The 71,147-nt window shown below is 37.4% G+C and overlaps 5 protein-coding genes across 23 annotated transcripts; 4 read left to right on the forward strand and 1 right to left on the reverse strand.

Moving 5' to 3' along the window:
• Positions 1–23,821: 23,821 nt before the first annotated feature.
• LOC131318572 (nuclear transcription factor Y subunit A-10) lies at positions 23,822–32,836 on the forward strand. 9 transcript variants are annotated; one of them, XM_058348444.1, is made up of 6 exons: positions 23,822–24,104; positions 24,961–25,261; positions 27,472–27,572; positions 27,672–27,740; positions 30,339–30,467; positions 31,819–32,836. In XM_058348444.1, the coding sequence occupies exons 2-6, from the start codon at positions 25,003–25,005 to the stop codon at positions 32,209–32,211; spliced, it is 951 nt and encodes a 316-aa protein (XP_058204427.1). In that variant the 5' UTR covers positions 23,822–24,104; positions 24,961–25,002; the 3' UTR covers positions 32,212–32,836. The 9 variants fall into 9 exon arrangements, with proteins under 9 accessions (XP_058204427.1, XP_058204428.1, XP_058204425.1 ...); XM_058348445.1 differs by having other exon boundaries at positions 23,822–24,099; XM_058348442.1 differs by having other exon boundaries at positions 23,822–24,081.
• A 1,254-nt stretch (positions 32,837–34,090) lies between these two features.
• Positions 34,091–37,970, forward strand: LOC131318573 (33 kDa ribonucleoprotein, chloroplastic). Of its 2 annotated transcripts, XR_009197731.1 has the most exons (5): positions 34,108–34,530; positions 35,401–35,502; positions 36,628–36,936; positions 37,527–37,718; positions 37,770–37,970. XR_009197731.1 is itself a non-coding variant. In XM_058348450.1 (4 exons), the coding sequence occupies exons 1-4, from the start codon at positions 34,171–34,173 to the stop codon at positions 37,650–37,652; spliced, it is 897 nt and encodes a 298-aa protein (XP_058204433.1). In that variant the 5' UTR covers positions 34,091–34,170; the 3' UTR covers positions 37,653–37,970. The 2 variants fall into 2 exon arrangements, 1 of the variants encoding a protein (XP_058204433.1); XM_058348450.1 differs by having other exon boundaries at positions 34,091–34,530; positions 37,527–37,970.
• A 453-nt stretch (positions 37,971–38,423) lies between these two features.
• LOC131318574 (uncharacterized) lies at positions 38,424–47,439 on the reverse strand. The gene is made up of 12 exons (XM_058348451.1): positions 47,337–47,439; positions 47,187–47,207; positions 46,980–47,080; positions 45,210–45,267; positions 45,061–45,104; positions 44,874–44,954; positions 44,566–44,636; positions 44,297–44,407; positions 42,999–43,081; positions 41,681–41,897; positions 40,559–40,642; positions 38,424–38,712 (listed from the first exon to the last, which is right to left on the reverse strand). Exons 1-12 carry the CDS (start codon positions 47,356–47,358, stop codon positions 38,643–38,645), a joined length of 963 nt encoding a protein of 320 aa, XP_058204434.1. The 5' UTR covers positions 47,359–47,439; the 3' UTR covers positions 38,424–38,642.
• A 1,433-nt stretch (positions 47,440–48,872) lies between these two features.
• LOC131318576 (uncharacterized) lies at positions 48,873–55,876 on the forward strand. Of its 10 annotated transcripts, none has more exons than XR_009197735.1 (7): positions 48,879–49,118; positions 50,261–50,803; positions 51,721–52,203; positions 52,962–53,946; positions 54,081–54,181; positions 55,620–55,694; positions 55,725–55,876. XR_009197735.1 is itself a non-coding variant. In XM_058348456.1 (7 exons), the coding sequence occupies exons 2-6, from the start codon at positions 50,271–50,273 to the stop codon at positions 54,168–54,170; spliced, it is 1,944 nt and encodes a 647-aa protein (XP_058204439.1). In that variant the 5' UTR covers positions 48,879–49,118; positions 50,261–50,270; the 3' UTR covers positions 54,171–54,181; positions 55,620–55,876. The 10 variants fall into 10 exon arrangements, 4 of the variants coding, with proteins under 4 accessions (XP_058204439.1, XP_058204436.1, XP_058204437.1 ...); XR_009197733.1 differs by having other exon boundaries at positions 54,132–54,203; XR_009197732.1 differs by having other exon boundaries at positions 54,132–54,181.
• Positions 55,877–57,128: 1,252 nt separating this feature from the next.
• Positions 57,129–60,598, forward strand: LOC131318577 (syntaxin-121). Its single transcript, XM_058348457.1, has 3 exons — positions 57,129–57,930; positions 58,449–58,715; positions 60,033–60,598. Exons 1-3 carry the CDS (start codon positions 57,505–57,507, stop codon positions 60,255–60,257), a joined length of 918 nt encoding a protein of 305 aa, XP_058204440.1. The 5' UTR covers positions 57,129–57,504; the 3' UTR covers positions 60,258–60,598.
• Positions 60,599–71,147: the final 10,549 nt, after the last annotated feature.

A 71,147-nucleotide genomic window follows, 5' to 3' on the forward strand; every position in this document is an offset into this window, starting at 1 on the left:
CCCATGATAAAATACTTATAATACGAGCTTTTACATAATGAACTCTATTTCTTACTATGTAGCCACTTGGCTTGGTCTCGCGAGTTCACCTGCTGGGACAGCCACGATTCGTCGGACCAGGATACACGCGTTCCGGGCTGGGATGTCTTCTTTAGGTGTTTTACAGGTATGTATTTTCTTGCAAACATTCCTCCAAGCTTTGATCTGTCAAAGCTTCCTCACTGAAACCTGCTCTGAAGTGCTGTACTGCTGCATTTTTTATCAAGTCTGGTTCTTCAAGGATTCTCCCCTCAGCTTTGATAGAGCATATTAAATTCTTCCTAAATCTGTTGTTGGCTACAATTTGAAAGAACTTAGTATGTCCATCCCCTAACTTGAGCCAATTCACTCTGGATTTTTGCCTCCATATAAGCACTCCACCAGTTTGGCGTTTTTTGAATGACATTATAAGTGATGCAAAAGATGACCAGGAACCTTGGACTGAATAACATGAATGACATGATAGTTTCGTCATCTACCTTCTGGACTTATTCCCTCTCCTACTGTATCTTCTGAGCAGAATTCAAGAACACCATGCGGTAAGTTTTCTTGGAAACATGCCCGTCTTATAATTTACATTTGTATGCATCTTCCTTGGTTACCAGCCCGATCAGTGGTGTAAGAATATGCAACAATGGGAGCACTATAAAGAAAAATCCGGTGACAGCAAGGATGGATGTATATGAATTATAAGTATCTGTATTTTGTATTAAATTAACAACGAGATCACTTATCGGCCTTCGTATATTTTCGGAAATTTGAAGTTGGTGTGCAAATTCTCTCAATTAATATCAGGTGGGCAAATACTTGTACAATAATTTATACTACAAATGCACATTATTTCTTTTTATAAAAATTTAGTCTAGGATTTACTATAGAGAACTTGTAACCCAGTTAATCTACCTCTAATGTTTGTAACTCCTCTAATCCACTAATATAATTTAGTAAGGCTTTAAGTCCACTTCTTTTAAAAAAGAAATTATACTAAGACAACAATGCCCTCTTATATAAGCTGTCATATAGAAAAAAGCCCTAGACCACAAACAAATCTAGAGCACATCCTCCTCTATTTCTCTCTCTCTCTCGGCCTCATTTTCATCATCTCGATCCACTTCGTCTTCGTCATCCTGATCGGTGGACCTTGGGCGTCAGGTGAAGGATTTATAGAAGTCAATTCATGGGTTCCAAGTAAAGGCCCTCCTCAGTGGATTTTGCTCGACCGAAAGCAATCCGCTAGCTTTGTGTATAATTGTGCTGTGATGGGTTGCTGAAGATTTTTGTTTTGGATGCACTCTCTCGTTGCACGATGCTCTTCAGCGTAGGATTATTGATAATGGGTAAGAAATCCCAACTCTTTTTGTTTCCCATTTTTGTTTCTTTTTTTTTTTGATTGGGGAAGGATGGATAGAATACCAAATTTTTACTCGAGGTTCAAATACAACCGGCTTACAACTGTCGATGCAAGTCCGGCAAACCGACACCGTTTTGCAGAGTTCATAATCGGAGGCGTTCCACGGCGTTAGCGATCAGTAGACGTGGCACAACAGAGTCTTGAAGTGCTTTGCGACGAGGAAGTTGGCTGAGTACACCTTGGCGTCACAGTCCCAGCACAAGCTCGCCTGATCTGAATCGCCGGGTTTTTGATCGGTTTCTTGATCTCTTTCATGCTCAAGGACGATCGAATGGTGAAGGGAGCAGTGCTTGGTTGGTTATGATGAGTGGCGCGTGTGGGGATGAATTTAGGGTTCTTGTGGAGTACGGAAAAGTGGAGGGGTGGAGGAGCGACGCATAACAATTGGGAGGGGTTTTCGACTTTTTTTTTCCAGTAGGTATACACATATAATATTATAGGTGATTGAGTTGGCATAAAACATATTCTAGATATCTATAGATAACTTTATATGTCTCAGATCTATCTTCGTTTTGGATAACGTACAGAGAACAGATTGTGGAATATATAAGATTATATGTGCATTTTTTCAACATGCAGAGAACATATTTGGCTATGATAAAAAGAGAGAGAGAGAGAGAATATATTTGGCATGGTACAAAGTTCAGTCTATTCAGATATACACATAATATTATATGTGCTTGTGTTAGCAAAAAATACGTTCCAGGTATCAATACATAATAACCTTATATATCTCACATCTATCTTCGTTTTTTATAACGTACAGAGGACAGATTGGGATATATAAGATTATATGTGCACTTTTGTTGATGTAGTACCAAACATAAAACAAGAACGCAGATTGGAACAAATAACATTATGTGTTAAAAGGTGTGGCGGATTCAAGAAGGGAATGGCTCAAAACAAGTAAAAAAAAAAAAAATGCCACACATATAACATTATATGTTAAGGGATGACAGGTTCAAGAAGGGAATGGCTCAAAACAGGAATAAAAAAAGATAATAGAAAATTTTGTTACACATATAACGTTATATGTTGGCGTGGTGGTGGTGGTGGGTATGGTGGTGGCGGTTACGTGGTTGCAACAAGATCGAAAAAATAGAAAAATACATTTTTTGTGTTAGCCAAATAAGGCCCTTGTTTCTTTTACATAAGGTAGTTTTGTCATTGAAATTATTAGTGGACTAGAGGAGTTAAGAACTTAGAAGTGGACTAGTGAGGTTAGAAACATGCTATAGTGTACTTCCAAAAAATCCTCCCTTCTTTTTATAGTCATTCACCCCCTCAATGAACGGCTACAATTATTTTTATCTAACAGCTCACATTCTTCTTTTAGAATCTTCCTAAAAAAATATATTTCCTTCTTCACATCTTTTGAATATTTCAAAACCCTCCACACAAGTCTAGCATATAATAGAGTCTTTTACAATCATGTAGAGTATTTCAGAACAAAAATTTACAATAGTCCATTCTCATTTTTTATAAGTATTTTATCGAATAACATGGTCTTGCAACAAAAAGTTGGATAGTTTGATTAAGCACCTAGGAATGTCTAATTGAGATAATATATTTTTAAACACGATTAAAAGGTTAAAATGTAAAAAAATGGCTTTCACTATTGAAGTGGGATATCCTAGTATGGATTCTAAATAAAATAGATAATGTTCACCCTATTTTCAATTATTGACAAAATTCCTTAATATGCACGTAATTGTGTTAGCTAATTGGCTCAATTGTATAAATGCAATATTATTTAATTAAAGTAAAACTTAAACTACCAATGAAAAAAAAACACTAAAACTGAAAAAAAAAATTACAAGGGGAGCCCGTGCCCCTGGTGAGTTTCATGTTGTGTTTCATGTTTCAGTTGAGTTTTGTATGTTTCGGTGGAAAGGGTTTCAGTGTCACACTAGAGAATTTTTTTTTACTTCTGTTGTGTTTAATGTTTCAATTGAGTTTCGTATGTTTCAGTGGAAAAGTTAGGGTTTCAGTGTCACACTAGAGAAAATCTTTTTCACGGCTCCGCCGCAAATAGTTGTTTACGGTGCTAATTGCGGCCGTCCAAAAGTATTCTGAACGATTGCGATTGGTTGCTATTGTGAAGAACCTATTCACGAATAAGTTTTTCTCGTCACACTAATATTTTGTATCAGTCTGACAGAACCGTTTAGGAAAATTCCTACTCTCTCCGTCCATTTTTAAATGTTCCGCTTCGTAACTTCAACTTATTAAAAAGACATCATCATTATACCTTTCTCATCAACTTTTTTCTCCACTTTTCCTACTTACCCATCATCATTACACTTTTCCTCACTAACATTTCAAAATGAAATATACTTTTAGGGACAAAATAGACAATGCACCAACTTTTACCCACTAACTTTACAAAATGGACACTTATTAAGGGACAACACAAAATAAAATACGAGACTCTAAATAAGAGACGGAGGGAGTAATATTTTGAGACCTTCATTCTACCAAAATACTATCATCTTATTCTGTATATAAGCATCCAACTGTTTGCTCCACCACATTGTGTGATTAAATTTGAATTCCATTAATGGCCCCAACCAAAGCTCGTCTCCACATCATTCCTTGTCCACTTGGGATTTTTTTTTAATAGACTTATTCACCGAACCACCTAAACAGATTGTTCATAGAACCGCACTATTTCGATTGTTCATTTCGGCTTTGGACGGTTTGGATTTAAATGAAACTTTTCTAGGAAAGAGTTAAACTCTTCCACGAAAAAGTTCCGTCCAAAACACTCTTGGACGGTCGCAATTCACCTCCGTAAACAACTGTTCAAGACATTGGATTATATTCTCATGATTTGCATCCAAAGGTCAATTCCATGACACAAAAACACATTCAAAGGTCAATTACAAATTAAGAATTGGATTATGAAATAGCTAAACATAATTTTGTCCAATCACACCGTTCTCTTCTCCCTTGAATCCTCGCCTCGCAAACACAGCGCCCCTTACGTACTATTGCATGCCCCATATGTTTTTGCGAAACATAATAATAGAAGCGTGACCTTGACCCATAAAAACTCCAATGAAACAAAACCCTAATATCCTCAACCTATGCGTTGGTCAAGATCGCGGCCCAGAACCAGGGCCAGCCCAAGAATTTTTAGTGTCCAAAGCCAATAAAAAAAAGTGTGCCCCTTAAAGAGTTTATACTTAACAATTTTTATAGCAACAATCACGAAAAAGCCAAACTAATACTCCCTCCGTCCTTTTTAAGTGTCCTGCTTCGTAACTCCAACTTATTAAAAATACATCATCATTATACCTTTCACATCAACTTTTTCCTCCATTTTTCCTACTTACCCATTATCATTACACTTTTACTCACTTACTTTTCAAAATAGAATATACTTTTAGGGACAAAATAGACAATGCATCAATTTTTACCCACTAACTTTACAAAATTGACACTTATTTAGGGACAGCCCAAAATGAAATACTGGACACAAAATAAGGGACGGAAGGAGTATAAAGTTCTACTAATCATTACATTCGAACACAATTCGTGTGGGTCACAACCGGTTTTAACTTAGAATGGACTCTTTTTTTCTTCTATCGGGCCAAAAAAAACTTCTACTCAAGCCCAAATAGAAAAATTAGTAGAGTGCCCCTAAAATTTGACATTTTTTTGATGCCCAAGGCCCAGACCTCTTGGGCTTTAGGGTTGGGCCGGCCCTTGCCCGGAACCTCAATCCTCAACCTATTTTAGAGGTGCAAGTCTATTGTAGGTTTTTGATTTATTGATGTCTTCGTTTCTTCCAGTTTTCTCTCCCGTTATGGGGGCTTCCCTCACCCCTACGTGGATGTTTTGTTGGTTTTTTTGGTCACTTGTCTGGTGTTGCATTGATTGGAGATATGCTCCATTTGTGTTGCCCATTTGGTTGTGTTAGGTCCTGGATGTTATGCGTAGATGCTATATTTCCTCTCTTGATATGGCTTCCCGTTCTTTGTATTTTCTTTATTATTATCAATGAAGTATCTCATTTGACAACAAATAAAAAAACCTATGCGTTGCGGTCATGTATTGATAGGCATCCATTCATTATAAGCTCCTTTTCATTTTCACCGCCACTTATACTACCAGCTACGTGGTGCGCCGATCGAGGACATGATCTCAAAATCACTAGCTACCCAACTAGGACCACAAGGAATGTCCTGCTGATAAAGAGCCATTGTTTCCATGAACCACTTGTCATTCATCAACTCTTGGATCCATATGGCTTAACTGAACTACCCAAATCTTTCACTCCTCCCATTTCAAGAGGAAGAGGAGGTGGAGCTAGCAATTAGAGAGAAGGAGGAGCCGCCAACTGACGCGGCCCTACTTCCCTTTCCTCCAGCTCCTAGAGCTTATCAACCACCAACAAAGAGAGTTTATTTAGCCTCCCCATATCTAGTTCTCTGAAATCGCTACCTTCAAATATCTTGTTCATTTCCTCTTGAGCCTCTAGCTTGTCATTTTTCCTCTTTTCCCTGTCCCTTTTCTCAATTTCACCGGTGACCCTCTGTCTGAGCTGAGGTAACCTTCATGTGTCCCCATTTCCTGGCTTCTTTCCACCATTGACATGCTCAGGAACTTCTCAAACATTCCCTTGACGACTTCGAAAGACGGGAAAAATGCCGAATCGACCTCTCCCGGACTGTAAACAACAACACATGATTTCACATCTGATAATACCGAAAGCTCTTTGGTTTTCTTAAACAAGCCCGCCCTTCTTTTTTCAAGGCAGCTTTTCTTGCAGAGTCGTTGGCTATCCACGTGGGTGTAATTTTGTTTCTTGTCATTTTGGTGCTTTGAAAAACTCATGACACCTGTCAGTATTTATAGTGCAGAATTGTCGTGCAAAATTTTCTGACCTTAATTGTTGTCCTATCATTTTAAACAGCGGTGGAGCCAGGATTCAAAATTTGGGAAGCACTATGAATCCGCTTTTATTGTTGCATGTTGTCTGCAACATTGTGAATTAGAGTAAGGTTATGTGTATTCATATAATTAAATTTTGCGAGTGAGCTTTTTTAACGAAAAGTAAAATAAAATAAAAGTTGGGACCAACTCTCTCGTAGTAATCTTCAAATGAAAGCCATTGAGATATTATTGTTATGATTCAAACCGCTCATTTTCTGAAAAAGAAATCTATACATCATTTGTATTAAAAGTGTGAATTTGTCTGAATATCAAGATGCCTAACCAAATAATCTTAGTTAAAAAAAAAAAAATTGGCTTGAAACTCCGGGTGGGGGTGACACTTGCCCCACTGCCCCACCAGGTAGCTCCGCCCCTAATTTTAAACCAAAACAAGTAAACAACTACCATTATGACTACATACATCAATCTTTCCCCCGACTCGCAATGGTGAGAGTCTCGTGGACTTGGTTTGCCCTTTTTAACTACAATTATGACTCAATAATTAATTTCAAATTATGCCACGTACTAGTCATATTATTCTGGTAAGTTTATTGTATAGATGCAAGTTGGTTGTAAATCATTTTCCTGCATGAAATTGATTGTCCTCCATGTACTATTAAACAGGGCATAACTGGACATATATATGAAAATATGCAGGGCTGCTGGTCTCCATATTTGTGGCAATGGTAGAATTCAAACCAAAACAAAGGATTGACCAAATTAAATCCACTTCAGTGTTAAAACCTGTTAGTCGTGGAGAGGAAGAAGGAAACATATTTACTGTGTCTTAAGAAAAGGTTCGTCGAGTTCATACGCAGCGTTTGCTCAAGCTATAATTGGGCTCCCCGCAAGGAGACTATGAAATTGGCTCCCCAGGATCAATTGAGGTGGGACTAAGCTGACCCAAACACCTCATGAATTATAATAATACTGTAATAAAAAAAAAGTTTATTGATCAAGTTAAAAAAAGATTCAGCAATAGTTTGAATTTTTTAACTCGTTAAGGTTTGGCTTGGTTTGACTCAATTAGTAATAGAACCGAGCTCGAGTTTTAGGATCGTACATTAAACAAGCCGAGCTCAACACTCAAAAGCTTGGCTTGGCTGATTTGCACCCCATTTGTGTGTACCAAACAAATGTGGAAGGTTCCACCAAACTCTTGGGCCAAATATTATTAGGCCTCCACTAATGTTATAGGGTCAAACCTAAGGCAACCAAATAGGTAATATCCAAAGACTTTAATCTGAGCCCAGTCTTATCCCTCTCAAAAAGCATTAGGCCCGTTCTAGAAACCTTCTTAAAAAATAAGCAGCTTATTTTACATTTTCAAACTCAAAAATAAAGTATATGAAAAATAATTTTTCAATTTTTTTTGCATCGTATAAAAGATCTCATCGATCGAGATCTTCCAAACAAGATCCATATTGCATATTTTTAGATTTCAATAAACTCATAATTTTTAAGCTTAAAATTGCCTTCTTAAAAAATAAGGACTTATTTTCGGTTCTGGAATGGAGCCTAAGTGGCAATCAAGCTGGGTGTAACCGTGTAGGTATATCAACTCTTTCTTTTTTTTCTTGCCAGTAATGGTTTTTTTCCGTAACCGGGTGCTCGGGCCATTTTACATGCATCAAGATCAAATCTTGGAATCTTGAAGTTATCGATCGGGTAAATCTCCACTAGCTCCAAGAATGTTTTACTGATGGTATACATATAGGAATCGAACCCGTGAGCTCAAAAAATAAACCTCACTTGTTATCATGCTTCTACTTGACCAAACGAACCCTTGGAGTTGAGTGCCATTACTGCTGCCCAATTTGACTTGTTACTAGCCACTTCACTCTAGCATCTTCAACCCATGGTTTCAAATCCTACGTGACGTAGAAATAGTACTACCTTTTGGCATCCTTTTTTTATCCAGCCCTGATATCAAACGAAGTGTCAAATTCAACTTGGATTTGGCTCCACACCATTTGCTTCAACTATGACTCTTCATGCCAAATTGCCAAATTGCCAAATCTATTTTTGGCATTTCGGAATTCAAAAAGAGGGTATTTAAATTTGTACTTTAATACCTAGAATTTGAAATCAAAGTTGAAGATGAAAGTCTGTCCATATCATACTTGGAGATGACAAAATGCCACAAAAGTCTCCCGAAAAAATTGTCATATCTAATTTGAAGCCATGGATCGGAGATGCTAAGGTTACAGCGGCTTGCGAAAAGAACTCTATGCTATCCACCATTAATAATGGTACGTAGTTGTCAAAGAGATGTTAGACCTACCAAAATGATCATCATGGGTTAAGCATACATATAAATAGTACCATCCAATGCAAACCTAATTAAACAACTACAAGGAACTCCTCCACTTGCTTGTTGGTAGCTCCATCACAGGGGGAAAAAAAAAGGAAGATTCTGATATTGTTTAGTGATGGAGGAGATTCTGGTTAGAATTTTAAAGATTCATCATATCTATTGGGAAACACCACAAGATCTAATCTCACCACTTCTACTTGATAAAAGAGAGATTTTTTTTTTGGATGCAAATCCCACTTACGTAGTTAGTGAAAATCCCCATTGTCCACCCTATAGAGCTACAACTTTTTTTGGTTTAAAGAAAGATAAAGAACTGATATTTTCCTTAAATATTGGCTTTGTTCGTTTGGTAGTTGTGGGTATTTTAGTTTTGGTAATTGGTGGAGAGAAAAATAGGTTAATGATCGGAGAGATGGGCAATAAGTTGAGAGAGATAGAGAAAAATGAGCGTAACAATTGAAGAAATAACATAATGATTGGAGAGAAAAATAGGATAATAATTACAAAACAAAACAAAAACTTTTCTAAACTTAGAAACGATCAAAGCCAATTGACATTGGTGATGATGAAACGTCTTTTTTTCTTTCTAAAAATATGGTTTGTCTGCGGTCCACAGTTAGACTACAAAGGGCAGTAGTTCATGTGATTGCAATCTAGCTCCCAAAGTATTTCTAATGGTTCAAATCTGTCGATAGTATTTTGGTAAATTAAGATAAGATACTTTAAAAAATGAACTATTGGTTATCAGATGAACGGTCGAGATTCAGCTGCGTAGACTTCTCTGCAGTCCAACAACTGCAAAGAAGTCGGGTCCTTTTCCTAAACTATATGAGCTGACCCATGCATGGGTCCGAAAAGCTATACAAATTAAGAGTTCATTTTGCCTCAATGAATCGGTCATGTTTAACGTACACTGTCCACTCAAGGCCAACTCAATCTGATTTAAGTTGTTTTTTGTTCCCTTTATTTTCTCAGAATTGACAGAGAAATATACCCACACGGTCACCAAATTACAGCACAACCCATATCAGGTAATTGGGGATTTTCAGCTTCAATTTCTAATTATCTGTAATTTCGTAAGAGACCAACTTTATGGGGCGGATGGAATATATATATATATATATATATATATATATATATATATATATATATATAGACACACACACACACAAAGCTACTAGCATTGTTCCCGTTTTGCCTATGGAAAGAGGTAAATCTCCTGTTACATGTTGAAATTTTGATTTGTCAACAAAGTTAATTTTAATTTAATTTTGGTTAATTTGAAAAATGTAGGATAGAAAACAAACAAAAATGAATCAAGTTTATAAGAATTTAGGATTGGGGGTTCCGAGGCTTTTGAGCCTACCTAAATTTGTAAATAATATTGATTTATTTGGGAGGCGCTTGCCATTTTGACCTTGGTCCGTATAATCTTTGTATAATTTTTTCAAAGATTAATAAAAAAAATTTGCCTAGAAAACAAAAAAATCGGTTTAGGAAGTATTATTCTTTAGAAATCTCTTCTGGAAGTCGGTATTGTTTGGTGGTGGGAGTTCAGAGCAATATTTGCACAAAGAGAAATACACAGATTGAAAATGAGCATTTGCTTCGGCTTTACGTGAGATCCTTGCTAGCAGACGGTGGATTTATGATCTCCAGAATTAGTTGAGGTGCGCGTAAGTGACCCGAACACTTGGTTATAAAAAAAAAAAATTGATCTTATTCACTGATTGAAGTACCAAAATACAAAATTTCAACTACTCTCAAACTCACTCACGCAGAATCTCCCTTTCCACTCTCTCTCTCCCTTACACTCTCTATTTCTCTTACAAAATGAAAAATAACACAAATACAAACACTACAAGCACACATATATAGTTATAATTATATGTGTATTAAAAGGTATAAAACAATACACTTAAATACGTATTTTTTTGTCTTCCTGTGTACTTATTGTCATCCCAGTTAGCTGATAATAGAAAGACCGATAATTAATTACTTATACATCACACTAAGCACTCACAACCACAAGCTAATTCCAACCTAATTCCCACCCCCAAAATTTACTCACAGACAAACACACCCCTAATCCCCATGCATGTTCTGGCTTGGCCCATCTCAGTCAATTCCACCTCCTCATCTGCTCCTCAACTCACAAACACACATAGCACCCACCATGTGCAAGCTTAATCATTTGGGTATTTTAGACTCATATAGGGTGTGTGGGTTTTAGTCCATTTGGGTGTTCTTAATTGGTTTCTTGCTAATCATAAGTTTGGTCTCGGATTGGATAGAAGATTGTTCTTTGAACATGATGCTGTTTCTTTGCTCATATTAGTCTTGTAACAATTTTAAGATTAATGAAATACTTCTTGCCATAAAAAATAAAAAAAAAAACCTTGTCATTCTCCTTTTTTTTTCCTGATAGCCGGTCAGGGAGAGTTTCAGCACACATAGACTAATTCTGAGGCCTTGAAATTTACGACAGAGCAAGCCCTCCAGCCATTTTCCTTTTTTGTACCTTTTGGTCCTGTTCAGTTGCACGGAAAGGATGAAAAAATATGAGAAAATCGACTTTCCTTATATTTAGTTACCAGGAAAATTGTAGAATTCACAATTTCAACTTTTTCATTGGAAAACATTTTCCTGCAAAATATGTCTTGTAAAAATGAAGGAATTCTTGTTTTCCCTATAAGATTTATGTCAAGAGAACACACATAAGAAAATAATTTTTTTTTTCTTTATTTCACCTCACTTCACTTTTTCTGTGAATCAATTCTCCACACAACATTCCAGACAACTGAACGGAGCCTTTGAATATGTCGGACCTAATTATCATGCTGCAACTTGCAAGAGAATAATATGGAAATTGGCTTCTACAGCATTGCCTCAAGATTATAGCAAGATGTGTCTCAAGTTTTATACGGGTAACTATGTCTAATTACCATTATGATCGCAAAATCCGTTCGACTCATCCCTTCATCAAACTTAAAATTCGTCACCCCTAGATACAAGTTTTCGGAAGCGCGTTTCGATTTCTATGGGATTGGTATTACCGTGTACGTGTTATCGGACATGATTTTTCAAATGCCTTTTCAATAGAAGGTTTCCTCCGTGTGGTTAGGAGATGAGGGTCTTGGGTGGTCAGGCCGGTGTACCCAAGCCCCTCTGTACTTCGTGTTATGAGTTAATGAAATTTATTTTTGCAGATAAAAAAAAAAAAAGAGTTAGGGTTCCGTCATGCAAAATACACATATCGAAGGACAATTTAACCATGCTAAAATGACCGAATGACATCAATAGTGCACTTAGATGCTAGGAGAAATGAAGCTAAGAGTTCAGCGTGCAATGCTTGACTTTTCAAGGTGCTAATTTAAATATTTTAACAATAATACCGGCTTTCGCTAATCAAAAAATAAAAAAGCACAATTTAATCATGGAAAGGCGCTATTCCGTGAGGTCACTTCTCGTTGGATTAGAATACTGCAGGTTTCGTGTCTTGTCCCAGTTGTTTTCTTATATTCATTTCCTAATAAAATTCTGATTCGAAAGTGAGCTTAGTACAGTCACGTATGCACTTGAAATCAATCTCCTTCCCCTTCGTTACGAAAAAAAAAAAGCAAAATTTTTAGCTTCTCTCCCTATCCGCTTTAGTACAAAAGCACTAGGAAATAAGATATGGTGCAAAAGAGATCTCACATTTCCACTTGAGCTCATTTTCTGATTTGATTTCTTTTTTGCCATGCTTACAACTACATCCACCCTCTCTCTCTCTCTCTCTCTCTCTCTCTCTCTCTCTCTCTCTCTCTCTCAAAAAGGTTCCACTTTTCCTCATGAGTCGATGATCCATTGGTGGTATTGTTGGGTACATATAAGTGCAAAAGTTGGCAATGTATGAAGTGGATTGCAAATGAACCAATAAAGATACATTAAAACCAACCAATAGTTTTAACTTCTTTTATTAATAATTTGTACGTGCAATTGTTCAGTACCGACTTACGAGAGAATTCCACTTGGAGCGATAAGGTGCGTGCCAGCAGGCGTTGCCCTAGCCGTGTCATGACACGTGTCACGCGCCACTCCCCATGATAGTGGAGGGATGCTTTCCGATATTCAACGAGTGATTATTCAATAGTTTCGGAGCACAATCACGTGGTGCGATTATTTGATCAGCACCACATATTTATGTGTGATCCGTACACTTAGTCATGGATTCAACAAGAATATGTGGTGTTGGAGTACGTGCTCTGGCCGTAGCACCGCGTAGTTGTGCTCCGAGAGCACTGGATAGACATATTCAACATGAACAGTTGGAAGAGAGAGGGCATTAAGAAAGCAAAACAGGGAATCAGTTCACCGAATGACAAGTTGTTGGACTATTGGAGTGGGCTAAGTAAAAAAATTCTTCTCCAGAAAAGTTTACAGCACGGTAACAAAGTTGTGCCCATATTAAAGAGAACTGTTTGCTTAAAAATAAAAGGACATCATTTCTTAAAAGGACCCTTATTCTTAATTTTATTGCGGATAATGTGACATGGAGTTCAAGTTAGATGGATCAAGTTGCGGAGTGCTTCGATCAGGAGTGTTGTGTGACCGAACCATATCCACAAAGTTGAATTGGAGAAATCCATTATACCACCATACGTAAGGTCAACAATATGTTATGCGCCACAGAGTGTCAAGCTGCTAAAAACAACGCGCGCGCCAGTAAAATGAGCATCAAAAATGTTATTCACATAACAATCCAAACACAACGCCAAACACAACCTCTCACATACATGTGGGCTCCACACACTACTATGTGTGGGCCCCACATGTACGTGAATTGTTGTGTTTGAATTGTTCTGTGAGTAGAATGAAAACGTTGAGATGAATGTGTAATAATTAAGCCTTTGCCATATAGAATTAGAAATGAATACACTTTTCTATGCTCCTTGCTTTTGGGTTTGTGATGCTATTGAGGAAAAAAATATCTGCTTGAACAGAATAAGGCAACAAGTAATGGGCCCCCCTCTGGTAAACCACTTCAACGCTGAATGATTTGAGAGGAGAGAAAAAGCACAACAAGCTAGATTTTTGGGACTTGGTCTGGTCTGGTGAAAAAAGGGATTAATGTTGTTGAGACTTTATTATAAGGACTGTTTGGGAAACTTAATTAATTTGTAAAGTAGTGCTAGTGCCAATTATTAAGAGCATGGTTAAGGCAGGAATTGATGGAATGGGAAATCTTACAGTGCAAGGTCCTGCAAGGCACTCTGTAGGGCGCACACGGACTATCGATCTTGAAAATGAATGATTGAGATATGATTTTTAATTATGACCGGTAAGAATCATTACTTACCGGTTATAATTGATTTAATGCTGACCATTGATTGATGAGATCGACAGTTGTGTTCCGTCCTACACGTGCACTACACGGGGTGCACTACAGCAGCTCCGGATCCACGAATTATGTCCATTTGGTTATCAATAAGGTAACTTATCCAATCATTTTGGTTTATGTGGACCATTTGGAAGTCATAGAGACTTTGTTCACTATCTGATTCTTTCTTATCGTGGAGCAAGAAAAGCAAGATTCTTTACCAATTAGATTTTCTCCGATCCAAGTTTTGGGCGGCGACAATCCAAATCTGGCCACACATTGATAATTAATATCAATGGTTTGGATTTAATTTACTAAGAGACTTTTACCGAACTATTGATCGCAGCAATGGACAGTCCAGATTTAGACTGTCTCGTCGAGTCCAAATTAAGAACCGGAGATGATCCAATTCCAAGACTGTCCTTGTGCAGCTAGAATTTCCACGTGCAAATTCGATGTAGGAATTGCCAAATAAATCGAAAATAATATTACTTGGGCATATGTAGACTGTTATTTTGGAGTAAAAACTTTGGAGTGACTTCTCTTTCCATACCTTTAGGAGACTGCATGGGTCATATGCGTGTGCTCTTAACAATTTGTGGAAACTGATTGTTAATTGTTGACTTCAAATAATTTGAGGTTTTTTTTTACTCAACAGAAGATCATTTTATATCAAATATGAAGTATAAAGTACAAGCTCGGGGCACTACATTTCAATTATAAGAGTCCACGATATAACCAAGCCCAACAACTCAACCAATACAATAAATAAGACCATTAGTAGTGTTGGTTTGGTCCTATTTCAGAAAACGTCAAACTGCACTCCCAACTCAAATTGGACAATTTGGTCGGTCGTTAATTAGTAGTGTTGGTTTGGTCCTATTTCAGAAAACGCAAAACAAAAAATCAAATAAAATTGCTTGGCCTGTGCATTTATGATTACAGTTCCAGTTCTAAACCAATCTGAAGTGCAATTACCTGTGAATAGGTATGACTACAAATAAATAATCGCAATTTTATGGAGAATATATATCCTCTCCCCTCTCCAAACATAGACTTAGCCATAGATGACAATTAGCCCACCCGCGGACCTGACCCGAAGGGTCTCAGGCGGGGTCGAACATGTGGTTCGGACGGGTTAAAAATTAGATTTCGATTCGGGGCTCGGATTGGTGCGTTTCTTACCCGACCCGACCAATTCATAAAGATTAATTCAGTTTTTGGTCGGACCCGACCCGACCAAAATGATCGGGCTCGCGGACGGTTCTTAATTACCACTATTCGGTTCGGTTTTAGGCCTAAAATGTTGTTACCCGACCATGTCGGATCGGGTTCGGGGTCAAACCCAACCCGCCCGACCCGTGCACACCCCTAATGACAATTATCGGATTGTAGTGACTATAGGGGCTTTGAGTAAAATTGGTTTCAAAAAAATTGTTGGTTTGATTATTTTGGGCAAATGTTGAGTGTTTTAGTAGATTTTTGTGTATGATATATCACCTTGTTCACAGTAGTCCAATGGTTTGGACAAAATCCAATTTTACGAGTTTCACAAATGATTTTTTTCCCCTCAATCTCTAATCCGTAAATGATTTGTTTTTTAGGGGGTGTTTTCGGTAGTGAAAAATTTATAAATTTTTATTTGTGGTTGAGAAGTTGTTAGGTGTTTCCGGTAGTGAATAAGTTGTTGAGATATGTCAAGTTGTTTTCGGTAGTGAATAAGTTGTCGATGGGTATGTGACGTAGAGTTACTGTAACAAAAAAAAAGTTTTGTTGACAATTTTTTTCCCAGTGAAAACGGGATGGTAAAATGCTGAAACTTTTTTGTTAATGAAAAAGAGATGGTAAAATGCGTTAAGTTTTTAGTATTTTTTTGTTAGTGAAAACACCTTTGAGTTTACCACAAAGTTGACTAGTTCGGTCCATGCTTGCCCCTACTCTTTCTTCTTCTTTTTTAGTTAAAGGGCAAGAAATGCTTGCCCCTATTTTGAAGGCGATAGGTCCTATGTACACACATGACTTTTATTGGGTCGATACATAGATGAAAGAACTTGTAAAATGGTTTTTTTAAACAGCAAAAAAGAAATTTATTAACCTGTAAAATATGTGACGTAGAAAAATTGTATTTTACGGTTAAAGAAATACTTCGTGTTTTTTCAGGACGAAAATTTTGAAGTGACTTTCCTTTCTTTCTTTTTTTCTAAGCAAAAAGATTTTATTAATCTTTATAAACAATTATAAAGATTAAACCACTTAAGACCACCGAAAAAAGGACGGCAAGACGCCAACCAAAAACAGCAAAAACCTGAGGAAAACCTAACTACAAACACCCAAAAATCTAAACGAAAACTCCAAACCCAGCGCTTGATAAAGAAACACCAAAAGCTTTCCCATGATTTTCAGCTCATCTCTCTGTTCGTAAAAATTTCGGATCCGAGAAAGTTATCTATCTTTGTATACTATATACTAAGCACATGTAGCTCAAGTGGCGCTTTGCAAATGTAGTTCAAGGGACGCTTTCTCTCTATTTTTTACGAAGTTAAGCAAAATAAACGAAAAGTCTGCGTCACCTAACTAACCTCCGCTCTTTCTCCTCTAACCTCTCATTTTGTAATTGCTCACATGTCTTATTATTTTCTAAAAGGACTGTTGACCACCATTCTAATAAATGGTATATAGAATTTTGAACTGCAATTATCGGATGATTAAGAGCATCTCCGGCTTTCACTCATATTTTTTCTCAAATTTGAGTCAAATTTTGGATAAAAACCCATTTTGGGTAGACACATCTCCAACCATTAAACCCAAATTTTACACATCTCCCTATTTCTCTCTCTCTCTCTCTAACTAGCCGTTGGAAAAATGGGTCAAGGCAAAAGTTGTCTCAGATTTGGGCAAAAAAATGGGTGAAACCCAAAATGGGGAAGGGTTTGGGTCAAAGATTGGAGAGAGATTTTTGTGATTTTTGCCCCATTTTTAAATTTGAGTCTTAAAATGGGTCAAGGCTGGAGATGCTCTAAGACCTCCCCAAGGAAATTTTTTCCTTCCTAATCACATTAATTATTTGGCACGAAAGAGTTCCATTGAGAGAAAATTAAGGAATTCCCACCACTTTAACTCCCAAAAAAGCAGAAATAAAAATGATTAAAGTTTATAAGGATGAATCTTGCTTAACAGGTCTCAATTAGTTATACTAAATAAAATTACAAAATCACATAGAACTTTGTAAATTAAAAGATACAAATAATTTAAAGTGACACCAACTCCCAAAATAATGTAAAAAATTGCGCCGGATGTAGTATGCAATTTTTGACCGACAAATGGTAGCAAATAAACGGTTTAGAACAAGAACACAACATGATAATAGTAAGAGCATCTCCAAAGAACAATAATTATATAACCACACAAATATTTTACACACACACTCACATCTTTTGGTGGGTCCCACACATTGGAGGTATAGTGTGTGTGGGCCTTAATGTGAATATGAGTGGGTTTGGGTAAGTGTTTGTGGTTATAGAATGATTGCTCAAAAGAAAAAGCATGCTGGGGTTAATTAGTTTTTTTTTGTTGTTGTGCTATGGTCCATTTGCAATAAGTCTCGGTACATTTCTACCGACCACTCCTCTCTAATCACATATGTGTGGGGCCCATACCACAATTCAATGTGGAGTTGGCACATGTGTGAGAGATGATTGGTTGAAAAATGGCCGACATGAGTGCATGTAGTATTCGATCCTCGTCCATTTGGAAGGAAAGAAATTAACAAGAGAATTTTCAAGATATAACAAGATATCTAATCATGGGGAATATTGTGTGGAACTAATCAAAGCCAGAGTAGCTCAAGGAGTACTATATTAGTGGCAGATATTATATATGAGGTGCTTGGATGGGATCAGGAGGATTAAGATATGATGTGATTCATTAGTCCTTGTAATGCCTTTTCTCTGTTTGTTATTCCTTCTCAGTAGTACTACCCTTCCAACTTGACTGTTGGATGGTTTTATTTTCTCTCTTTCTAGTTTTGGCATTGTTAGATGATAGGCTAGGTTGTATTCTGCCTAGTTTTGATTCTCTTGCCTGATCGATCTCCTTCTTTCTTGATGTACCCTTGTTTAATTATCTATAAATAATTTCCGTTACGGATCAACAACAACAAAAAAAAAAAAAAAAGAGCATCTCCGAAGAAGGTAACAAAACCAAAACTAAACTATATTTGAAGATAGATCCATGTCAGCCAGGGACAGAACCAGAATTTCGTGAACGCAGGGCCGAACTACAAACAACAAGATTTTAAAATTTCAAGGTTCGGGAATCTAGTAGTTTGTTTGGTTTATATTTTTTCGGGAGATTTTTTCGATAATAAGTGGAGAGAGATAGAAAGAAAAATGAGATTAATAATTGAAAAAAGAACTTATGAGAGACCATACGCAGAGAGAGGGATTGGTGTTTGGGACCCAAAATGAACACATTCTTAAAGCATTTAAATGTTTAAATAACATCCAATACAAAATACAAAATACAATATCTAAGTATTCTTAACAAACAAAAAATAATTAATATTAACATTGAAATTTTAAATAAAATAAAAAAAACCCTGAAACAACGCGGGCCCCATATGCCCATATGTAAATCCGTCTCTCATGTCAGCAAAATGCACTCCAAGGGAGGTAGCAATCTTTGTTACACCGTTTTGGCATAGCTCTCTCTCTCTCTCTCTCATTTTCAAGTTTGAAGAGTGAGAAATGGTTCTTTAAAACTTTCATGTCGTCAAATTTATTATTTATGATTGGTAAGCTAATTAACTTTTTTGGCAAAGTGTATCCCAAGAAGTAAACAAAGTAATAAGCAACATGGAGGTTGAGAAGCCTCTTGGAGTGCACTTGTTGCAAGTGGTTCTTCAACTTGCCACAGGCCCGTACATGCATGTGTTACCAAAACTATATTTGGTATAAAGTTAATTGATTTCATCATTTTAGAAAAGATTTTGTTAATTAATTTAGTTTACATAGATCCATTTTGGGTTTTTTCCCTAATTTTAGATCGTGTCTGAACTAGTATTTATCTCTTCTTTTCCTTTATTTTCTTTTGATAATATTTTTGTAACTTGTTAGTAGTAGTTGGCTTAACTAATTAAATTAATTAACAAAGCTAGTTTTTCCTCTTTCCATCACGTTTCTTAGTTTCTTGAGGACTTTTACTAAGGTTGTCAGCCCTCCCAAATTGTGTTTACTTGCTGCGTCTTTTCTACTCTCTTCTCAGTCTCCATTTTCTCCTCTTCTTCTTTTTTCTCAACTAAACATAGAAAAAGCTATACTCCATCCGGTCCCGCAAAAATAGTTCACTAAAAAAAAACGTGCAATTTTCAAAATTAACGTCATGTAATTATTTTCAAATGCATTATTCCTATCCGATATTGATGTTAGGAATTTTTACGCAAACTGTTATGAATTTAAGGCGATTCAGGAGGGAACAATGCTCTATTCTTTAGGCCTTTGTAATTTGGTCTTCACCCGTCGCTGGTACTCTCTATCTTGCGGCGATATATAGCATAGTTGTACTGTTCTCCCTTAATGGAATTTCTAACGCTTCCACCAAAAAAAAAGAAAAAGGGTACATATATATCATACACACTCAAATAGAATGTGCTTTAATTATAGCTTCTCCTTATCGTGAAAACCCAACCATTTTGTATTGCCCATTATCTTTGACTGGCATATGTTTGTAGCCAGTAGGTGAAGACGGAGAAACATAAAATTCATCGACCTCGAAAAATGTTTCACGATATATATGCATGTCAGTAGCATGGTTGGCATATCTATTTTTTATCGGCAAAAGAAAATTTTATATATTAATAAACTCTACGAGGAAACATCGAAGAAAATCTATTTGCCGGCACATATATATGGTAGATAATTAAATAAACTTCTAAGAAAATTTGTTCTTATGCCAATGAACATAAGTATTTACGTAGATCTAATTTTCGTTTTTTCCAAATTGTATACGAGAGAGATCATATCGATGCTACCTCGTAGCCAATCAGAGAACCTTAATATCTTCACTGATGATTAAAACCGTCATCGTTAAGTACATGATGCGATTTTACACGTCGCATTTGGGTACAAAAGTAAGAAACCACCGAACAACCGCCGTTGTTAAATATTGCGAACAATCTTTAGATCGATAAAAAAAAAAATAGATATGCAGATAGGCTACTCCGGCCGCAATATTTTCCACCATAGAGTATTGCTCTCAGTACCCAATAGTTAGCCAACGCACGGGATATAACTGCACTTATATTGAAACCGAAGCTAAAGTTTCACCGCATATGTATTACAAGCGGCAAGAAGTATATATATATGTTTAGTCCCAGTTGCCACTATATATTCACTAAGCTATATATTATGGAGAATTGAACTCTCAAGTATATATTGAGTGAGAAACTTTATACTCCGTACTATAATTATCCATTAAACTAAAGCACTTGTGCTGTCGGGTGACCGGAGGCACGAATCATATAGTAGCAGTCAATGCCTAGAAGATGACATCCCCAACATCATTTATCGAACCAATGGTGATTCAGTCAAGAGTTATATATATAGATATACATGGTCATCCTTTTAGCTACTTTTAATTGGCTTCTAAATTAAGGGTTTCATTCTATAGATTCTTAGTTTGCAAAATCGAGGTAGTTATGGGATCCTTCGATTTTTTTAAAACCCTACTTGTCCTCTCTGTGTCACAGAATATCGCCTATCTCTGATTACGTACGTTATCTCAAAATCCTAACGTGATTTTCTGGCATAAAATCTGGCTTCCGATTGTGTTAAATCTCCATCGTCCCAACCGCTCGAACACAAATGCTTCTCAATCATTTTGCTCAAAAAAGCCCTAGCTAGCTAGCTCCGTTCTTGGGTGCTCCTCCAGGTGGAGAAGGTAAGCCCATATTTTTTTTACATTTTTTTCATCTCTCTTACTCTTATTTTTTCATCTCTCTTACTCTTATATTTGTTCTTGTTGGGCCTTTATTTTAAAATTGCGAGAAATTTTTCATAATACTTTAGAAATGCTATCGAAAAACTTATTTTAGGGGACACTCTGAATTTGATTAGAAACACCACTTGCTTAAGAAAAATTGTGAGTACATGGATACGTTAAAACATACTTGTAAAATTGTTACTTTTGCCATAATAAATTTGGTTTCCACATCTATTGAACCATGTTATGGCATCATCATTGAATCATGTTAGATTCCATATGACTTTTATCCTGGTAATTGCATGGTAAATTTGAGCATATGGTAAAGTTATATATTATGATGAATTCGGTGACCATATTTTGGAGAAAAAAGGCCAGGCTGCACTCCAAAAAAAATTAAGGAATCCCTTTATAAAAAAGAAAGTAAGAGAGATAAACTTTTTTTGGGCAATAACTGATGGTAATAACTTACTTGACATAATTAAATCAAGGTAGACTACATGTAATGTGAGATTTTGGTCATCACATGAAATTTTTTGAGTTTATGTTATATGTCCAATTTGAACTTGGTTTATCTCTCAATATTGTTGCTTACAAATTTTTTCCAAATGTTAATTCGCTCAATCAGTTTTGGACGATATACGTAATGTATAGATGAAATGTCAAGTCAACCTTAGGACTAGAATTTACCCCAATTCTTCAATTAGGACCCCAAATTGAGACTTAAAAAATTCATATTAGATGGCCAAAAAGACAATAATAGACGAAGAAAGAATCTTTTTTCAAATATTTTTTTCTGTAGTCTTTTGGTCATAATTTTATACTTCATCAGCTCCTCTCATCAAGACTAATTGTGTATCCAAAATTATAATGCAAATTATTAGAGGGCCAAAAGGACAATAATAGACGGTGAAAGAATCTTTTTTTCAAATATTTTTTTTTGTAGTGAACTTTTAAGTCTTTTGGTCATAATTTTATACTTCATCAGTTCCTCTCATCAAGACTGATTATGTATCCAAAATTATAATGCAAATTATTAGAGGGCCAAAAAGATAATAATAGACGGTGAAAGAATCTTTTTTTCAAATATTTTTTTCTGTAGTGAACTTTTTAAGTCTTTTGGTCATAATTTTAAACTTCATCAGTTCCTCTCATCGAGACTAATTATGCATCCAAAATTACAATGCAAATTTGACCCCAAAAATGGTACCTAACATGTTATTCCGAACACATTCTAATCGAACTAAAACTCTGAACACATTATTAGAAGGAAGCTAAAAAAAATAAAAAAAATATTCCGCATTAAGACGACCAAACTTCTTTACAACGAGAGGCTAAATTAAAGAAAACCTAACAGCAATGGACCATCCGATAAAATAAAAACAGCGATGGACCACATTGTTAGAAGGACCTCTAGAAGTTACTCCTAGATCCTCCTTGAACTTCTGGGAGTACTTTACCGAAAGAACCAAAACAGTACCTCCTATAATAAGGAAAGTATTCCTCGAGTTAATATATAAATAGCCCACTTGTTTTATATAGTGTATATGAAGGAAATTAAGATTCATAGTTTTACCACAATAATAATAGTACCAGACCAGTAGAAGGTTTCCATTGTTCGGCCATCTCACTCACCATTAGCAGCCATGAGATATCACACAATACCATGAGAGTCCACTAAGTTGGTTACATACTAGTATTTATATGTGTGTGTACATGATTGACTCGTCGTATATAATTTGGTGGCAATTAATCACGTATATTGTGACGATTATGATGATAGACTGACATCATAATTCGGACACGAATTATTTCAGAGAAACATAATATTGTTATGATATGATAGACTTTCGTCATAATTTGGTCACATTTATAATCACGTAATGTAATGACGAAAGGCTCGCAATATTATAATTTGGACACTAGTTATTCGTAGTAACATAATATTGTGAAACACAACATAATTTGCCTGCAAATTAGTCATAATCGCGTAACATTTTGACGGTAGACCCACGTCATAACACACTCCTAGTTACTCATAATCACATAATATTGCTGACGCGCAACATAATTCGGTCTCATATTATTTACATCAACATTGTCAGTCTCATATATTTGATAGTGAACTTCATTTACATCAACATTATCAGTCTCATATATTTGATAGTGAACTTCGCCAATACCATCTAATTATAAGAAGCCTGAAACCATTGATTTCCGCACACTGAATAGTTTTCCACTCTGGGGACCATCATTTTCTTAATTTGTCAAAACAAAAAAACTATCAGCAGAGACAATCCGCAGGGACAATCGCGTTTGGTTCCATTTGGATCCCGAAAAAATCTAAAAAAATATCTATAAATTTTTGAATATTATTTTATGGGGTCCTGTTAAAAATCAGCTCCAGTGGATATCGGTGAGTATTACTTTTGGATAAGTAGGGGCGAAACTGTCAATTCGCCCATACTTATCCAAAAGTAATACTTACCGATATCCACTGGAGCTGATTTTTTACAAGGCCCCATAAAATAATATTCAAAAATTTATGGATATTTTTTTAGATTTTTTCGGAATCCAAATGGAGCCAAACGCGTTTGTCCCTGCGGATTGTCTCTGCTCATAGCAGAACTGTTGTCAAAATTATAAAAATTTCATTAGTACTCCAGTAGAAAGGAAGAACAGATACACCGAACAGGTAGGGGACCATCATTTAAGTAGTTGGAAAAATGAATAAAAGTGGAATGAGTGCTCCCAAAGTTGGATCAAATAAAGAAATGGTTAAGACTAGATAGAGCAACAGAGAAATATTAACAACTTGCTTTAACACATAAAACAAACAAACAAAGAAAGGCCTTGCATGAATGCTGTATTTCATTGGCCACTGCCGTGTAGTTCCATTAGAACACTTGTACAGTTGTACGCATCCATTGCCTCTCTCTCTCTCTCTCTCTCTCTCTCTCTCTGCTTCATATTGTACCAACATGCCTCCAGCCAAATGGGGTTCCTGTCCTTCCTGATTTGAAGACACTGCTGGTACTGGCCTTGCCAATAGTAGGGTACCCCTAATAATACACTCTTAAGTATTATCTATGCAATTTTGGTAGTCCTGCTATAATACTCTCCCTCACCCTCACCCTCGCTCTCTCTCTGGTTCAAGCTAACATCTGGAATCTATGTTGGTTTTTCATTGCCTTTCTTTTGGTTTGAGTGAATAATCAAAATTTCTATGCTCTTTGTCCACTAGCTTGTTTGATCTTTAGTAGATCTTCTTGTCTCTCTTGTGATGTTTTTGTTCGTATATACAAAAGATTTCTTTTGGGTATTTGTTAGTACCTAGTACCCTAGAATTTGAATTCTTGTTTTTTCATTCTCAATATTGGATTAATCCTCCAAATTTTAGCAAGTTGGTACCTTTTTGTTTGCTTTGTTGTTTCTTTTTTCTTTTGCAATTTTTGCCTTGCTCTTAATTTGTTGGGAGAAAATTTTCGAAATACCCGGGTGTCAAAGATCTTTGGTGAAGATCACTTGATAGGGGTTCCAATTTTTTAGTACCATGTAATGAATCCATTCCTGTAATGAAGAGAAATTCTAAGATTGAAGAAGTTTGTTATGTGACTAAATTGTAGGATAACTGGTTTTTTAAGATCTTTGGTGAAAGCACTTAGACGGGGATTTTCAACTGTTTGAATAGGACTTGATGAATCTTTTGGTGGAAATTTTCCAGAATTGGTGAATGAAATCGGGGCATAAACAGGACTCGGTTTGCAGTTTGATTATGTCTTTGATGTCTGTAATCTGTAATCTGTAATTTGTAATTTGTATTATTGTGTAATGAACTGTTACCTGGATTGTTGCCGATTGGAATTCGTTTTCCCCCACAGCAATAGTGATTGGAATACCTATAATATGCAGGAATTGTGATTCAAGAACGGTAATCTGATTTATAGGTTTCATATGACCATGCCTGCTCTATACCTCAAGGAACATGAAGGGGTTGTTCGAAATTCTATTGGTCAGTTGCCATCGGCTGCAGTGCCATGGTGGAGTGGGATCGGATCTCAATCGACTTACAATGAACCTTTTGGCCAAATTAAGTCTTCATTTCTGGAACACCCTAACAGTGGAGGCCAGCTGACTGCAAATAAACGAGCGGAGAGGGGCACGGAACAAGGGCTGGAGAAAGGGAATACCACCCAATTCACTATATTTCCTGGTAATTTCTTGGCTTATGCAACACCGATGCTTGTTATTTCATGTGGTCTATGGGGATTTGAATTAGTGTTGTTGGCCTTGTGGGGGCAATTGGGGTTAAATTCCTTTGGAATGTCAAATAATCATCTCAAGTTTCTGAACATGAGCAGAGACCTATAAATCTCCTATTGCTGTCTTCTGTATCATCGTTAGAGTAATTGTCACCTGCTTTTGGATGTGCCAATAATTGAACGCCTACCTAAATCAACCGATACGATATAAGATGCCAAATGCGCTAGATTCAAATTTATCGTTAGATTGGGAGATGTGAGTTTTAGCAAGAAGATATGATCAAGGAAGATTCGAAGAACTACTTTTTTCTTACATTTTTCCCTTGGGGGAGAGGCGAATGGAGTATGTTTTTTCTACCAAAAACTACAGAGAAGCTCAAGACACTACCCAGTGGACTTTAGTCACTTTACAAATATGCTAACAAGTTACAAAACCACTCTCCAGAATCTCTTGTCCCCCATGTTGTCCCCTAGCCTACGAAGAAAACCTCACCCTCTCACAACCATAGAGGCTAGGCTGCAAGGCCAGAGACGTGCAACATAAACACCTCCTTACGGTTTTAATAGATTGGGAAACGCCCTCCCACAGCTCAAGAGGTTAGGCATGATGAGCAACACCAAAAGAAACAGATGGTCGCGCTATGCCACAGCAATTGTTTTATTTTCTTGCCCTTTAATGAATGATTTGAAATGGCTTTTACCTTTTCAAGGTTGAGGTCAGCAATTTTCTTGCTAAGTTTCATTGTAAATTTCATTTCTAAGAGTAGTATCAGTATTCTCGTCAGATCCATCCTCCTTTAGGTGGCCACTCAAAGTATCACTTACCTCGGTTCACAATCTTTGCTATCAGCACAAACCGTGGGCCTATATCCACAAGGAAGGTATGAAGGTTGTGATAAGAGCATGACCACTGCTTTAGGATCACGCCATGATCGCACCTCTACATAGTTTGATAAAAATGAAACGAAAAATGTTACTTCGTTATCCATGTATGCAGAAGAAAGGTAGAGAGGAAGCAGTGGACTTTTGATGAAAAGAAAGGTAGAGAGCTACTTATCAAGTGATGGAAAACGATTTGTTTTTGCTTCTTTATCCCCCACCCATTACTGCTGGTATTTCCATTATATGGTAACAACTCTCTCCAAAGAAAAGCGAAAGCTGACAAGTTGGTACCAAGATGGAATGAATGGTCTAAAGCTATGAATACATTAATGAAAATTCAAGTGCGTGGATTATCAATATCAATTTGCTCATTCTAGTACATGGATATTTCCAATAAATGAATTCCAAACTGAACAGAAGCAGTCTATCTGGATAACCTTGGGAACAAGAATTCCCACTAGAAAAAGCAATGGGTCACCTTGGATGAATTTGGAAGGTTTCGCGTTTAGCCGATGAAAATCCTGCTGAAGCAACGTTTGAAAACCTGCTTCCCTGATGCTTGTCCATATGTTTGTAATGCTGACATGTACTATGACCGGCGTTCTTAAATCTAATCCTTTAAGACCAAAACTTTTAAAACCTTCAAAATTGCGGAAAAACTTCTAAAACATTATGGCTGAAAGGAAATGAAATCCAACCTAAAAATGCTTTGGTACTGACTCTGGTATTCCCAACACAACCTGCAACACTAGAACTCCAGATTCTCACAGGTGCTTCCATGGTCTTGAATGCTTCATCCAAACTTTTTAGAAAGATGTGGAATACACCTGAGGATAATCTAACACTTCTGCATAATATTTGCCCTTTCATCTGAATTAGGCAAAATTGGTCATGTCTACGAGTACTCAAGTGAGCATAGAGATCACTTTAGTATTATTTGTGCAAAATGTGGTAATGTCAATTATGCATACGAACAGCGAACAATGAGATTCTACTGTTTAACTTCATCCTAGCCAAATTCAGATGAATTTACATTTGGAAGGAAGACATGCCTATCGTGAGTATCACTAGATTCGCCCTAAGGTCCAAAGACGGGCATTTTTGTTTCTTGCGCATTAGGTTGTTACCATTTACCCATCTCTGAAGGCTTATATATTTTGGTGCTTTTTTTAATGCTCATGATCATGAAGGAAAGCTCAGCAATAAGTTCTGAGTCCTGCTACTGAAATTACTTATGCAAAAGGCACTTCCAACTGATTTTCCTTAACCATTCAAGTAGTTGCTCATTCAGGTGTACCCAAAACATCACCAAACATTCCTGTGCAATCTGCTCCACCTGAATACCAAGGTCGTTTCGAGCTAGGATATGGTCAATCTGTGGTAAGGTTTTGCCCGTATCTTATAAAAAAAAAAAAACATAAAGAACTCTGTTTCTTGTCAAGAAATGCTTATTATTTCCTGTACCCTGTACTAACACAGATCTGTGCAAAGTATCCTTATGGGGATCAATGTTATGGACTATTCTCAACTTACGGACCTCAGATTGCGGTTTGTCTTCCTTCAAATCTTGTTGCTCACAGAATTTTCACACATGTTTCCTGTATGTGGATAATCTGTTTACTTGCTTTCTATAATGTAAGCTTGTGTGATTGGAGATGTACCTAACTTAGATATAACACTGAAGTTGTTTGCTTCTTTTCTTCTCTCTCTCTCTCTCTCTCTCTCTGTGTGTGTAGGCTATTATAGAGATTGAATTTGTAGAGTTGGGCCACTTGCTAGTGGATAATGGAATTTGTCCCTAGGGATAAGTCTAGATGAATGTAACTATGTAAGCAAGCCTGGACACCCTAAGTTAGCAAAAAAAAAATGTGACCAGAATTGTCAAACAACTGTCCAAAAAGTTCCTCTTTTTTTTTTGTTGAACAAGTTGCATGGACATGATATCTCCACCATGCTTGCTAGTGTCCAAAACTCTATGTCTATGGTTACTAATTTTATCTTCTGAGTTCAATTGATGAGGGTTAGTCACTATCTTATGGATAAGTTTCATATCCTTCATGGTTTACTTCGTTTTTAATACTGTTGTGAGATGTGGCTTGTATGGGGAAAAAAGGTCTGGACAGGGAAGGGGGCCATCTGAATGCCAGTGTCTGCAGACATATTGCGTTTGCAGCTGGTTTCTGTCTAGATGGGAATCAAATATCCAGACACTTGGTGACGTGAAGCATGTATAATGTGTGTTCATTTTACGGTTTTTAGGAGAACCTTGAAACAACTAAGAGGCACAATTGAGGTGGCGACTGTGGAGCGTTGTTATTCTTATTGTTCAACCATGGTTTTCCCTTCCATCGTGGATATAGGCACACAGTATTGTTTGTCAAACTACAAATTCCTTGTGTAATGTTCTTGTGTTTGTTGGTGTGCTTTCTTTCATTCATATTTATTGCTCGTGGTATATTGTTTTAGCTCATGTTGTTTGCATAACAATTGGTATCACATGTCTCAGGTGCCCTGTACGTTGTGGGGTGTCTTATGTATTTGCTTGTTTGTACCAAGCCTGATATATATCTTATGCAGTCAATGTATTCTTTAGGTATTTGGCCTATGAAGCACCGACACTCCTAGGAGGTCATTGTACCACTTTTATCCGTGTCAGACATGCCCGGGACACACCAAATTACATACGGGACGTCACCTGGTGTGTCCATTAAATTTAATAAGTATTTTGAGTTGGGAGAAGACGGTGAAACAGCTGAGACACACAGGGACACGGGAGGACACTCAGAGATGTGGAGCATATATAATGTGCATTCATTTAGGATATTTAGGGAGAAACTTGAAAGAACTAAGAGGCACAACTGAGAGTGCTACTGTGGATCATTGTGATTCTTATCGTTCGATAGTGGATTTCACATGCCTATTTTGTCAAGCACTTCTTGTCATTAGGAAGTATTGTTCTGAAAGTAAACCTGGCTAATGGAACAAGATTATGAATTTATACGGATATCTGTTGTTCATGGACATGGATCTGGAGTAGGAAAGACTTAATAAAGGAATGTTGCCACTCTTCGCACTTAAAAAATACACTTTGGTGTAAATCTGGAACCCTGACCTAGATCTGCCAATGGGTTTCTCAAAGTGTCCAAGCAGTTAACCATAACAGAAATTAAATGCATATAACCTGATTCGCTGGAAGTTTCTTGGTAGCAACTAATTTATCATTATTGGCTCTTGGGTAGATAATGGTAAAAGAGGGGTAAAATCCTATGGGTTACAGTTTTCTTTGGAAAAGAAGCCTCTACAATTGGTACAGTAAACCAATACAGCAGGGGGAACTGAAGAAGCAATAAGGAACAGAATTCAGAATGTCAAATTGCTCTCAAAGTAAACAAAATGTGAAGCATGTTGCGAGAAAAATAACACCTTTTAAATATAAGAATGTCTACCGAGGAAAACTTTATAAACTATAACTAGCATATTGTTAGTCTCAGCAAGATTGAAAACAAAGAAAACACTAAACTCAACTGTTCACGGCAAATGATTGTTTCTGAATGCTTGAGACAGTAAATGAAATGATGAAGCCTTACATGCATTACATATGCATTTAGTTAATCCAACCCACTGCATGGCTATCCAAGGGAGTGTTTTTCCTGGCGTCAAATCCTCCATAAACTTCCAAAATTGGAACAATAAGATGCTGACAACAACAAGAGGCAGCATAATGGAAGAAACCTGCAATTCATGCATGCATGGGAAGCAAGTCTGGGGTATAATTGAGAACCAAATTGTGTGGGAAAATGTGTTATTAGTCAAATGTGAAGAAGTTAGGAAAGGGGTGAAATTTAGCATAAACGCCTCAACTCAACAAAGGTTTTGGGGGTATTTGATGCCTACCTGAATTCTATTTTTCCATTATACAGGATTGGGACTAGGTGATTTAAAATTGAACACTAAGCAGTAAGGCAGTATTCTGGAGTGATAACCTTACTTTTGAGGGATTCATCTCCGTAAACAAGTTCTTGTATCTGATGTTGCAAGGTAGAAGTTTCCTATTGCATTGTCTGCTTCATACTACTTTGGTTGGTGTTTGGCCTTTGATCTCTTACCCTCAGTTACCAGTTTACATTATTTCTTTACATTATTTAGGGCCGGCTTATGTTGACTGCGGATGATGGACCAATATACGTGAATGCTAAGCAATATCATGGAATAATCCGCCGCAGGCTCTCACGTGCAAAGGCAGTATCAGAGAACAAAGCTCTGAAAGTCCGTAAGGTATAATTTTGTGACTCAATATATCATGTGGGAATCATTACTTAATGAAGAACTTTTCGAGTAAACATACAAGTGTTTGACATGCTTTGGCAACAGACTCGTCAACATCTTCATTTTAGTGTCCACTTTTGTGGTCTTCTTTTTCCTTCGCGGACACGCTGGGACAGGCGGGTATGGGGAACATGCTGGGGACATGAGGAAGATAACCGGGGAATGCGTTTGGGGTCAAAATGAACTTTGTGAAGTTGAAGCGATGTAAAGTTGTAGGTTTAGACTAGAGGGAAAGCTGCATTTATTGTCAACATCAAGGAGAAACTAGTTTTGTTGCTATCTCGTAAGAAATGAGTTCTGAGATGTCTAAGATATATATCGTTGCCCAGTTTTAGCCAGCATTTTATTGCATTGTCTTCGCATGTAAGTTCTAATACAACAACAACAGAACCCATGGAGTATCCAATCATTGGGGGCATGTAAGTTCTAATATGTAAATATATTTGTAGATAATATGTAGCACTATATTTTGCATCTGTCCCCGCATGTTGTGTCCTGTAAATTAAAAAGATACGTGTCACAGTGTTTGTATCGGATACATGGCACGTCACAAATCTGTGTCTGTGCTTCTTTTAGTGACTAATGCTCCATTCTACTGGGAAATTAAATTTTGTAGGATCCAAAAAACGTTTTAGTTATACATGATGACCATGCCTTGAAGAATTACAATTGAAGACAAACTGATGATGATACAATGCAACTGTCTGTGCCATGAACTTTTCTTTTTCTGCAGCTAATCACTAAACTAATTCGTCCATTATTTTTCTAATATAATGTCTAATTAAGCTACTCATAATGTTCTTCTCGGGACTTTTCAAGCCATTTGATTGGGTTGTCCATGGAAACTTGAATTGGGCAATAATTACAAAAACTACAAAAAGAAAAAAAATCCTGGCTTGGAGTTGCAGGCTTGAATCGGGTGTACCCAATGTTTTTTTTCATGACCCAATGTCCAAGCCTTCCGGGGCCCTGAAAGTAACGACCGGGCAAACTCTCCAGTGGCCCCAAGATTTAAAATGTTTGGTCTCTGTGGGATTCGAGGTGTAGCCATTGTTAAAACGAGGATGTCAGGCTGTTGTTGTCATACTATATTATCTAAGCTTTATTATGTTGTCCCCAAAATCACAAGTCTCCTCTAAAATTCAGCTTTTTGTCAACTTAAAACCTTGGAATTTGACAAAAAATTGTTTTGGACCATTACTGGAACTGATGCCTCAGTCACAACTTTTTTATTTCAATTTCTGTAAGTGTTCCCCCATTAATTGAGTTTCTTACGTTGTTTTTTCTTTCTTTCCCACAGCCCTACTTGCACAAGTCACGCCATCTCCATGCAATGCGCCGACCAAGGGGCACTGGTGGCCGGTTCCTTAACACCAAGGCTTCAAAGGGTGCTAAAGGCAGAACTGAGAAGGAAAAGACTCGAAATGGACAACCCACTGAATCTCAAAATTCCGAAGTTTTGGAATCTGACAGCGGAAATTCAAGCTCAACAAAGGAAGCAAATGGAAGGAGGTCAAATACCCCAGGGTTTGAGGTGACTAGTATGCTTTTCAGGGAAGATGTAAATCATTTCACATTCAATCATCTTCTGCTACCTGTCCACTCTCTCTCTGGAATGAGTACTGGGCAGGGCAGGGCCATGCCCAGTAAGTGGATGGCAGCAGCTGATAGCTGCTGCAATCTCAAAGTTTGAGAGAAAAAAGGGACGAGGGGGTCTGGTTTCAAATCATTGTCACAGACCCTCTTGCTGCAACCAAGTGGGGTCTCTTGGTTTTGGTTGTTAGTGAAGGCAAATCATCCTTGGCTACTTACTTAAAAAAAAACCAAAAAAAGAACCAAACGTACTTGCCCCATTTGCATTAAGGTTGTCTTTGCCACTCGTGTGGTTAGAGACAATAGGGCCTTAGTGCAAGAAAGAAGAGGGCAAGACTATGAATGGGTTAAGTCCTGTTTCTGAATAAAAACGGTGAAAATTGTGGATTTCATGGTTGTAATCTTGGAGTTGTTGATGTTGCTGAAGTTAGTATTTCGAGTGTGGATTTCAAACCTGGTGAAGTTTGTAATAACGTGTGCTGTCCTCTCTACCACGGAAGGCTGGATTTCGTGTTTGTGATGTTGGATTTGTTGATGTGTCTATGTATAGATTTTCGAACTTGGTGACGTAATGTAATAATATATCATACGGCTTTCGACTTAAGCTGCTGATGGGTGGATTTCGTGTTTGTGATCATCTTGTTGAAGTTCGGATAATGGGTCTGGACTGGATTTTATCCAACTTGGTGAAGTAAATGTATTGTAACTTGTAAGTGCTTTGACTACTTGTGTGTCTTTTCACCTGCATTGTTTATTCTGTTGCTGAAGTTTTGCATTGAGACCACATTTCTATCTAAAAGTGTAATATACATTGTTTTTATTGCTGTTGGAGTTGGAGTTGGAGATTTTTTTATCAAGACCTTGTTAAGGACCTTCCCAAGGCCTCAGAGTTGGTTCTGAGCTAAAGCTCGAGGTGCACCGCTTTAGGTCTCCAAAAATTTACAAACTTTAGGGGCTCTTGTTTGATGTCCAAAAAGTCCGCCTTTCTCCAAAGTCTCTGATGTAATTTTTTCTGGTAAGCAATTTTTTTTCTCCTTCCGCTGACCAAACATTTTAGCTGTTGGTATTCGAAGCGAGCTTTCTCAGGATCCATCGATTATGGACTTCAAGATGCACGACTCTTACCAAATATAGTATTGGCCGTTGATAATCTTTAAAATAGTACTCCTTTTTAAGTGTCCTGCTTCGTAAATCCAACTTATTAAAAAGACATCATTATTATATCTTTCACATCAACTTTTTTCTCTATTTTTCCTACTTACCCATCATCATTACACTTTTACTCACTAACTTTTTAAAATGGAATCTACTTTTAGGGGCAAAATGGAAAATTCACCAACTTTTACCCACTAACTTTACAAAATAGACACTTATTAAGGGACAGCCCAAAATGGTATACTGGACTATAAAATAGGGACGGAGGGAGTAACTACTTAGCATTGTTTTTGGATGAAACAGTTTTTGTTTTTTTTGTGTGTGTAGTTGAAAAAATATCTCTAATCATGCTTTCTATAGAGACTGTAATTATTTGGGAACAACAAATATTTCGTAACCAATCCTGCATAACAGTTAAAAGGTTAAGGAATCAAGATCTGTTTTTCCAAATTATATCCCAAACACTATTTTACTGCAAAATCTATACGGCACTAAGCATCTAAATACAAGTTGAGTTTCATTCGCCCACCACTTAAGAGGATGAACATGATTCATAATATATTACTACTTCATTATAACTCATATATACAAATCAAAATTTGCAATTTAAATTTTTTTAGCTCGTCAACGCCCCTGACTTATATGCCGATGTGACTAGGTCACATAATGCGCGAGCGTGAACGCGAACACAAGTTTGAGCATGAAAGCGTGTTTCAAAAACATCTCAAACTATTACATCCAAAACGATTAAAATTCGCGGGATTGAGAGCACGAACATTGGGCGAGGATAATAAGAAGAAAAAAAAATGTGTTAATGCAATCCAGACGCCTCATCCATTATCTATTCAAAATCATCTCTCTCTCTGTCTCTCTCTCTCTCTCTCTCTCTCTCTGTGGTGTTCCCATGAGTGTCTCAATGGCTGCCACTTCTTCTTCTTCAACCTCACTTCCTCTCCGCAGAAACCTCCTCCATTTCCACTCCGACTTCCACTCTCTCTCTCCAACCCCTAAACCCATAAAAGCCCTTAAACTCAAAACCCAATTCCCACATGCTCCTGCTTCGTCTCTCCTCTTTCGCTCCCTTCTCATTCGAGCTTCCGCCTACACTCAGCAACAAGAAGGATTCGGGCACCCAATAGAGCAAGAATATGAGGACCAAATTCAGACAGAACGTAGACTGTACGTGGGAAATTTGCCGTACTCAATGACTTCTGCTGAATTGGGCGAAATCTTTGGCGAGGCCGGTGTTGTGAAATCTGTGACGGTTTGTTTCTGGGTTATCCCTTCTGAATCGTGTTTCAAGAATAAGGTTTTTTTAGGTTTTTTTTAGGGTAATTTCAAGAATAAGATTTTGTTTCTGGTTATCCTTAGTCGAGGTGCACGAAAGTTGTTCCGGACACTGAGTTATCAAAGAAAAAAGATCAAGATTTTTTTAGGGTATTATGAACTTAAGAGCGTTTGGACTAAATAGTAATTTTTTTTTTTTTAATCTTTTCGTCATAGGTTTTAGCTGCGGAATCAAAAAATACGAAAATATAGACTAAGAATGCTTAAGACACTACTGTTTTTTATGAACATTTTTCGTTTCTAGGGACCATTTTTCATCTTTGGGCTATGTTTCTATACTGTTGGTCTATTTCTATTCTTTGCCAGATGGACAATTAATCCAAAAAAATTTGATCCGAATGTAGTAAAAATTAAGAGAAAGTAACTAAAAAGACTTGGTCCGCTGAAAAGAAATTTAGACCAAAGGGGGCCGTTAAAGATTTTAAATATATTTGGTGTGATTTTTTTGTAAGGCATGCTATAGTTTTTCATCACTTTGTTAGATACACTATGAAATATCATTTTTATCAAGTGAATGGAATTTAGAGCATCCAGATTTCCTTAGGAACGACCTATAGAGGGGCTCTTGTATTTAAGTGCTACTTTATCTCCAAATAAGAAAAAATAAACCCCACAAAGTTGAGCTGGGAAAAAAAAATCTCTCTTCTGAAAGGTCAAATAAGCTGAGAAGTCAATTAAGTGATCAAAAGTTGCTATGAAACAGCATATTCCAGCCTTTTTTTAAAGCAAATAAGTTACCTCATAAGTATTGATTTTTGTATTGTTCGGCTATTGTGTTTTGTTTTAGATTGTGTATGATCGAGTTACAGATAGAAGCCGGGGGTTTGCGTTTGTGAAGATGGGTAGTGTTGAAGAAGCAAAAGAGGCAATTCGGATGTATGATGGATCTGTAAGTGTGTACATTCCATTCACGTTACCATCTGTTGATTCACTCAGAAAATTTTATAATGTAGAGAAAGGCAAATGAACGAGTGGGAGTTTCATGTGTAACCCAATTCGTGGAATTTTGGAACCCTTTTCAGAAAATTTCAAAAGCTAAAAATCCTATAATCCATGAGTTGTGAGTTGCCAATTAGGAAGTTTTGATAAACTACTGACAATAGGATAGATTTTGATACCTATGACCCTCTAATAACTTGAAGTTTTTCTAAAATGAGGAAATACAGGCGTAAGTTTTAACTTCAAGTAAAATGCTGCAGATTGAATTTGAATCCTGAGTGTGCCTCTTATATCCTTCCATGAAACAACTAGATTTCGCTGATATTGAACGTAATCTGTGTAATATAATGTTTTAAGAACTGCAATTTGTACTCATCAAGAAAGTGTGGGTTTGTGTAATTGATTTGTTTATATGTGTGCGGTTGCATAGCTAGTGTCTACCCATGTAACTGCATTCCGCTGGTTGGGCATATCCGGGCTTTCTTTTTGCAGGATCTTAATATGAAGCAAACATCTATGTCTTTCCCCATTGTTGATTGAAGGTCATGCATGTTTTTCTCACTTCACAGTTGATGCAGTACAATGAATTTCCTGATACTTGATGGATTGATGCAATTCATTGATTCCTTTAATCCAGTAGACATCTGCATGCTGGATATGGGTTTTTTTTTTTACCTCCTTAGTGACTAATGAGCCCCATACCAGGTCTGGTTGCAACCTCATGCACTGGTATCTTGCATAAAACCACCCAAAAACACGGCTTTCCCGATCCCCTATGTTGGTGAAATTCCTTCTGGAATTCTGGTGAACTTCGGTGCAATAGTGAATTTTTTTTTTTTCTAGAAAACTCCAAAAATTGAGCATCCTGAATCGGGCAGTGCGTCACTGGTAAATTGGGCTTGAAGGTTCTTGTACTTCAATAACTGTACCCCATTAAAATTCCTAGACTTTTACCGAAGTCTAAAGCATTACTTCAGATTCTCATCCCTAGTGTGGCAGTGACCTTAATCCTTGTACGTTACTGAGTTTTTGTTCTTTTTGTGGTTATTATTGGTAATGTTGGAAATGGTCACAGCAAATTGGAGGCCGAACAGTGAAGGTAAACTTTCCAGAAGTGCCAAGGGGAGGCGAAAGGGAGGTAATGGAGCCAAGAATACGAACCAGCGACCAAGGCTTTGTAGACAGCCCTCACAAACTCTACGCAGGAAACCTCGGTTGGAATATCACTTCCCAAGGGCTTAGAGAAGCTTTTGAGGGCTACCCAGGTCTATTAAGTGCCAAGGTCATCTACGACAGGGACTCTGCAAGATCTCGAGGCTACGGATTTGTAACCTTTTCATCTGCTGAGGAGGTGGAATATGCCCTCAATGCTATGAATGGAATGGTAAGACTAACATGGGCAGTATAACTTGCTCAGTTTGGACTCTCTTATCTTGTGTTAAAAGTATTATTTTTATTCTAAGTGGTATTTTTAAACTTCTGTTCAAGTTTTGTTTCTTTTCGACTTCTTGTCTTGTGCATAATGGCTTGTTTTTGGCTTTTCTATTTATTTTAAAATTTTCGGTCAAGGCTTTCAATTTTTCAAGAAGAGGAGTCGAATATCAATACAGTAACTTTTTTCTTATTCCTTTCATCAAAACCAATAGAAGGATTATAAAACTTCGAAAGGAAACAGAATATCCAGAGAAAAAAGAAAAAGAAAAAGAAGCCATTATGGATAAGCTTGGCCAAACTCGGTGGATCTTTTGCTCTAATATCTCTATCCCTTTGTTGTAACAAATTGACACCCATGACCATATGTCATGGGGTTTGTGTGTTTCGAGATTCGACCACATTGTGCATCTGGCAATGCATCAGATAGAGGAACGTGTATATTTGAAGGCAGAGGATTCCTCACCCATCTGCTGATACTTTTGTTTTTTTTTTTTTGTTTCCTTGATTACCTATCTATTTTTGTGGTACTATTGGAACTAGGAGTTGGAAGGGCGACCCTTGCGGTTGAATCAAGCCGAGGAAAGAGCTCCTATTCCTCCAAGGCAAGCGAGAAATTCAGAAAACAGTTTTGGCGGCAGTGAAATGATTTCAAGTTTCAGCAACTAAGGAGGAAAATCGACTGGATTAGATGCTTTGGTTGTTCTTGATTTTATGATGGAGAGTTCCAAAGATGTGAGCTAAATTGGTGCTTCACAAAATTGAGTTTCCAATTGGTCTCTGCAGATTGAGCAAGAAATCAAGAAAATGTGTTTTAACCAGATGGCATTATTAATTGGAGCTGCTTATTGTAATTTGGTAGTTTGAGGTGTAACTACTCTTTGTTATATTGGGATTGAGTTCTAATTGCAGCTCCAAACATGTCGTGTGAGGTACTAATATGTCGATACCAGTATGACCAAATAGATCTGTTCAGTATTCTTGCAATCTTCTGGACTTGTTTACTATCTGAATTTAACATGGCCTGCAATTAGCCAATAAGCAACAATATGCGGGTGAGTGCACGAGAGAGAGAGAGAGAGAGAGAGAGAGAGAGAGAGAGAGAGAGAGATTATGAATTTTCTCTCGGCAGTATGTTCATTTCTGTATATTACAGACGACGATTGTTAGAAATTGACAGCTGGTCTTCCATTGGAGCCATGTTGCCTCTGCTTCGAATAGTTTTTGAGAAGTCAAGGAGACTAGGTGTAACCAAAAAAGATGAAGCAAATCTTTTCTACGATGTATTAGGAATCAACAATAATGCCAAAATTGGAATTTTGTGTCATGGGAAAAAAAAACTCAGCACTGGTTTCAAGCTTGGCCTCTATTGGCTAACCAAGGAAAAGCCGAATTCACAACACACGCAGAAGCAATCTCAGACAAGAATGACAACGACAATTTCCAAAACTGATCACTTACCTGAAAAATCAACTTACAACAGTTCCCATTTCCAAAACAGCTTGAAGTTTCATATCCGCGAATATAATTTCATTTTCTATGCCATGTATCACATTAAGAAGAATAAAATTGTGACTCCTTTTCTTACTCAAAAACAAGGAGAACATAAAAAAATGTGACCCAAAAAGAAAAGTTCTTTCACCAGCGAGGTGCATGCTTTCACTCGGTACCGTGACCACCAGAAAGAATAGCATCTGCCGCAGAGTCCAAGTCATGAGGAAAGAAAACCCTGCATGACAGCTTTATCATGTAGAGAAACAACAAAAATCCCCAGGGAACAAAATAGGAGACAACCTTAATTGCAATGCATCAGGAGCTATGAAGCACAAATACTTTTAAAAGATAGTCGTATTGGTGTGGTACCTGTATTGAGTTTATCCGATAATCCTGGGATACTCATGGAGACATATCTGATACTTTCTAAACATTCCCATTATTTGAGAGTAATTTTCTTTGACTTAAGAAGTAACGAATCTATTATGCCCTATAAACATATCCATAATTTGGAATTAATTTTGTGATTTAATAAGTATCAGACACTTTTCCGATTCTCAGAGTTACATATCCGAACTTTTCTCAAATTGGTAGTGAAAGTAAAATATACAACAATTCACAACCGGCTGGGGCTCACTAAAACTCATTTTACAACAATGTTGAGAGCCCACCCAAAGCCAAACCTTCACTTGTTATCCATCTAATATGCACCCATTCTCTCTTCACCTATTATGGGCCGAAACTCTAATTGCTAACCACCACTCAAACCCACTCCCCGACCCCGTGAACCAGTCACCCCACGAACAAGAAAGTTCTTCCCTCCAATTGCCTTTTGTGGGTATGTATTTGTGGTCTGTGTGTCTTTGGTGATGGGTCAAAATCAGAGGTGATGTCTGTGTAAGTGGTTGGCCAAAATGAATGGTGGGCTGATGGTTTGCCACCTTGCTGGATCAATGCTGGTTCATACTGGATTTATTAGAGGTGTTTGTAACATGCATAGAGTTCAGGTTAGCATGGGAAGAAATTATCGACCCCCGTTGACTACATATGGTGTCCTATGTTACATGGATCCTTCATTTTGGCTCAAGCACCCCTGTGGATGTGTCCGACACCCGTATCCTTTTGGACACTCGGATCCTCTAATTGTTAAGATACTTAGAGAAAAGGACTATCAAATTAGCTAGAAAACCAAAATTTCGAGTATTTCACATAGACAAGAAATAGGGAAATAGCAAAAACATAATTTTCTTAACCCTTTCTTGTTTAACTACATTTGTAAACATAGTTTACAGTACATAATTTGAGAAAATTATGCAATATATAATAGAAAAAAGAGTTCAGGACGTGTCCCCGTACCCGTACCCAAGTTGGGGACACATATCCACATATCCTAAGATTTAAATTTAGGAAGGTCCAACACTTGAACTCGCACCCGCACCCGATACTTGCACCGAGTCCATGTAACATAAATGGTGTCTAGAAATTAGTATGGGAAGAAATTAAAGGGCTACAAAATTTCTGCATACATATGAGATCATAACAAAATTATTGGTTGTTTTAGTAGGATCAAATTGCGTTGGTAGTGCCTTTAGGCATAGGTTATAGCTAGTAGCCCAGTATCCTGCATTTTGAGAATTTTTGAATTGACGAAGCCTTATTAAGTCATAAGTTCATAACTGTGTAGATGAGTGGATCCAAACTTTATATACTTCATACACTAGCTTCTAGCTTATCAAATCCCTAATTCCTATATCGGTTTCTCATCATTAACTTATCCGTAGTATCATCCTACAAACATAAACAACAAATTTTACATTCGTTGGCATACACATATTCTATCGCTATCCTGCTTCATCAGTCACCATGTAGAGACAAGGTAGAAACCTAGCCCATTATACAAACTACGATTATAATTCTATAGTTCGCATATCTTTTCATCATTTGTTGGAGTAGAAAATCACAATCGCTCAATGAAAAATATCAAATACTAAACTTTTCTCATAGCTACTGGTTAACCTCTTTAAAGGTTAACTACTCAAACGAACACAACAAAAGTTGAAACAATTAACTGTATTAAGTACCTGCATGTATTGTGATACAAGGTCTTGCTCAGCTGATCCATGTCAGCAATACCTCTACAACCAGCAACCACCTCAAGGACTTGCCTGGAGACAATGGTCATGTAGTTCAATTACAAAAATTCGAGGCAATCAAACTCTAGAACATGCCATCCTTAAATGAACTGCCTTGCATTCAGCGGGGATGAACTTTAAAGATCAAAATCCCAAGCATACCATTAAAAATTGATTCTATATTTTCAAAAATTAGCAGATCATGTCTATCAATTACAGAAATCAGAGATTGCAGTTAAAAGTAGGTCTTCCAGACAACTTATGATAGTCAGATGTCATCTATTGTGACATAAAGTACGTCATTTCTACATGACAAGCTTTACAATGTGTCCCGACAACGTTACAACAGTAACTCGAGTTTGGTCAGAATGAAATTCCATCAATACCCAAATCCTGTGATAACATCTTCTCCATTCACTTTTGTTAGTACCTTTTGGAAGCTCTAACTTTTTAAGGAAACAAGCAACGAATGTGTGGAAGTACTTCAATTTCAATCTCAAAGCATTAAATCCAACAACCCCCTTTCATTGAAATTTGTGAATGTAACTTATGAGGAATAGGTTTGGAAATCTAAACAATTTCCCCTTCGACTTCCCAAAGAGGACCAATATTTTTGGAAGTCCCAATATAGAATGACTGACAATAAGGACAAAGAAAGTAGATAACAGCATAGCACAAAATAACAAGCCCTAGACGCTGAAGCTGGGTCTTAAAAGATCTTGAGTGAGCCCATAAACCAGGGGCACCAATATGTTGTGTCAATTAGGATATGCACGCACACATGCAATCTAATGAATCTAGATAACCACTTATTCCGGAGGAAATAACCATTTGTTCTTCTTACACCGTCTTGTGCACCAGCAGGGACACAGTCACACAGCTACACAGAAGAATTTGAATAATGGAACTGTAGTTCACCATTGCCAAGCCTCTGAATCATTTCAAAAGTAGGCCAACACCCTTAAACCAAGTAGGCCCCTCATACCAGTCAATTTTAAAAGCAAAAAGCTACGTATCAAACAATATAAGATGCCGTTTTCTGTATGGCTCTACGCAAACATTTTTACTCACCGTACTAAACAAGGCTCGTTGCGACCTTTAACAATGCAGTCTTGATCGTACTTTTCTTTCTTCTTAGAAGGCCACAAAGATTTAACAAAATGACCCCCGGCATGAGTGTTCTTGATTTCACAGTATGGAGAATCTGTCTCAATCATCATTCTCTCAACAGGAATGCATTTTACAACTTCAAGGTTCTCAGGGGTCTTTAGAGAGCAGCCATTTATACCTATTATTATGGAGTCATTGAATATCTCAAAAAAAAAGGGCAAATAAAAAATAAGGAGACATTCAAAATATGATATCTCAAAAAGGGAATACAACAAAATAAGGAAACCTTAATGCTAAATGAAAAGCTTGGAGATAAGCATTGGAGTCAAAAGGATTTATGATTAGTATGAGTAAAACGGAGTATATGGAATACAAGTTTAGTGGTATGGAACGTAAGTTTAGTGGTAGTCAAGGTGCTACTGTTGACAACGTGAGATAGAGTGACCCTCCAAAATCAGGAAGCGAGCATTTTAAGTATCTTGACTCAGTTGTTAGCAGAGATGGAGAGATTACGGAGGATGTGGCGCATAGACTTACAAGTTGGATGGCTCAAGTGGCAAAGTGGTTCAGGCTTGTTGCGTGAGTGCATGATACCCACAAAGTTGAAGGGGAAATTCTACCATACATATATGAGACCAGCCATGTTATATGGCACGCAGTGTTGGGCTACTCATAAATAACATGCAAGTAAGATGAGTGTAATTGACATGCAAGTCCCGTAAGACTTTGCGAGATAGAATTAGAAACGAAAACCTTCATGGGATGGTAGGGGTAGCACCGAGAAGATGAAACAAAGAAATTATGCGACCGACCTATACTAGCAAAATCGTAAGGTAAATTTTAGAGAAAATTATACGACTAAGGACAACCCGTAAATAAAACGAGTGCAGCTGAATGGAGAATATAAAGGTGGATGTGGGGGGTAGAGAATTCAAAATGAAAATACCCGGAAATAGTAGGGATTGCACCAATTGGAGATAAATACAGAGAAAATAGACAAAGGTGGTTTGGATAAAGATCGAAGACCAGTGGATGCCCATAGATGATGAAGTCAGCAAGGGTATGAATTTGTTGAATTGAATTGAACATACAACTTTCAATAGAGCAGAATAATGGGAAAAAAATGTGCATAAAGTTATAAACAATTGATTGGGACATAAAGCTTAGTTCGGTTTTGTTCGGTTAGGCAAAAGATTCAGGAACATCTTAGTATATAAAACACAAGACTGCAACTGAGATCAACTCTAAATTAAAGTTACAATGAACAAATGGTTTTCACCTATGAACAGGGTACTGAATGAGAGAACCTTGTTACAGTCTTCTGCACTGCCAGTGAATGAATGGACAACCCCAGCACTGAACCTGTCAGACATATTGGAAATTGATCAAGTGGATGAATTTGGTACATTTTCATCAAGGAATAACAGCTGCATAAAATAAACTGAAATTTAATACTTGGAGCTTTTCCTCCTCATACTAATTCACCAAAATGGAAAGCAACGTTCAGGGGAAAGGAAACATAGAACATGGTTTATGCAGTTAGTAAGAGTCTGCTAATTGTACAGCGATTTTCTTCCAATCTCAAAGTATCATTCTCTATAAATTTTATTTTTAGAAAGACCTTTACAGGAAAGAAATTCAAAATTTCACAGTACCCACTTTCCATTTCTCTCCTCTAGAAAATTTCATTTTACTTTTGCACTAACCTGTTTTTCTAACATCATACTTGTACCATCTTTATCCACATGGTACAGAAGTGACTCACTCTGACCTACCATTGTCAATTTCAATTTCCAATATTTCCATTTCACGCAATAGGGTTTAGGTTTCCCTTTGATACACATTACACACAATCATGAAGAAAAATTCATTCTTAGTTGGCATGTCAGTAGACTTCTTGGAAATGCAGAAGGTAGAGGGGGCAGAAGGGGGAGAGGAGAAGACAAGGGCCACATCCCAAATCCCAAAGACAATGAGACCTCATTTTCAGTTGTACCAATAAAAAACACAATGAGAACAAGACAAGGACCAAAGCCTTTGATTAATGGGCTATAAAGAAGATAAGAATGAGCATCTTAATCCTATAAGGAAAGAACTCACAAGATCACTAATTAAACTATAACGAACAAGAAATTAAATACTACATCTTCAAAGAACAGTAGTCAATAAAATTGTAAATATAGAAATTGTTGCCCATGTGCACAAATAATGTTCTGCATCACTTCTGCCTAGAGTGCATACTGTCTTTTCTTGTGACTCATAAGGTTCCCTTGTACAATATCACTTCCTATTGAGGCAAGAATGACATTAATTTACGCTTCTGGCATTCAGTCTTCTTAACAAATGTAAACACTTCTACCAGTTAGGTTAGTCCTCTACCTTTTTTGAATTTTGTCCGGAATGGTTTTTCTTGGTCTCTTATATAATCTCAAACTCCTTAGTGAAGTTAAACCATATGGCAATCCAGAAGAACTACATTGCTATATTAGAGCAGAGTGATGCTCAGTGACTACACGATTTTGAATTGATTTTTTGAAATTGATATAGTCTCGAAAATATAAGGTCCGTAGATATCACCTGTCTTTATTACGCTCAAGAATGTTGCAGAAATCTTCGGCTGCTGCTCGCATATGAAGAAACATCGGGAGCTTCGTGAGATATGCTAATTCAAACTGCTTCTCAAAATATCTAGTTCAAAACACAGAAACTTGATAAATGCAGGACCATAACCATTCGAATAGAATTGGGAAATACACAAATGTGAAGACATACAATATATGCTTACTAAAGTTTTTCAAGCAAGACATTCTCAATAAAGAAAACAGTTACTCTGAGCAATTACATACTTCTTTTGAAGATCAGATGGGCAAAAGTGAAGTCTGTCATAGTCCAATCCACATTCACCAATTGCAACAACCTTGAACGAAGAAATATTAGAGATACAGCATTAAAACATACCTAAGAAAAAGCATCTAACAACACCATGAAACGAAAACATCTTATACTCTTTACACGTTCCAGAAAATATAAGAGTATTATTAACAAACCCACTTCTCATCTGAACTGTGGAACTCATTGATAAACACGACTTGTGAAGCAACGACATGTTGCATAAATCTTTCTGTGAAAAAGCACCGAAATTTGAAATGCATACCTTCCCTTTCTCTGCACCCTTTTTAGCCAACGACAGAAGTTCCTGAAAATGCTTTTCTGGATCCCCACTCTCGTCAAATTCCTGACAAACAACACCCGCAATTACACAGATATACAGATTACAGATGCACCTCCATCTATATACATTTACGGGTAGAAAATGTAAGTCCCGGGAAACAAATACCCACTTTGCATCTTGTTGGGTGCACACCAACGGTACAGAAAAGCCTTGCTGCCATGAATAAAAAACTGCCACGATTAGCCAACCCAATTAGCTCAGAAAAAGAATGGTCAAGATGGGGAACCAAGTTTGGATAAAGGCAATGTCCGGACAGACCATCTGTTGCTGCAATGGCAAGAGCTTCCTTTGATTCCTCAAGTGACCCACCAGTGACCTGCAACATAAACCTAGACTGAACTGTAGTGCTGTATGTGTTAAAAGAAAAAACTGAAGAGCTGGAGTCTATGCTACTATCTCGCGTGTACAAAAGCTGAATGATTCCATCAGATCTACAAGATAAGTAGATAACCAATAATCATTGAACTTTTCCAAAGTTTTTCATAGCATTTGTGGCCAAAATAAATGAAATAAACAAAATCGAATATTGAACTATTTGCCCCTTCTTGTACCGACACAGAAATATGGTAAGCGAAGCATCCTTTTCAATTTGATATTCTTAAAATCAGTTTTCCGTATTTTAGATGGTTACCCGTAGAAAGGAAGAAAAGTGGTGGTGGTGGAGTGGCCTTTCAACTCAAGAAAACAAGTACCAGAGACGGCTCAAAAATATTGAAAACCTCATTCTTGCTTTTTTTAAATGCAATATGGGCTCTTGTTTTCTTTCCTTCTTCTCCACATAAGTCAATTTCTTCTGTTGATGCTTTTATTTGAGTATATTCTGTTCATACAAAAAATTATCAAAAAAGTAACTTTCAAGTATGATATGCTGATGACATTTCTCAAATAACAGTTTAGTCTTCATGCTTGTGTCTTTTAAAAGTGAAAGACTCAGATGTCATTCTTGGAGTATATCAGTAACATTAATGAGAGTGCTAAAATTCCTAATGATTAAATTCTTTATTTCCGTTTCGCATTCCTTTTGTTCAGTTTTATTTACTTATCTATCGGACCTATACATGTTTATGAGTTATGAGGAGAAACTAAGTCGGATATAAATCTTCTTATTCAGTTGGCTTGAGGCATTTGTCTTATTGCCCATGTGTCTAGAGAAACTTAAACAGAAAAACTGCGCCACAAGAAAGATAATAGATTGTTCTTTGCATTTAAAAGGCAAGAAAGACGTTTTAAACGTAAAATCGACAGGTGACTACATAAATAGAAAAGGATAGGTTATATTTTCCCCAACGGCCTCAAAAACTTTTGGGTGCATCTGTTGTTCTAGTTTTTACGGCCATTCCACACATTCCTCCTTTTCTCCAAGTAATCAGCCAATTATTGTGACCAAACTTATTTGCAAAATACCAAATTAAGAATGCTATGTTAATTCTCTTTCGTATGTCTACAAACAATAAGCAAAATTTGGCCGCCGCTACTCCATCGTCACCAACGTGTGGCTGCCGGTGGGTTGCGTTCATGGTTGTGGTTCTGGTTAGTATCTCGAGGTCATCGGAGGTCCGTGATTTGTGGCTGTGGTCACAGTGGTTTTACCAGTGACGGATAAGGACAGTTTTATGATGTCATGTGATTTTTTCCCCCTTTTTTCTATTTACTTTTTCAATCGGATTTCAATCGAAGCTTATGGCGAAGTCTGTGTTTTTGGCTGGGAAAGGTTGGTCTCGTTTGGGGTATAGCCATTGGGCTGAGACCCCACAGTTGCTCGGTTCCCTGTCTATGGACGCGTCTTCTACTTGATGTATTTTGATTGAGGCTAATAATATCATTTGTTATCGTTTAGGCAAAAAAAAATTACATTTATCCAATGCCCAAAAATAGATCACATTCACAGATAAGTTAAAAAATACTAATATACTACTAGATGCTTCTTTGTTCCTGCAATTTACAGACCAGAAGCCTAAATTACCATGGAGCTCATATGAGGCGCGAATAAACTATAAAAGATACAGTAAAAAGAAAAAAAAGACTTACAATGATTCTATCAACCCCAGCACTCCAAGCCCTGCTCAAAACTGCTGCAATATCCGGCTTGTGGCATTGTTTCCCATGGTATAAACCCTTGAACATGCCATCTGCATTTGGGTTTGATTGAGTGCAAAATCAAGAGGGAAAAAAACCCAATAAATCGATACGTGAAACAGTTGTGGTGAGTTAAGTTTTGGGTTGAATTAGACTGACCTGTGAAGTTCACGGCTATGTCTACTACAGAGAGCGAGCGAGAGAGAGAGAGAGATTAGCAGTTAGTCCCATTTGGTGCTCAACCTACACAAGTGTGTTACAGAAAGAAAAAGTAAAAAAAAAAAAAAAAAAAAACCTAGATTTACTTGCCTATCATTCGAGGTGTTGCCATGGTCGAGCTTCCAGTTAGCTAGAGAGACACTCGAGTCTTCTCTTTATCACGTCTGGGAAACACGGGCACGGTGAGAACAAAGAAAGAGAGAGAGAGAGAGAAACACAGGGGGTTGAGTTTTGTTCGTCCTCGGCTAACATGGACAACGTTATTTTCTTTTTTATTAGTTAAAATAATATGTACTTCACTGCAAAAAAAAATGATGTCATGCTTATTAAAAAATATATATTATATAAAAAATATGACACCATTTTATAGTGAAGTACACATTACAAAATTGCACTCAAACACAGGCATTGAGAAGAAAGAAAATAGGTTTTCAAAATGAAAAGAGAAAATAGGGAAAAATTCACTATAGCCCCTTGTGGTTTGATACATATTCGGTTTTACCCCTTTACATACACACATTAGAATGTGTAGTGTGTATGGGACCCACCACTCATGTGAATTGTGGGTATGTGTTTGGGTGTGAATATGGGTATAGTTCTAGCACCATTGTTTCCCATCCGATTTGACAAAAAATAAAAATGACAATAACAATCTCTTATCTCTCTCATTATTTTCCTTTTTTTCTTCTTCCTCATCTCTTCGTTCTATGTTCCTCCCCTTCTCTCAGTACGTGTGTGTAAGCAAAGATAATCGGAACAAGCCATATACACGCAATGCAAAAAATATGCATAAAAGCATTAGTCGAATGTCATTTAAGAGCATCTCCAGTCTTGACTCATTTTAAGACTCAAATTTAAAAATAAAGCAAAAATCACAAAAATCTCTTTCCAATCTTTGACCCAAACCCTTTCCCATTTTAGGTTTTACCCATTTTTTTGCTCAAATCTGAGATAACTTTTGCCTTGACCCATTTCTTCAACGGCTAGTTAGAGAGAGAGAGAGAGAGAAAGAGGGAGATGTGTAAAATTTGGGTTTGATAATTGGACATGTGTCGACCCAAAATGGATTTTTACCCAAAATTTAACTCAAATTTGAGAAAAAATATGGGTGAAGACTGGAGATGCTCTAAACAACACATCTGTCCACAAAAAATGCCACGAAACCAGACCTTGTGCAAAATTATACAAGTAGATTCTTATTCTATGGACAAAGACATAAACCATGATGTTAATGATCAAATCAATTATGGACCAAAAAAGAGGAAAACCTCCGCAACATAGAAAAAGGATCAGAGTCGTCAGACCAATCAAACAAATGATTTTCACGGGTGTTATTTACGAATTTAAGAGATGTTTACGAGTAATTTTTTTTTATTAAAGACATGTTGATTTTCGAATTAGTATTTGAGTTTGTTCAAACTTGAGCTTTAATCTCGTTTACTAAACATGTCGAAATCGATGTTCAAAAGTTTGACTTGGCTTGCAAAATTTTTGCTCGTTCGTATAACTCGTAAAAAGTTCTGTTCATTTGGATAAATTTGACTCATTTAAAGAGACTCATTAAATAAATTAGTTAAACTTGACTTGTTAATGGCCCAACTCGTTTTAAAGACAAGCTCTACTCATTAAACGAGTCGAACTCGAACATGACGTTTGCAGCCCAGAGCCACAGCCTTAGGCTTATCTCCCGCCCTTTCCAACCCACTTCTCCCGCTTCTTCTCTCCTATAAAGTCACAGAAGCCCTTCAAACCAACATTCTCTCTCTCTCTCTCTCTCTCTCTCTCCACAGGCACATACATATATACCTCTGTATAATCACGCTCGTATAGGCGTATACAGTGCTACAAAGAAAGTTTTTCGCGCTTGTACTGGTATGGCGCTTTCGATCTTCATTTTCTATACACGTTTCGGTGCTATTTCTAAGTCTCTTTTTTTTAATATGTGGCGACATCTTGTTTAGTTCATTAGGGTTCGGTCTTCCCTTTTGATTTCCTACATTGCGTGTTGATACAGTGCGTTTGATTGCTACTAGTGACTAGTAAAATCGCTTAGTGTTACAATAAAAAAGAGAGGAAATTTTGTATCCATTGGCTGTGCATTTTTTTTTCCCATTCATTTCTTGAGTATCCAGATGGATGGGTATTCAGTGAGGGTTTCGATGCCGGGTGACGCTGAACGATGATACTCATGGTAGTCCTTTACTATTTGTTCGTTAAAATATGAAGAGGAAGGTTAAACGTAAAATCATGGTTTGTATTTGGCTTTACTTTCTGTTTTAAAAAATAAAGGTTTGATTTAACTATCTTGTGTTCTTTAAATGAATGTCATTGAGATGTTATTTTTATAATCCAAAGCATCTTTTGTTTAAATCGCTAATTTTCTCAGCAGGGTGGGTAAAAAACCAAGTTATTCGTATACCGATAAATACTTTTTAATCAAATTCTCTTAGTGTGAAATATTTTTTTTCAGAACCGGGGTGGCATGTGCCACTTCCCCCTCCGTATACCTCTGGGATGTGAAAAGTGAACAAGTGAAGCCAGAGAGAATTTGAGTTATTTGGTTATACACTATTTGAATTCACAGTGTTCTCTAGATAGTGACCATTTATCATCATGCTAACAATCAAAACAGCAGCTACATTTCGATTGTTCTTAAGGGAATTGAGAAATGTAACCTAGGTTTCATTTCTGAGACCATCTCCATTGCTTACCATTTCTCTTAGTCATATTTGAGTAAAAAGTTGGTTAAAAACTTGATTGAGATGGACTGCTCCAATGGTTTTACATCAAAAGAATTTTCAGGCGTACCCTGAAATAATGTGGCAGAGAAAAAAAAATTTGTTTTGCTGGTGTAGCATTTTAGATTTTCATTTTTCTCTCGAATTTTCTGTTTTATTAGTACATCTAGTATATTTATTCCCTTAGAATTCAATGCAATTTGTGGAATACAACTCTCATGTCCTAATCTTTTAGTCATGAAGAACTAATGCCCTTCTGTTTCTGTGTGATTATAGTTCTACCACAATGCAGTTTGATAGTCGTGACTCTGGTGGTGTAAATTTGGAAAGGTTTGTCTTCTCCGTGGGGGAAGCTTTGGTGGTGGGCACTCTGGAGATTGCTTTAGTTGCAGAAAATTGCCTATTTTGGCTCCTATCGGCAATAGGATCGCTACCAAATGATTTTTTTGCAGAAGTGTGGCAAAATGATCAGAGGTTTCCAATTAACGGAGCGAGAGAGCCTGACATTGAAAATGATGATGCTGGTAAAACGGAGGATGGTACTGTTAAAGATCAATGTGATCATGATGACGAGAACAATGCCGATATGACTGAGCAAGATGGGAGTTATGATGGTGATGAGGATTCCGAGAATGAGGATGATAATGATGATAGTGGCGATCCGAATGGTGAAAGAGGAAGTAGTGATGGAGATGAGGGTGACGATGATGACGAGGATGATGGGTGCTCGGAAGATGACTACGATGAAGAGGATGGAGAAGAATACGAAGAGGATGAGGAGGGAGAAGGCATACCCAACAGACATTCTAAGAAGCACAAGTACTACATATTTCCTTTATGTCTTGCAAATAGACTTCAAACAACAAACACATTCCCATATGGTCACTTTTAATACACATCTATTCCTTAGAGAAAGCTAGCCTAGACTTCTATTCTTGCAGGGTAGCATATATTATGTGTCTTTTCTGAGCTGTGGACAGTCATTATGCAGTGACTCAGCTGTTCCCTTGTCCCTTGGTATAAAGTTACAATAAAGAGAATGACTAACATAAAAAATAAAACAATAAAAAAGGAAAACTATAGCATCACCTTATGTTTTCATGCTGGGACAATGTAATTAAGAATTATTTTAGTTGCGGTGAAGATTTAAATGACTCAAATTATTTAATGTCAAATCTCGTTCATTTGTTTGCCTTGCTGTTACATGTTATTTTTATCATGTACTTTAAGCCTGGTGTTCTATTAAGTGAAATATTTATGCTTATCCTGTACCAAGAAACTTATGCTATAACCGGCAACTCCCTGCTTATGCCATGACTATTTTATCGTCCATGTCTTTTGGGTCTAATCGATGCTTCTCTGTCATGAATTCTCTATGCAACTTGAGGTGCCACTATACAAGATCTGATTAGATTATGGAACTGTGATTTGTTGTCGAGCACATGTTTTACGGGGGAATTCCTCAAATAATGGACGCCAGTCAATTACGCTGCGTGATAGTAATTATACTGTGTTTTGAAGTTGTGGATGAAATTGTAAGCCAGTTTTACCTTGGTTTCACTCTGTACCTCAGAGGATGGTTATCTGGTGTTAATTTTCTTATTCAACTCGTTCTTTCATATACATGCTATTATGTCTTTGTGCATCTATAGTCACTACTAGTTTTCAAAATTATTTTCAGTCGTTACTCTTATAAATGTCACAGGTTATTTAATTAGTCTTTGTTCTCATGGAAGGTCAGTGGATGGTTACAGTGATGATACAACAGGTTCTGAATATGATGATGATACTGATGATGACCCTGGCTATGGTTCTTTGCTGAGGCATGCAAGAGAAGTCTACGCAGTAACCAGTTATTGCCTATTTGAAAGTGAGTACAAGAAGACGAAAACTCTGTCTGTTGATGTCACCGATGAGGAAAGGTTCGTCTTTGACTACAAAGTTCGAAAGGATGGGCAATTGTTTAGAGAATACAAAGTTACTGCAGCGCCATTTGATGGCCTGATAAATTGTAGTTGCAAGTACTTTGATCTAGTTGGAATCTTGTGCTGTCATGCACTAATAGTTCTTGGATGCTTGCGGATTGAGAAGATTCCGGAGCGATATATACTGAAGTGGCGGAGGAAAAATGGAAAGGGTGGTACTGGAGAAGAAACTCAGAGTCTCACAGACAACTACAAGGGACATGGATCGTCTTCAGATTTCATCCATCATAGTCGGTACGATTTTGTTTTGGTAAAATTGTTACTCCTTTCGGTCAACTGACTGATTTACCTTCACATGACATGCTATCATCCTCTCCTGTTCCATGTTAAACATTTAGTGTTCCTCATACGTACATATAACCTAAGCGGCAGTTTAATCAGGAGAATAATGTGTTTTTAATTAATTTTTCCCTCGTGATAATTGGTCATTAGGAAATTGAGATCTATCTGTGTGACAGTTGAAATTTTCCCATAGTTTTCTCTATATTTTCTTGGGCTTTATGTTCTTGGTGGGTGTTTTGTCATGAATCTACTTGGTCAAATTTGTAGCTATTCGAGGTTAGTATAGGATGTTGTACATGAAATTGCAGTTTTCGTACAAGTGATGGTTGCTACAGTGCTTTCTGTTCACAAATAGTGAAATAGAGGAGGGGGTATATTTCTTCCCAAATAGTGTAAAATTGCATGTGCATCTGATGTCGGTTCTTCTAATGTACCAACCCCCAAAAAATTGATGTTGGTACTACCTCTTTGTTCCATTGCCTCGAAGATTCTAATGCAAAGGAACTGTATTACTGTAATCGCTAATCACTGTTTTACATACAACTTAGCTTCAGGGCACAGCATTCTTGACACCCAGTAATGCCAATCATTATGCATTTTCTAGTGACCCAAGGCATGGATATGAACTTTATAACTGTTTCTGGTCATTTGTGTTTCAACTTTTACCATTATTTTGTGGTTTGGTCATTTGTTTTCTTCTGAACTTGAAGGTTAATGGATACTGGCATTTTTCATCCAGTCCATTCTAAAGATGACTTGGACATGCTTACTAAACATGTTGATGCCCGTATATTGAGGCGTCCTTTGGAAATGCCTATTGATGCCCGTCTATTGAGCCGTGGATTTTTCTCTTATATGCGAAGTGGTACAATGTCGCAAGAGGAAAATAAAAGATTGGAACATCTATCTGTTGACCCTGTCCATATGGATTTGGAAGAAAGAGAGCCTATGGACTCAAGATACCACGTTGATGCCCCTCTCCTAAGGCATGCAAGGGACATTTATATGCCCAATATCTATCGTAAGTTTCGAGAAGAACATAGAGAATCAGAATATCTAGATGTTTTTATTAAGAATGACACTTTTGATGATCATGGGCTAGCTTTTGATTTTGAAGTACTAAAGCCTGGACAATCCATATGCCATAAAGTTCATGCGGAACCAGATGATGGGGGTGTGAAGTGTAGTTGCAAAGGGTTTGAGAAAAAAGGTATATTATGTCGTCATGCACTATCTGTCATGGACCGATTATTTATAGAGAGGATCCCAGCTAAATATATCTTAGATAAGTTCGCGAAAAATCCAGGGGTTGGCATGGCAGAAGATATTCATGGAGAAAAATACTCTGAATTGCAACGCTTCGTCCGGTGGAAAACTTTGAATACCATGTATGATAGAATTGCACAAAAAGCTGCTAAATCTGATGCTACTCAAACTATATTTCTTGAGCATATGGAAAAACTACGAGTCATGTTGGGATGCTCGTCAGATGAGGCCAATGAAGCCTCCATGAATGCATGTGCAGGGGAAGGTGATAGGGATATGAACGGTCTGGGGAGCAGAAATGCTATTGAGGACAAGGCAATGAAGAAAGCTAAGGGCTTGAATTATGGTCAAAATCTTATGCAACCCAATGCTGAGGAATTGGAGGCAAAATGGGGTCAGCAATCTGCCACTAGTGGTCATATTTCTCAGGTAGCAATTTCATCAAGATTATGAGATTAAATAGTGAATTCACCAAGTCCCAATGTATTTTTCCTCATATTTTATTCTTCCTCCCCCTTCTTGGTGAGTGTTTGCTCAGTGTGAATTTATTTTTGATGTTTCAGCCTGAATAATGGTGCAGCACTGGTGAAACTTTCAGCCTGTTTCACTTTCAGGTAACAATGGTGCAGCATGGAAGCATCAGATCAAAGTAAGACTGGCTGAGGTAATTCTCCCTCTTATTGCAAGTAAGACGTCCCTTGAACTTTTTTTTTTCTTCTAAACTTGTACATAACCGTGTTGATATAAAAAGTATACCTGAGTTCTAAGAGAAATATTAGATTGTTAAGTGTTAACAACCAACTCATCTAAAAGCTTAAGTTGTTAGAGAGGGACAACTTTATTATTTATACCTTCGACACACCTCCTCACGTGTAGCCAGGCTCTCCTCCATAAGCGGGCTAACTACGTGTAAATATTTTTACATTAGGTAGGCGGTAGGTTCGGATCTATTGTCTGCCTTGATACCATATTAAATTGTTAACCACCAACTTATCTCAATGCTTAAACTGTTAGAGAGAGAGGCAACTTTATTATTTATACCTTCAACAAAAACTACCCACTAATTAACCATGTACATGCTCATTATTAGTTACCCAAATAATTATAGTATCCAAATTAGGGACCAAACTAATTACTATAGAATCTACACGCCTCCTATAACTAAAAACGACCCAATACCCGTAATTCACTAAAATTATACATGTACCCTCAAAACTACAATATGTCACTAATACCTTGAGCGCAGAAACAATTAAATAGGACCGTACTATAAATGCCAAATTTCTAGTGAAAAAAAAAATTTAATCGGAAAAAGATAAGGTAGGGCATAACAGCTATCTTGGGAAGGCTTGGGATCTTACAACTAATGCTTGGTGTAGTCTATGTTCAAATGGCATAGAGTCCCATAGTCACATATTACCAGTTTTCTTAAGTGGATTTTTGGAAGATGTTTAAGAGGTGTGGTGTTCAGTGGAGCAATTAACCACTGCTGTGGAATGGATAAGTCGGCACTCTAAGAACAGGAGAGCTAACGATGCTGTGATGAAATTGGCTCTAGCAGCTACTGTATACCACATTTGCCTTGAGGGGAATAGCAGAACTTTAATCGCTAAGTTAGAAGCAAGTATCGATAGTTTAGTACCCGATTTCTCTGTCCTGCCTGTGAATCGAAGCTGCAATTTAAGAACCTTGATGCCGAGGGGGTCCTTGCGAAGATTAATAAAGATTTGAGGGAAACTCTAGCCGCTTAGAGGAAGGTCCCCTCATCAGAGGAAACTACAGCCAGACAGTCGGGGATTGCCCCGTAGTTTCACCAGTAGCAGTCAAAAGTTTATGGTTTTTAGAAGTTTTAGGAGCTAGGTGGCTTCTCTGTTGTGTTTTGCTGTTTGTATAGCTTTGTTGGAGCTTGCTCCTTCGTTGTTTTGGTTAGGCTTTCTAGGATAATCCTTGGCCTTTTGTTTTTTTGGTGTTTTTTCTTAATAAGTATGAACTTACCAAAATTTTATTTTTCCTAAATTGCAGTCCGGTTCTGCATGTATCTTACCCAAATATATTTAGCAGGTATGTATCTTTCTAACTAAATTCTCACATATTGTTTTCAGGTTGGCAGCAGTCTTTCCGGGTTCTATCTTTCCAATTTTTTGAAGCAACATGACAACGCCGGTTGAACTGTCTAGGTTTTTTTTTCCCCTTGGTACTGAATGCAGGTCCTTTTGAAGAAAATGAGAGCTTTTTGATAGTTATGCATGTTATTCAGGTTTTGCATTTTGATGTAGTGAACTTGCAGAATATTGTATATATGCTATCATGGATTACTGAATGCTGCAGATATCAATGATGATCGTTCTTCACTTGTGCACTTGTGCTTGACTAGGTAGAATTTGATGATGATGCTTCAAAAATTGCTATTCCATATCTGTCTTGCTAATCATCGTCCATAACATCACATAAGGGGAAAAAACGTTATTTTTTTCCCGCTACCGGTTTATATATTTCTATGATTGATTCAAATAATTTTTTTTCCCGCTACCGGTTTATATATTTTTATGATTGATTCTATTTGAACTCAAAAACTTTCTCCAACCTCATAAAAACTACATATTTTCTCATTATAGGTTAACGAGTGCAATTTTGTTCACCCTCTTTTAAAGAGGGTGAACATTACCCTCTCTCTTATTCGTTCAAATGGTGTGGATCTCATCACAGAGTGATGTCATGCTTACCATGCAATACATTTTTAATAAGCATGACATCACTTTGTGGTGGGGTTCACATCATTTCAACCAATAAGAAGGAGGGTAATGTTCACCTTCTTAAATGGAGGGTGAACAAAACTCAACTCCAGGTCAACCGCTAAAAAAAGACAATTAAGGACAAAGCTTTACAACATTGTTTGTGATTGTTCTCTCTTTAACCCCAAAGTCTTGTACATTGTGACGGTTTTGTCTGTAAACCCCAATCTTCTCTAGTGGTCCTGTCATGGATTTATTTATTTATTTTTGATTAATCACATCTGGTCACCCTAGACTATCAAGTTTTGTAAATTATCCCTGAAACTACAAAACATGACACTTGAGCACCTTAAACTACCAAAACAACTTTGCCGTTTATTAGTCACGACAGTTATAGAGCTCAAGAAAGCACTCAAATGGTATTTTTCAAAATGTGACGAGAATGCACGGAACAATTTGCATTTTAACTCTCTCTTTTTTATTGACAAATACGAGTGTAAACTTACATATCTAATACAATCAGAATTGCGTATAGTATTTTTCACTTCATCCATGGCAATCTTATCTACTCCATCTTTCTCTATCTATATTTTCCCCGATCTAAACAAATTAAAATGAGTAAAATTTTCTGTCCCACAAATTTCCCCTGCCACCGTGTTTTCCACCTAATTCTACATGTCATGCCAGTACTAATTACACCCATTTGGAATTGGAACTATCTTTAATTTAACTCGCTCAACGACCCTTCCCATTGGCATTTTACTCTTTCCCTTCATTTATCATCCCCTCCAAACACAACTTTGACCGATCCAAAAATTGAAAAAAGGAAAAAAGAAAAAGAAAAATAGTCGGACTTGGTCTCCTGATAACGAGTAGTTGAATCCGCCCGCCACGCGCTCTCTCTTCTCTCTCTCTCTAAAAAACGTCTCTCTCTCTCTCTCTAAAAAACTCGTCTTCTGACTCTTCTCCCTCATACCAATTCCGACTCCCCTGTGCATTAACTTCCCCATACCCAAGCCCAACTCCAATTCCATTTATTCATCACATCACACTCCCCATACCCATATTCATATACACAACATATAAATCTAGAGAGAGAGAGAGAGAGAGAGAGAGAGAGAATAATTTCTGTTAATTCTCGTACGATCATCGGTACTTCCCCAATCGAATCCGACACAAAGACGAACTCTGTTCGTTTCGAGTCTCTAGAACCAACCCATCTCTCCGTACGGTCCACAATAAAGTTTCGCTCAACATGAACGATCTCTTCTCCAGCTCCTTCGCTCGGTTCCGGAGCGAAGACCAGTCTCCGCCCCACAGTACCGTCCAGATGTCCGGCTTCCCTGCGGCGGCCACCTCCGGCGTCAACCTCGACAAGTTCTTCGAAGACGTGGAAGGCGTCAAGGACGACCTGAGGGACCTCGAGACGCTGTACGCCAGCCTCCAGGCCGCCCACGACCAGTCCAAGACCCTGCTCAGCGCCAAGGGCGTCCGAGACCTCCGATCCAAGATGGACGGCGACGTCACGTCGGCGCTGAAGAAGGCCAAGGTGATCAAGGTCCGTCTCGAGGCGCTGGACCGGAACAACGCCGCGAACCGGAGCGTGCCCGGGTGTGGGCCGGGGAGCTCCTCGGACCGGACTCGGACTTCGGTCGTCAACGGGCTCCGGAAGAAGCTGCAGGTAAGCAAGGAGGGAGCTACCGAGAGGCAACTGGACTTGTAGACCCCACTTTATTGAGATCAATTGGCTAGGGTAACTTTTACCCACGGTGGGGTATGTTGGGAGTATCGAATCGGTAATCAGAATCGTTTATTTTGTAAAAATTGATTTGATAGGAGATGGTGCGAAAATTCAGCTCAATCTAATTCCGGCAAGTATTTGATCACGTAGCTACCGGTATCTACGGGTATCTGATTGAGTTGAATGTTTGTGGATTCTCTTGACAAATCAGTTCCTACAAAGTGCAAATTACTGAATCGAAACCCGCAACGTGTCTTAACGAATGTGGGTAAAATTCGTTTGGATGAACAAAATTGCTTTCCGTTTTACTACCATTTGGCTTTTCAATAAAAACTAATTATATGTTGCACTCGATATTTGCTATTTTGACCCTACAACAGTTTTTATTTCGTCCTAAACTTGCCATTGTTCTCGTTTTGGCCCCACGAATTCAAAATTCTGACTGTCTCTGGCTGCAGGACTCGATGAACTCGTTTAATGATCTGCGGGGGAGGATTGGATCGGAGTACAAGGAAACGGTGCGGCGGAGGTATTACACGGTGACGGGAGAGAGCGCGGACGAGTCGGTCGTGGACCGGCTGATATCGACGGGGGAGAGCGAGACGTTTTTGGCAAAAGCGATACAGGAGCAGGGGAGGGGGAAGGTTATGGATACCATCATGGAGATTCAGGAGAGACACGAGGGGGTTAAGGAGATTGAAAAGAATTTGAAGGAGCTTAACCAGGTACCATACATACACGTACATTCTTACATTCGAGTTTAAATGACCCTTTCCAAAAGTGTTTTTGTACCTTTTACGTGCAATTTCAGCTACAAGATTGAGACTCTAATTGGTATGAATGTGTTTGTTCGATTCTTTGACTAAAATTGCACGGGCGGCACCAAATAGGTCCGTGATAGGACCTATTTCGTACTAGCTAGTACAAAAGAAAGAGTTAATGGATTCATTTCTTTTTAAAATTGGACGTTTTTTTTTATGCCATTGGACTTCCTATTCTTAAAATAAACGTTTGTGATGATGAACGTTGTGCAGATTCTTTTCTATCATTATCGTTTCGAAAAGCTTGTAGCATTGGTCCTAATAAACTTTCATTTGTTGCTTGGCTTCTTCATTGGACGTAATATGTTGTTAGTACTATTCGCTAAACCTCTCGATAAAATTTAATCACAAACATCCAACCGTATTTGTCTCCCGTGTACGTGATAGAGATAGAGCAGTTGATATTCCTAAATTAAAAAATAATTGTGCATCATTCGAATAATTAATCTTTTTGATGTATTCTATAAGACTCACTTTAGATTCCAAAAAGTTCAAAGCTGGCCACGTAACGAAGAAAGAATTTTCTTCGTCACACAGTTTGTTCTCTTCGTTTAGATGGGTCGATTGCGGCTGCCCAAATGTACTATATATCTCAGATCATCTTTCTCAAACACTATAAAAGTCCAAGCCATAACGGATGAGGTGTTGTAAAATTGCTTTGATAGCTGGTCCTTTTAGGTTCTTCAGTTTCAATATCTAATTGCTTTGATGTATATATGGCTTATTGCTGCCTCCAACCCCGAATCATTCTTTCATCCTTTCGGCCCGACAATTTTGACACTTTATTTGAGTTCCAGGGTCTACAGGCCGATAAAATAATTTTAACCTAGCCGTAATTGTTCGTGTATTAGCGGATGATATATATATAACATACACATGTGGTGTAAGCGCTTGTGTCGACAATGCATTGCCACTCGAAATTAAGATACTGGATTTGGTTCCTTTGTCTTTCCCCCTGAATTATGCCTTAAGACCGGGTGTCAGATGGGGTCACGAGCATTCACTTTGTTCAGCTCAACGATCTGACTATGGAGAACCTTAGCGTAGATCCTTTCACTCATCTTTTTTTGTGACCATCATATGATGCAAAATAGGATCCGTTGTACGAGACATTTCGAGCGATGCATTTTATAGGTCTCAATGTGTTTATGAGCTGTGCAAAAAATCAAGTTATGGGTGACAACATTCTAAAAGTTACACAATCTTGATTTATATGTCTAGGTGTTTCTCGACATGGCGGTGCTGGTGGAGGCGCAAGGTGAACAAATCGACGACATAGAGAGCCAGGTGAATCGGGCCAGCTCCTTCGTTAGGACAGGAGCCCAGCAGCTGGAGGTTGCTCGGAAGCACCAGAAGAATACCCGCAAGTGGACTTTCATTGCCATTGTTATCCTCCTCATTATCATCCTCTTTGTGGTTCTGTTCTCTGTGGAGCCATGGAAATAAACTAAAGAGCCCTTTGGATTTGGAGGTCTGGTCCATGGTCTTATCTTGCACCTCATTGCAATACCAGTCGGGGCACGAACAGGGATTGTGTGTTTTTTTTTTTGAAATGGGCTAAATTTGACGAGGACGACGAAATGGGGTTGATTTGTTAATTCTATGGAATTAGGAGGGGTGCTGGTGTTTGGGTTTGTTCTTCTCTCTTTATTTCTTTCTTTTCTTTTTTGTCTTTTTGTTTTTTTTTTTTTGAAAAGAATGTATTTTTTTGGATCCTTGCATTCGTAAGTATTAGTGTACGATCACCTTTACTATTGAATCTCATTTTATATACTTCTACTTCTCTTGATTGACTTGTGGACAAATTATCAAGATTGACCCATATACTAAATTCCTTTATTCCACATTAGTTTCTATCTCACCCCCTAATTTTTTTTTTCAATCTATCTTCAACCTTCAAACCCCGACACTTGGGCCAACCTCAACCGCAACTGAACACTTCCTCCAGCTCCTTCTAACCACTGGTTGCCACCCCCACCTCCTCCATCCCCACCAGTGGCGACTCCATAAATTTTAGCTAGTGGTGTCATAATTTATAACATCACTTATCTTACAAATCTCTAAAAAAAAAAATGGCAAATTAATTTATATTTTCTCAAACCATAAATTACAAGGTAGTTTAACATACTTAGTATGTGTTCAAAATTATACTCCTATATATATACTAATAAAAAGAAACACAAAAACCTGAATTTTTACCATATTGACATGATTCCCCTAATTTTTTTTCCTTGGAAAACTCAACTATGTTAATTAAATTAAATTATTCATGAGCAGAAATTTTTCAAAGTTGCATCACAATTCTATGTGAGTTCGGAAAAATATGTAATTTTACATTTGCTATATTTTTGTCTTTACCCACCTACGAATAAAGAAAACAAAGATCGAGTCAAGTGGTCTGTTAGGACAGGAGCCCAGCAACTGCATGTTGCACCGAAGCTCCAGAAGAATACCCGCAAGTGGTCTGTCATTGCCGTTGTTATCCTCTTCCTTATCATCCTCTTTGTGGTTCTGTTCACTCTGAGGCCATGGGAAAACAACAAAAAATAAAGAGCCCTTTGGATTTGGAGGTCTGGGCCATGGTCTTATCTTTGCACGTCAATGCAATACTAGTTGGGGCATGAGCAGGGATTGTTTTTTTTGTTTTGAAATGGGCTAAATTTGATGAGGACGACGAAAAGGGGTTGATTTGTTAATTCTATGGAATTAGGAGGGGTGCTGGTGCTTGAGTTTGTTCTTCTCTCTTTATTTCTTTCCTTTCTTCTTTTTTTTTTGTTTTGTACTGGAGTATATTTTTTTTTTTCTTGACAAAGAATGTATTTTTTGGATCCTTGCATTTGTAAGTATTAGTATACGATTGTTGAATGTCATTTTATATACTTCTACTTGTATTGATTGACTTGGTGGACAAATTAATACTAAATTCCTTTATTCCTCATTAATTTCTACTCAATTCCTTTATTCCTCATTAATTTCTATCTCACCCTGTAATTTTTTTTTCAATCTATCTTCAACCTTCAAACCCCGACACTTGGGCCAACCTCACACGCCATTAACACTTCCTCCAACTCCTTCTAACCACTAGCTGCCACCACCTCGACTCCATAAATTTTAGCTAGTGGTGTCATAATTTATAACATCACTTATCTTACAAATCTCTAAAAAAAAATTGGCAAATTAATTTATATTTTCTCAAACCATAAATTACAAGGTAGTTTAACATACTTAGTATGTATTCAAAATTATTACATACTAATAAAAAGAACACGAAAACATTAATTTTTACCATATTCACATGATTCCCCTAATTTTTGTACTTGGAAAACTCAACCTATGTTAATTAAATTATTCATCAGCGGAAATTTTTCAAAGTTGCTTCACAATTCTATTTGAGTTCTGAATAATATGTAATTCTGCACTTGCTATATTTTTGTTTTTACCCACCTACGAATAAAGAAAATCGAGTCAAGAAAAAATATATAGTGGTTTTTTTAGATGGGTTTTTTTTTTTTTTTTTACCGGAAAGAAAACACAAGTTATATTGATACAAATTGCGAGGCCCATAGGCCGAAAAACAACAAAACAAGAACAAAAAACAGAAACAACAAAGAACAAAAAATGAAAAGGAAAGGCTGCTCAGCTCCGATGTTGGACCCAACACTCCGCTCGTGGTGTAGCAAAGAGAGAGAGATGAATAAGAGGGAAATTGTAGGGTAGGTAGTGTTCTCTATGTTTCCTAGCGGTTTTGTGAGCTAGGAAAATGCCAGCCGTAGGATGTAGTTGTAAACATGCGAACAATGGGTTCAAGGGATTTTTCTAATGGTGTCATCACACTAGGACCATGTTTGTTTGGGTATCTTGAATTTTAAATTCTCTCTATGCGCATGGTTCCTAATAAATTTTTTTTAATCATTACTCTTATTTTACTCTCTACTCATTACCTAAAATTTAAAATCTAAAATGCCAAAACAAACATGGTCTAAATGTTTTTCAAAGAGAGAAAAGTTAGAATCTGTAAACTTTTGGATTTTGGAGCTCACTGGATTCACGTGACACCAGTCATTGTACATTGGCGTCGCCACTGATCCCCACCCAGGCACCCAAGCCAGCCCCAGGTACAGGCCAGAAGACAATTGCCTAGGGTCCCAAAAAAATCCCTAAATTAAAGGGTAATTTGAGAAATTTATTTGGTTTGAAGTGTAATGATGATGACAATTTAAAATCTCTGATTCCGAAGAAGGGATCAAAATTTCATAACAGAGGGAATACCATTTTTTAACATATGTTTCACAGTTACTCTTTAATGAGAATGAATAAGGGTTCCATTTTTCAAGCTCGCCTACCGCTTCTAAAATCTCAGCTCGGCTCCATTTCCACGTTTGACACACTCGAACTCAGCTCTCCCCACCTTTTAGAAAAACCTTCCCTGAAATCCAGCGCCGTTGTCACCCCTACATCACATCGACGTCGGCTTATCTAGTCAAAGTACCGATTCAAGTGGAATACTCCATCCAAAATCCTAACTGTTTGTTAACGGAAGGGGTTTCTTGCCATAAGAGAATACATGAAGGAGGTTAGGTGTTTGAGTTTAAACATCAAAGAGCAATTCGGAAATCTGTGATAGTAGAAGGGGGTTTAACGTTGTTTATCCTTCATTACTTTAAAACTGAGTTAGTTAGATTATGAGACGGGATACACACGCAAGAGAAAACTCGTCGTTAGATTGTCACCGACTCACTGCGATCTCACACTGGATCTCTAGGGGGTTCATCAATCACCATGGTGAGTTTTCTCCCTCCTTGAAAACATGTAGTACTGATTAGATGGAACTTCTCTCCCTCTTGGACGTGGGAATGCTCAAGTTTGAATTTCCTTTCTAATTATGAGTTCGTTCTTGCTGATTTCTGGTCATTTCTTGGGTAATTGCTCTATCTCATTGCCTTTTGCTATGTTTTTTCTTCAGTCTCTATTATGGATCTTGTGAATACTTGTTAATTTCGACTTGTGTGGGTGATGTGGTTGCTTTAAATCATACTTCTACCCATTCTCCTGGACCTGGGAGGCTATCTCTGACTCCTCCTTCCGGTTCGTCCCCTAGGGTTTCATCCAAGGATGGTCTTAGGGTTTCTCCGTCAGATGGTCCTAGGGTTTCTGGAATGATTGAATCTAGGCCTTCCACCAATATTACTTACGTGCTGGAGAAAGTTATTGTCCCTAATCTTATCGATTCACTCACTGCAATGTAAGGACCCGTATTTTTGGAAATTAATAAAAAGGTTTATTGGTTATCATAATGGAAGAAAATATGTGATTTATTGAGTTTAAATGAATTGGGGGGAATGTGATGGAATTGTTTGTAGGAGGGTGCATGTGCAATTTGAGTATAGGTAATATATATGTGTGTGGGTGTGTGTGTAGAGGAGTAAAAGTACTCCTCACTCTCTCTCTCTACCTCCCGACCTCTCTATCTCTCTCGGCTATCTCTCTCTTTCTCCTCCAAAACCCAAAATTTCATTCAATCACTCAAAAACCCATGACAAATGACCTTCAATCTTTCATCTATTCGCGTTATTGAGCGTGTATCTCGTTGGGTTTAGCTCGGAGAGGAGTTTTCTTGCTCGGTTTCGACTTTGGAGTTCTAGGGCTTGATCAATCTTTTTGGGTTTCAATCCTTGACAGCAGGTAGAGATTTCTTACTTGTTCTATACGTTGATGAGTTAAATTTGTACCTAAATCTCGTGTTTGATTGTTGTTTTGAAGTGTATTGTTGGCCCTTGAAATCTGTGTATTGCACTGAAATTTCCAGGCGCTACCCGTAGTCCGTTTTTGGTACTACCCGTAGCCACTGATCAGAAACTGAACATTTGTCCCGCTACCCGTAGTCCGTTTTTGGTCCTACCCGTAGCCACTGCAGATTTTTGTAAAAACTCTTGTTCTCATATTCTAATGTCGTGGTTTGTTTCCATAAGTGATGGTATGTATCTTTATGAGTTCAAGGACGTTAACTTACACTTAACGGGAAGTATGACGATAGCTTGATGTATACGATTGCCGAATGCCGAAAAGAGAACTAAAGCCACTTTATGTGAGGTATATGATTGAAACGGAGCACACGAACACCGAATGCAAGTTATGAACCTCGTGACTTCGTGACTTAGTGATGTAACAGTAATCAACGACATGAGTAATGAAACGGCTTGAGGAAACTTGAACGGGCCCGTCAATCGGCGTGGTGACCGGTAGGGGATGAACGGGATCCTAAATACCCGGAATGAACGGGTCCACCTATTGGTGCGATGACCGGCAGGGAATGAACGGGTCCACCTGTTGGTGTGATGATCGGTAGTAGGTGAACGGGTCCACCTATTGGTGCGATGACTGGCAGGGGACGAACGGGGTCCCAAATACCCGGAATGTGCACTTGGAACAAAAGACATACATTATTTACTATGACACACGGGACACCTTGAATGTGACGGAGAACTAGTTGATTGTTTCATTTTCAGTTTGTCGTTTCGTATTCTCGTTGATTCACTGAATTCTTGATCTCTTATCCATATGTCTACTTATTGGTGCATGATCATCTCATTGACATATAACATGAGTATAGAATTCTCTACTGGGCGCGTGTTTGCTCAACCTTATTATCATTTTCAGGTACACCGCAGGGGCATTGACATGACGTGCATGGAGTGCATGATTGATCATTCTTTTGAAAACTAACATGGGAAATTATTTTAGCATCTTTTTGTAAAACCCCTTTTGAGATGTAACTGTAATTTCAATTATCATTTTCGTTTTGACTATGGATGACTGTAGACTCATAACTCCTTCCTTTAGTATAAGTATTAGGTTACTTTGAGCCGTCGAATCGAGGATGTAACCTTTGAACTCAATTTGCTTGTTTTGGGAATGAAGTATCTTTTGGGGTATAATAGCGTGTATTTGAGAGATTTTGTTTATTAGAAGTCATTATTAATTATGTTGAAAATCGAGGGCGTGACGTGCAATCTCGGAATCCCCTCCATGAATATCTTGAAGTCCGGCCCAATGGGTTGGCCAAGTGGTTTTGGTCTGGAACTAAGGTGTTTGCTACATCTTAAGGTCTCAAGTTTAATTCTCCTCACCAACAACTCTTGGGATCAATGGCTGTGGGAGGGGAGATTAGTCTGAGGTGCGCATAAACTGGTCTGGAACACCCTGCATTACCCAAAAAGAAAATTTGTTGGGGTGCTTAGTTAGATTTGGTAGGAAATTGGACAAGAAAAATGGAATTTTAATGAAAGGATGGATTATTGATGCAATAAGCACAAAGGTGTTAAACCTCAAGAAAGTTTTTCAGTTGATTAACAGTTTGTTGAGTTGATTTGAGTCTACGAAAGTGAATGTGTTGTTTTTATTGGTAGATTCGGTGATTTGATTTGGGATAACTATTAGTTTTGAATTTTTTCTTTGAGGTTACAAGACTCGTCATTCATAATCAGATTTCAGGGTCCATGTCTGACTTAACAACCATTGAGCAGCAAGCCAGGGAAAAATGTCTGAGTTAACAACCATTGAGCAGCAAGCCAGGGAAAAATGTGAAGCAATCAAGGTGTTATCTCTCCAACTTACTCAATCTCCAGGCGGTTCAGAGAGGTTTTTCTGGTCGATTCGGGCCGGATCCCAGATGCGCTCGACGTTCAGGATGCAACCGCACGCTCCATTTTCGAATTTGAGGCTCCTAGGTTGGCTTTTTAGAAGTGGTTAACCAAGCTTTATTTATAGGGCGCCGCTATTCGCAGCCCTCTATTTACTCCCGTAGCCCACTAAATTTCGGTAAATGATTGTTGAAAATCATAAATAACATTTCGGTAAATTGCTGTTGAAAACAAGATTATATTTCGGTAACTACATGTCGAAAATATGTTCAACTTTCGGTAAACAACTGCCGAACATGCATCTTCGGTAAACATCTGTTGAAAAAAATATTATATTTCGGTAATTGGATGCTGAAAATATATCTCAATTTCGGTAACTAACTGTCGAGTATAATTGAAAATTTTTAACGGGCTATGGGAGTAAATAGAGGGCTGCGAATAGTAGCGCCCTATTTATATAGCAATTCCACTGACCCCCTCTTTTCTAGAATTGTCTAGTTAATTACAAAAATCTCTCCAGCTCTAGAATTATCTAGTTTTACCCATGTACTTAAATACAAAAATCTTCCTAGCGTAATTATTACTTCTACAAACTTCTAATTATTTTTTAGCTTTAGATATTTTAACACTTATTCTACATATTCTATAAGATTACAAATTACTTTTTCTAACAGAAGAAGTCTATCGATAGGCCAGACGTTTGGTCATTTTTCTGAAATGATAATCACTGAAATGGCAAAACTAACAAAAAATTAGTCACTGAAATAATAATGACATTTTTTATACCATAATAATCACTGAAATGATAAAACTAAAAATTTAGTCACACGTTGGCCAAATCATGACTTTAAAACTGCCTTAAACCATAACTAGACATAAGTCTAAAAACAAAATACTTTTGTGTGGTTTTAGCTAAAAATCCTATGAAGAGGTCAGCCCCCAAACTTTGGTTTTGCCCAAACCTTTTGCTTTCTGATCAATGTGCACGGTGGACGGCTTGAAGAGGACAAGGCAATTATGGGATAATATGAAGGTCTTTCCATAGCCTATAGCGCCAAATTGATTTATTTTGGACGTTTTTAGCACAAAGGCATAGTGCTTAGGAAGTTCAAAATATTCAGTTGATATAAATATTGGGAAAAAAAAAATGTTATGAGTTGGGGTTTAATTGTAATAATTCGTGTAATAAGGAGATAAGTGCAATTAGTGATATGTTGTATTGTTTGTTAGGCAGTGGGTACAATATAAACAACTGTGGCCCTGAGTCCCGCGGGTCGTTTTTGTTTTGTTTTCTATACCTCTTGAAGAAAAATAAGATTCAGAAGTTTCCCTGTTTCTATTCTTCTGGTGTGATCTTCCTCTTTAGTCATAACATTGATATCAGACCCAGCCACCACATCTGAGTATGGGATTGGACGCACCTGTGTAAGTATGGACTTGTATGGGTGCAGTTTTGCAGTTCGACTCCCGGAGGAGGCGACCTATAGGTTGGATTAAAATACTTAAAAAGCTGATGTAGAACAAAAATTGAGAGTTTTTGTATTTTATTTTTATTGTTTTAGAATAAGATTTGGACTAGGAATATTTTCGTTTAGGTTAGAATTATTAACTTTTCGTATTCAGTTTGATTTTGATTTCTACCTTTATTAGGATTCTTGGTCTACAAGAATTAAGATTTTATTTTAATTAATTAGGAAATATTTTTTCTTTAATGCCACTTGTTTTGGCATGATTTAAGATTTCTTTTACAATAGGATTTCTAGAGTTAGAGTCTTATAAAAAGGGCTGTAACCTATTCAATTATTCAACTTTAAAGCTTTTTATCAATAATATTCAAAGATTCTTTCTTTCTTGTGTGCAAGATTTGCTCGTTGCGACGAGTTGTTTATATCGTTTGGACCAGTACGCTAACTAGTCTCTCGTAAATACCGCTGCTTCAAGTGGTATCAGAGCAAGGCTTTGCTTGGTTCGATGGCACCAAACAAAGTTGAAGACACACCCATTGACGTTGGTCGTGGTGAAGGATTTAACAAGACTCGCACCAAGGGATTTGCTCATGGTCCACCTGTTAAACCCAAAATTGATAGGAACCGCGTTGAGGAATTTGCCCACAACCAACCTATTAACCAAAACGTCTCTAGAGAATATTCTTATTATCACTACGATAGTAGGAATAAATTTGAAGGCGAACTATTTAAAAGTCATGGTGATTATCAGTCGATAAAGCGACAACAAAATTTTAGGTATTACGATAATTTGCCAAAATTTAGTGATCTTGAATTTTTTGAAGATCGTTTGGATTGAATTCTAGACATCGAAGATTCCTTCGAGTATGCAAAAATTCCGATAGAACAAATGTGGAGGTATTTGTTAGTGAAGCTTATGGGTCCAGCGCTACGATGATGGCTAAATTTGTAATTTCTAAGAGATCGATTGGGTAAGCGTCGAATTCACGCATGGTACAGAATTAAAAAACGTATGATGGAAAGATTTTTACCATGGAATTATGAGCAATTGTTGGAGGAAAAATATAGACCAAAACAGTATCATGCAGAACAAATTATTGTAGAAGCATTGGGAGAGGTCAAAATTGAAGTTGAAGATCAAGACGAAATTGACATCGATGCTTGTGTGCAAGAGGATACTGAAATTGCTTTGGATGCGGTTGCGGAGGAACAAAAGAATATTGCATTGGAGGTTTGTGCGTTTGGGCTTGATGAATCACCCACAATGGAGTTGACTGCAACACTACAAGAAAATATGATTGTTGCTGAAATCCGATTTTCTGACAAGGGAGTGCCAACCAAGCACTCTATAATAAATCAAAGTCTAGAGAATTAGCAACCTCAACATAAGGTTCTAGTTGTCGATTTTTTTGGAATGCAACAATTTGATTGGGTTTCCAACATTCCTCCAGTGAATTTTGTCAACAAGTTAAAGCATGTTGAGAAACAATATTTGCAAATACACTTTTTCTTGAAATTTTATTTCAAGTTAAGAAAGGAGTTGAAGTATTCTAAGTATCTGTTTCTTTGGCATGGAAGATGGCAGATTCCCAACGAGAACTCGAGGTCGAGTTCTTTTGAAGAAAAGGAGACCGATGTAGGACAAAAATTGAGAGTTTTTGTTTTTTATTTTTATTGTTTGGACTATGAATATTTTCGTTTAGGTTAGAATTATTAACTTTTAGTATTTAGTTTGATTTTAATTTCTACATTTATCAGGATTCTTGGTCTACAAAAATTAAAATTTTATTTTAATTAATTAGGAAATATCTTTTCTTTAATGCCTCTTGTTTTGGCATGATTTAATATTTAAAAACAGTAGAATTTCTAAGATTAGGGTCTTATAAAAAGGGCCGTAACTTATTCAATTATTCAACTTTAAAGCTTTTTATCAATAATATTCAGAGATTCTCTCTTTCTTTCTTGTGCGCAAGATTTGCTTGTTGCGATGAGTTATTATCTCGTTTGGACTAATATACTAACTAGTCTTTCGTGAATTCCGCTGCGTCAAAAGTATTGAATATTGATAAGTGAGTGGAGCCGCCAAAAAAAGAGAAAGGGCAACCATCGGGTCAGTGTCAATAGAGTGGGCCGCCGTAGACATCGGCTGTGGAGCGTGGTGGTATGTTATGATCCATTGTCCCACATCGGCCAAGTATGGGATTGGCCATGTGCATATAAGCCCTTGGGCACCCTCTCCTTATAAGTCGGTTTTCAAGGGTGAGTTCTACCTAAGGATAAATCCATGATGGGTTGTATAGTAGTATGCTTGTATTGGTTTTTCAAAATTACGTTGATATTTTCCTAAACAAGTTTAGACCAAGTTCCAAACATGATTTTATAAAATCCAATTCTCCCTGATCATTGAAAAATCGTGTCATGTCATGTTCGAGACGTATCATTTCGGGTCAATGGGTCAACACGGAAAATTAAACGGTCATTCATCGTGTCCTTATCAAGTCACGCGAGTCTAACCCGTATTCGTCCAATTTAATTTTGTGTTGTCGGGTCGTGTCATATTTATATTTGTTTCAAAAAATAGTCGACACAAACCCTCTAACTTCCTATTGGATTCGTGTTGCGCGTGTCAGGAATTCACTCTTCTAGAACCATATCTCCCTTTACTTCTCCCTCACTCCTTTTCCAATACTCTTAGGGCCTGTTTGATAGCCCGCTTGGGGCTTGGGATAGGACTCCGAAAGTGAAGTATCATTCAAAAAGTGTGTTTGGTTGAATTTTTATCTCATGGATTACAAATCCCATGGAATACCAATCCCCTCATCTGATGGGATTAGTCAACCCAAGGGGGGTGGTATCACTAATCCCTCTCCCATGAGATTGGTGGTGAGTGACTTTTATACCCGCCCTTTTTACATATTTTGACACAACTGCCCTCGTCTTTATATATATATATATCATATTTATTTTGGAGAACAATAAAAAATTATCAGACTTAATTTTTTATTAAGTTCTCCAATTTTGATACTATTTATATATTAAAAAATGGTTAAAAAATTAAGTGCTCTGATTTTTAATCTGTTTGAATCGGTACCAAGATCTTATTATTCTAATCATATTATACTAAAGAGTCATAAATAATTTTTGTTTCTACGGCTTTCATTTAGGACCCTGTAGAGCAGATACTTGATTAGTAAAGTTTTAGAGACAAAAATTGATCATAACCCTTTAGG

The sequence above is a fragment of the Rhododendron vialii genome, chromosome 3a (assembly GCF_030253575.1).
Source record: "Rhododendron vialii isolate Sample 1 chromosome 3a, ASM3025357v1".
NCBI lineage: Eukaryota > Viridiplantae > Streptophyta > Magnoliopsida > Ericales > Ericaceae > Rhododendron > Rhododendron vialii.

Excerpts from the sequence above, each read along its gene's own strand:
- LOC131318572 (XM_058348444.1), top strand. The coding sequence starts at position 25,003 with ATGACCATGCCTGCTCTATACCTCAAGGAACATGAAGGGGTTGTTCGA. Across the intron at positions 27,573-27,671 it reads TAGGATATGGTCAATCTGTG|ATCTGTGCAAAGTATCCTTA; the intron begins GTAAGGTTTTGC and ends GTACTAACACAG. Across the intron at positions 27,741-30,338 it reads CTTACGGACCTCAGATTGCG|GGCCGGCTTATGTTGACTGC; the intron begins GTTTGTCTTCCT and ends TACATTATTTAG.
- LOC131318573 (XM_058348450.1), top strand. The coding sequence starts at position 34,171 with ATGAGTGTCTCAATGGCTGCCACTTCTTCTTCTTCAACCTCACTTCCT. Across the intron at positions 35,503-36,627 it reads TTCGGATGTATGATGGATCT|CAAATTGGAGGCCGAACAGT; the intron begins GTAAGTGTGTAC and ends AAATGGTCACAG. Across the intron at positions 36,937-37,526 it reads TCAATGCTATGAATGGAATG|GAGTTGGAAGGGCGACCCTT; the intron begins GTAAGACTAACA and ends TATTGGAACTAG.
- LOC131318574 (XM_058348451.1), bottom strand. The coding sequence starts at position 47,358 with ATGGCAACACCTCGAATGATAG. Across the intron at positions 47,081-47,186 it reads CATAGCCGTGAACTTCACAG|ATGGCATGTTCAAGGGTTTA; the intron begins GTCAGTCTAATT and ends ACCCAAATGCAG. Across the intron at positions 38,713-40,558 it reads TTGTATCACAATACATGCAG|GGTTTTCTTTCCTCATGACT; the intron begins GTACTTAATACA and ends GCTGTCATGCAG.
- LOC131318576 (XM_058348453.1), top strand. The coding sequence starts at position 50,271 with ATGCAGTTTGATAGTCGTGACTCTGGTGGTGTAAATTTGGAAAGGTTT. Across the intron at positions 50,804-51,720 it reads AGACATTCTAAGAAGCACAA|GTCAGTGGATGGTTACAGTG; the intron begins GTACTACATATT and ends TTCTCATGGAAG. Across the intron at positions 52,204-52,961 it reads GATTTCATCCATCATAGTCG|GTTAATGGATACTGGCATTT; the intron begins GTACGATTTTGT and ends CTGAACTTGAAG.
- LOC131318577 (XM_058348457.1), top strand. The coding sequence starts at position 57,505 with ATGAACGATCTCTTCTCCAGCTCCTTCGCTCGGTTCCGGAGCGAAGAC. Across the intron at positions 57,931-58,448 it reads GGCTCCGGAAGAAGCTGCAG|GACTCGATGAACTCGTTTAA; the intron begins GTAAGCAAGGAG and ends CTCTGGCTGCAG. Across the intron at positions 58,716-60,032 it reads ATTTGAAGGAGCTTAACCAG|GTGTTTCTCGACATGGCGGT; the intron begins GTACCATACATA and ends TTATATGTCTAG.